General features: G+C 37.7%; 3 protein-coding genes across 3 annotated transcripts; 2 read left to right on the top strand and 1 right to left on the bottom strand.

Annotated features, from left to right (window-relative positions):
- Positions 1–485: 485 nt before the first annotated feature.
- Positions 486–8533, top strand: LOC126821335 (uncharacterized). The gene is made up of 4 exons (XM_056101068.1): positions 486–863; positions 4571–4639; positions 6538–6627; positions 8155–8533. Exons 1-4 carry the CDS (start codon positions 486–488, stop codon positions 8209–8211), a joined length of 594 nt encoding a protein of 197 aa, XP_055957043.1. The 3' UTR covers positions 8212–8533.
- Positions 8534–30181: 21648 nt separating this feature from the next.
- On the bottom strand, positions 30182–36111 carry LOC126821336 (uncharacterized). The gene is made up of 3 exons (XM_050549744.1): positions 36010–36111; positions 31931–32020; positions 30182–30238 (listed from the first exon to the last, which is right to left on the bottom strand). Exons 1-3 carry the CDS (start codon positions 36109–36111, stop codon positions 30182–30184), a joined length of 249 nt encoding a protein of 82 aa, XP_050405701.1.
- Positions 36112–40983: 4872 nt separating this feature from the next.
- LOC130012920 (uncharacterized) lies at positions 40984–44030 on the top strand. The gene is made up of 3 exons (XM_056101066.1): positions 40984–41160; positions 42998–43087; positions 43905–44030. The coding sequence occupies exons 1-3, from the start codon at positions 40984–40986 to the stop codon at positions 43959–43961; spliced, it is 324 nt and encodes a 107-aa protein (XP_055957041.1). The 3' UTR covers positions 43962–44030.
- Positions 44031–60948: the final 16918 nt, after the last annotated feature.

Raw genomic sequence — 60948 nt, 5'->3', positions numbered from 1 at the left:
GATCCGTGTGACGTATTTCGTTGCAGGGGTCTGTATTCATTTTTAAAAGTCATTTGTTGGTTAGCCAATATCAACTTTATAGTGTCAACATCTCATTTAACCCACTGATGTAATTTATTCCCATGGTCGTGATTAAATATTAGTTTTAGTTCGTGTTCCATTAAAGTTGTTAATAAGTTGATGGTGATACAACAGAATTTGCTACTTTGTAGGGTGTATAAATAAAATAGGGTGTATAAATTGCTATTACAATAAATATGATACGGTCGTGTTGTTTCTGGGTATCTAAAAGGAATATCAATTGGGAAATAAAACAATGTTAAATTTGAATCTCACGCAGTGTATCGATTCTAACTTTAAATGCGAGTGGAAGGTACTTCGCGTTCGAGTCACTCTAAATGCCTGAATCTGTGAGGATGGCAGACAATCAAATGACTGATTTGAGGTACTGTATTTACGATATTTTGAAACCAATTTTAAAATTAATGAAGATTTTCGGTATCTATTATGATAAGGGCGATGACGAATCTAGTAAAAGTGCGACTTGGCCGACGCTAGGTAAATTCCACAAATTATACTGTGTCGCTGTTATTGTGTTGGTTTGGATTAATGTATTGAGATATATTCCGTCGTTTTGGGTTGGATTTGATTATCACCCCAACCAAACAGTTAACAGAGTCATCAAGCAAACGTGGCTTATACAATGCGCCATCACTGTTTCTATATTACTATGGCACTGTCGGAAAGGAACTTGGAATTGCTTCTATAAAAATTGGTACCAGATGATTATGGATGAGAGTTGTTCAAATTACATCAACAAGAAAACAAATCAGATGAGAAGAATATGTAAACTATTTCTCTTTGTCGCCATACTGTATTTTATTTTTCAAGTCACGTTCACCCTAGTCTCAACTTTAACGTTCCTAAGTCCGGTAATGCTGACCAATCCTTTTCCAGCCACTACTGGAATCACTATACTCATTCTGATGTTAGAATTATTCGACTATGCTGCGTGGATACTTCCAAATATTTTTATAATGGTGATTTGTTACAGCTTAGCGCAGGCCTTTGTAATGGTTACACGGTGCTTACAAAATTTCGTGAGCAACGCCCAGAGGTTCCGGGAAAATCTGAACATTGTTCGTCAGATTCATTTAAAACTATGCCGAATGACCGAACATCTCGATAACCCGTTTAGATTGTGGATAGTCAACGTAATTGGATGTAACATCTTTCTTGCTTGTTTCATCATATATCTGTTGGTAAAAACTGAAGAAACTTCAATTGTAGGCGTCATCCTAAAATTTTCCTGGCTCATCACTAACATTCTTACAGTTTTTATAGCCTCCTGGTTTATTGCATCTGTAAACCAATCTGTAAGTATCATAACATTAACCACGTGGGTTTTCTTTAGGTCCTCCGGTTTCCCCCCACTGCAAAAGACCCCTACGCACAAGCACATTAATGCAATAAAATTGAACCATGTGTTTGTCCCGAAATGACCTCGTTTGTGTCGAATGGACGTTACCCCCCCCCCCTCTCATGGGGGTTGGATGGCCGATGGTTAGCGCGTGCGCGCTGTATAATAAGGTCTCTCATTGAGTCAGTTGGTGTGGTTTTGATTTCACGGTTGTACCTGACAAGGAGTAGGGTTGCCTGTCCAACCTCGTGGATTTTCTCCAGGTCCTCCCCTAAGCGCAAGCGAATCATTGAAATAAAATTGAACCATGTGTTAGTCCCGAAATGACCTAGTCCGTGTCGAATGGACGTTAAACCTCCCTCTCTCTTTCTTATAACACCAAAATTTACCATTTTGTCCGTATTTCATCACGAGATGTCATGGCTGTGGAATTGGTATCACATATTGTGCGAGAGAGTAAGCATACCGAGCGATTTCATCCACCGACACTTTATGTAGCGCGTTTTTTCCATTTTGTAGAGAGAGAAATTGTAGAGAGAGAAATGACGTTTAACGTCCAATCGACACAAACTAGCTCATTTCGGAACTAATACATGGTTCAATTTTATTTCAATAATTCGCTTGCGCGTAGTGGTCTTTAGCTACTCCTTGTCACGTACAGCCGGGGAATCGAAAGCCAGTTGACTATGACAGGCCGTATGTTACAGCGCGCACGTGCTAACTATTCAGCCATCCAACTCCCTTTTTTTAATTGGAAATAACTACCCCATCTTCAAAGGCTATATATGTATCTGTTCATTAGACGCAAGCTTCTAAAGACTGTCCCTTAAAGGAATATTCATCAAGAACTATAGATGTAATAACTAAAGCTTTGCTGCGACCCTGGAGACGGGTATCCCCAGTGGGTACAACTGACCCAGGGTAATAGCGCGGGATAATACGTCGCCTGTCCGTCTCGACAGGATGGCGATGTCATTTCATTCCTAGGTCATATCATCAATATAAATTTAACAGAAAATGAAATGGGGTTTAACGTCCTACTGTTTTCCTCCGAACTGGGTTAATGAAGACGGGCATACGCCATACAGTGTGCTATGAGATAAATTTTGCCCGGACAGCGGCACTACGGCATACTCTTATATCGAATTCCAACTGTCAAAGGATCTTTTACGTGCACACCGATGTGTATACGGGATCTCGGTTTTTCGTTCCATCCAAATGACTAGATAGCTGTCCTTGACAGGACATCCGTCCTGCATCATTGACATTTGGGGGCCAAGCCGGAAAATATGGATGAACTTTCTCGGCTAATTTAATGCAGGGATCGAATACCCGACCTGCAGGCTAGCGAGCCAGCGTCTTACCCACCGGATCACCTAAATTTAACAGATGGACATAATGGGATTTATGATAAAGCTGTCATAAAAGTATTTTTTAGTTATATGCATACATCATATATGACAACTCATTCCAATATAAAAGACAACTCATCCTGAACTTTAAAACAGGTTATAAGACAAGTACTATTACAGGCCCCATAAAAGCTGTAATGAACTACATTTTGGAAAACTGGATGACAAGCAGCATGTGAACCATCCCGACTAGGAGTGTGTTAAAATCGTATCTGAGGGGAAATTGCGAAGGCACCAGCAAAAGCAGACAAGATCTACACAGTTCAAGTTATTTCAACTGTGGAATTCCTACACAAACCAGGCAATTGGCTCTAACCAGTTATTAAAGAGACGTGGAGGAATCAATGAACCGACAAACTGAAGGACAAACGGGCTAATTTAATAAATGACTGACTGACTGAAGGACAAACAGACAGAAGAAAAAATAAGTTACTAAATGACTGACTGACTGAAGGACAAACTGACAGAAGAAAAAACATTTATTTATATAAAAATGTATTAGTTGATGAAATAATAAAATGTATTATTTAATAAATTGTTGATGTACTAAACAATAAATTAACATTTTTATAAATTGTTGATGTGATAAATTCTTATATTACTGATTAATTTAATAAATAAAAGAACAGAAATAAAATACAGTAATTTGTTGTGGTATTTATGTGTAACTTGGAATGAGTGGGGTTTTTTTAAGTTGGGATGAGTTATCTTTGGGATGAGTTGTCAGGTATTCCATACGATATGCATATAAGTTATATTAAAAGACAGGTGTGACGTCACCCTTTGATCTTGGCTTACTATTATTTCAAATAACCGTACGAGCAACTTGCCAACTCGTGTGACGTATATCACTTTAAAAGCACGTGCGGAGTGTCTGTATTTTAAGTCATTTAATGGTCTCGAGCTTAAGCCATTGCGTAATGTATTGTAAAAACACTCGGGCCTCACGGCCCTCTTGTTGTTGCAATATATTACGCAATGTCTCGCTCTCGACCATTAAACCTTACATAATTGAATGCTATATATTCAAATTTAGCGATTTATGTAAAGGGAGATAATATTAAACTGACTAAGACTAGTAATTATTTCCCCTTATTTAATGATGTAGTGCAAGTTTTAATTAGACTATTTTTCCTTTAATTTTGTTTCTCCCTTTAACTGCATTTTTTGGTGACTTTTTGGTCTAGAATTGGAGAAAAGGGGACATTTGCAATTTCATAGCAGTTTTGATAGGGGGTGTAAAGTGTCATTCTGCGGAGCAATCATTGTGTCGGAATCCCATCAAATCTCCGTAGCAATATCATGCATGTATCTTTAATCGGATTGGGGATCACGGCTAAGTGGGTAAGACGCTGGCTCGCTAGCCTGAAGTTCGGGTTTTCGATCCCTGCATTGGCCTAGAAAGTTCATCCAGATTTTCCGGCGTGATTTCCCCCTTGTCAGTGATGCAGGACGGAGGGCCTGACAAGGACAGCTGTCTAGTCGTTCTAATGGGAAGAAACCGAGATCCCGTGTACACATTGGCGTGCACGTAAAAGATCCCTTGGCAGTTGGAATTCGATATAAGAGTAGGCCGTAGTGCCACTGCCCGAGCAAAATTTCCCTCATAACACTGTATGGCGTATGCCCGTCTTCATTGCCCAAGTTCGGAGTAGAACAGTAGGACGTTAAACCCCATTTCATTTCATTTCCTTTATCGGATTAGATTCATAAACGTTTATTGTTTTATTTTTGGTAGGCCCATTCGCCATTAGAAAATATCTATGATCTGCAGACACATGGACTGACAACAGAACAATTGGGCGAAGTAAGTGTTCCCAAATTTCTTTTATAATATCTGGGTTTTCCATTTGAAATGTAGAATTTGGTTGATATAACAGTTAAATGAATATCATTTCGTCTGTCACTCATTCATTTTTTAAGTCTTGGGGCGCCGATGTACGTAAACATGACGGTCCATGGGGAACGGCACCGTGGACACGCCTCCCTTCGGAGAACGGTCTAGGGTTGCTCTCCCCCCCCCCACCAGAAAAATTGGGAAAACAGGGCTTGCACCTGAAACTGACGGAAAACTTCATTTTTGAAGATGAATTTGCGATATTGGCGTATTAATCGTGTGGGTCATTATGGTGAGGCGCCTCATGACTCACATAAAGCCAAGTGACAATGGATTGGGCGCCCCGCAAATCTCGTCGTGGGCGCCCAAACAATGTCAATCGGCTTTATGTACCGACCATACTGATATGGGCACGTTGGTTGTTTGCTTCGTATTGCGTCCAATGTAAAAGGGCGCCATCCCCCTCCCCCCGCTAGCTACGGGCCTGAAGTATATTCACCGATCAAAAAAATACGAGATGTTACTTATTTTGAGTATTTGGTTTTATTCTTGAGCGGTGAATTTACTTAATATATTTATATGGTGTCCCTATTGGTTAATTAGTTGTCACTTTCTTTTGTAAAAAAGACCTGTATATTTTTTGCTTGAAAACGTTGAGAACCCCTCATGGGGTTTGGATGGCTGAATTGTTAGCACGTGCGTGCTGTATCATAAAGTCTGTCATTGAGTCGACTGGCGTAGTTTCGAATCCCCGGTTGTACTTGACAAGGAGTAGGGTCGCCTGTCCAACCGCGTGGGTTTTCTCCGGGTCCTCGGGTTTCCTCCGACTGCTAAAGACCCCTACGCACAAGCGAATTATTGAAATAAAATTAACCCATATGTTAGTCCCGAAATGACCTAGTTTGTGTCGAGTGGACGTTAAACCCCATTTCTCTCTCTCTCGTAATTGGACACACTTACTACTTTAAACACGACTCGGGAAATTGAACGGTTCAATAATTGGTCAGTAAAATTGAATGTTTTCAGATATTCAACTATATTTACGAATTGTTCAATGCCTTACAGAAAATAACGCTGGATACACACGATGAAATGGTGTCGGCAGCTCAGTATCACCTGCCAGGGTCCTAATGAATCAATGAAATATTGTTTAATGGCACGTGAGCTCCAACCGGGATATATTGCGCCAAACATTTGGTGATATTTCTGAGACACATTAAATGAAATCACAAAATATTAATATACATAACAATAAACATGAATCACAGTTAACACTATTAAAGTTAATTATTTTATGTATTTCAATATTTAAAAAATAAAACATGGAAAACAAGTATACATACAAATTAAAAATTTCTATAAAATGTGTCTTTAAAAAAAGTCTAACGCTTCACAATATAAACCCGGTTGGCCAAATAAATTCTGACAACGGAATATCTTTGAGATGTTTGCACTCAATCAGAATGTGCTTATCTGTCAAAAGGAACTTGACATTGTTCACTCTAGCCGAAGGGGTCGTTTTAAGATGAAAATGTGAGTTTAAAAAGTATGACCTATACGAGAGCCCCTCCTATTGGATCTATAGTTTGGCCAGTCTCCTAAAAGCCTAATGTAATGAAGTTGGTTTGTGCCTGCAAGTTCCCATTAAAATCTTTATAACAAAGGTGTTAAAATTTGGATATGGGATAAAGATGTGATTTAAAACTGGTGAAGAAACTCCAAAACCTGAAGAATAGCCTGGGGTTCAGCTGTTAATATGGAAGCAACATGTGGAATACGGACAGATATGGTCTAGAGCCCGGGTTCTAAAGGTCACCAGTCAGTAAATGTAACGTAATCCTCATATCCTTTCAATACTATATTTTCAGTTGACGTTATTTCTGTCTAAATTAACTGGTACATCAATAGGTTTTACAGCCATGGGATTTTTTACTATCACAAAAGAAGTTATTTTAACGGTGAGTTTAGTGTCGTTATGCTTTCCCGGCACATAATCGCATTGGAATCTTAATTTCAATTCCTTCGCAAATTGTGCCATGTGCAGACATTTTGAGACAGTTTGAACTTTCTGAAAATATAAGGGTTAACAACCGTGTTCATCGAAATCTACCAACATATTTGTTCCTTTTCACAAGGTATTTTTACTAAATAATTCTACTTTCCGTGAATATATAAATTAAAAATTAAGTATATAACTTAGCAAAAACATTACTCGGTTAAGCCACTGCGCTATAGAAGTGTTATTACTGATAAAAAAAAAACTACTGTAACAAGGAAATGTAACACCAACGATGACTGAAAGCTGCATTCAACACATTTCTCACCAGTCACCTGTCTTTAAATACCTATCATTATAAAATTGCATTGTGAAGTTCTTATACTATTAAACTATTTGACCTTTATTGTATTCATTGACGTTGAGCCTTAGCCCCCTATTACGTATTAGGTTAAATAGGTCATACCCACTCACACACTCGGCAAACTTCAGTACCCGCCATTGGAACTACTTTCAAGTTCCCGGATTACCAACGGTGTCGCCCATGAGAAGGCGTTTGAAGAATGTTTTATCATATATACAAAGCTTTCAAAGTCTGAAGCTATTTTTCTTCCAAGTTTGTCCTATTTACTTTAAACCAAGGACAACTTTGCACTGAGAACTTCATTCTAAAAACGGCAAATTTTCCTAATAAGTAAACCGGTGCCGCATCGCAATTGTGTGGGTGTAGGTACATATCACTTACCGCCATAGGGGATCACGTGGCTAAGACGCTGGCTCGCTAGCCTAAAGGTCGGGTGTTCGATCCCTGCATTTCCCGAGAAAGTTCATCCAAATTTCCGGCGTGGTTCCCCCTTGTCAGTGATGCAGGACGGAGGGCCTGACAAGGAGAGCTGTCTAGTCCTTCGAATGAAACGAAAAACCGAGGTCCAGTGTATACATTAGAAAGCACGTAAAAGATCCCTTGGCAGTTGGAATTCGATATAAGAGTAGGCGATAGTGCCGCTGCCCGGGCAAAATTTCCCTCATAGCACACGTCTTCATTAGCCCAGCATACGAGCAGAACAGTAGGACGTTAAACCCCATTTCATTTCTTACCGCAATCTGCCGCGGTCATGCCTATTGTCCACTCATTTACGAATGCACTATTGTTTGTAATATCTGTGGCGACTATTTATTTATACTAATAAAACATCTTGTATATGTGACAGGCAATGTGTACAATGCCTGAAATATACCAGTCAATGTGTACATTGCCGGGTTAGGTTTAGGGTTGGGGTGGGGGAGAGGTTAAGTCTCCACATAAGGACATGTGTACAATGCCTGAAATATACCAGTTAATGTGTACATTTTAGGGGTGGGGTTAGGGTTGCAAAGGCATTGTACACATTGCCTGATTGTAGACATTGACTGTGACATATACAAAGAATAGAAACTTTTATTACAATCTGTGACGCAAATTTTTCTTTTTTTTTTAATGTCAGTACAGATTGGTGGTTTATATCTGACCTACGTGTTTCTGTTGTTGCAATACAACATCAACTAGACAGATCATATAAAGGAAATGGTATTACACCAATGGCATTTCAACAAACGTGCAAGACCAACCTTGTATATGTATATCAGCATGTGGAGAAGCAATTGGATTAATGTCGATTAATTGTTTGTGGCTATAAAAGAGCACTCGGCCGTCCATTACACTTTCTGAAAGGCATTAACTCATCTATGGCAAGGTTTGGGCGAATTTGTGTTGCATTTGTCAGCACAAGAAGTTCCACAAGATATTGGACTTATAAAATCTAAGTACATTCCACAAGATTTTTAACTTTTGATAATGTTTTGGGTCTCGGGTGTTATTTTACAAGATATTTGCCTTAAGAAATAAAAATAATTTTTACAAAAACTTCTTCTCGGACCCGTTTATAGGAATATGTGGTAACCCATGTTTGACTCAAAATAATTTTGACAGTGTTTTTTTACCTTAGGAGTTCCACAAGATATATTTATAAAGCCCCCCCATATGCTTGTCTGGTACCACATTCCACAAGATTTTCGACTTAGAATAATTTAAACTTAGATTATTTATCCTGGTCTTTTATTATGTTTATATATGTCCTCAAGTTGGAATATTACACATACATACATAAGAGAATGGATGACAAAAATGTACACAATTGCAATGGCTATTTCGGGGGATGGCAAGAGAGGGGTTCACTAGTCCGCGGATGCAGTAGTATGGGTATCAATAACAAATATCGGTGGACTAATGAACCCTAACCCAACCCATAATAAAAGATATCGGTGGACTAATGAGCCCAAACCCTAATAATAGATATCGGTGGACTAATGAGCCCAACCCATAATAATAGATATCGGTGGACTAATGAACCCGCAGACTAGTGAGCATTCCCCAATGGCAAGGTTGTCCTTGTGCAGCCTTTTCTTCGGCCATATCTGAGGTTCCTTGGAGAAGTTGATCTATATAGACTGGCACATATCCACCCCACAGCATTGTTTTCTCAAACAATCAATATGTATACTATTTCTATTATTAATATTTTAAAGTTCGTGTTTCTCACTAAATTCTTGACATAATCTATCGGAATTTGTATCAATAGGTACAGTCAGTTTTCCTTTTCCGTACAGTGTGTTCTGCTTTGGTATCCGGCGTCGGCATTCATGCGATGTATGGAGTACCCGAGTTCTTCGAAAACCGGCATTTTATCTTTCAATACAGCATAAGCTACAGACTTATCTTCAGTGGACATTAAATTACACCTTTCACACTGACATCTGTAACCGAATACAAGATACCATGTAAGGGGATCAACGTAATAAATGATATAACTAGTGTGCTGTTTCTCCCCTTCCCTCTCCCCCTATTCTCGTAGAAATGCATGCCAGTTAGCGTCAGCTAAAAACATAAAACTTATTATCAACAAATGAGATTTAAAGGAATATGACACGGACTTTGTACAAAAAGATAAAATTGTCCACGGTTATGTTTATTGATATCTTATAGGAAGAATCAACCGAATTTGCCTTGGCTGTAGTAATAATCCAAAGTGATAACGGGATATATACTCAGCCAAATTAAAAACTTGACACTCGGGATTTTTTGGACTAGATTTTTAATATTTGGTTTAAGGCAACTATTTTAGTGTTATGTTGTGCACCGACGACCTTGACATCAACAGAAAGCAAGAATACGTCTCGCCGAAAGTCCTTGACACTGATAACGTTCGTGATGTCACAGTACCCCCCCCCCCCAAAATGAAATTCACAGACTTGGAGAACAATCGGAATAAAGTGTTTAGTAACGGTTGTGGCCTCCTCTAGCGAGACGTCTCGTACTGCCACACAATGTCTTTTCATGGATCTCAGAACATCTCACATGATCCACGTGACTTTACAATTTTATGAAATTAAAGGCTTCTTACTACTTACTATCGTTAGAAACACTTTAAAATTTATTTGACTTACCATAAAAAAATATTTGTTGAAATTCATCAGTGTCAAGTTTTTAATTTGGCTGAGTATATAAACAAATAGAATGCTTCTGCTCTGCATTCTATAATAAAACCCGAGCATTGGAGGGTCGAGTAATTGACACCGCGGTACGCCTCTACATCGGATGTCTAATAGGTAAATTGCAATATCACTTTCTAATCTTTTTTTGGTTAGCACATTCTATCGTTTCATCATCGTCGGAGATCCTCTAAAGACAAGGTTTCAAATCAAATAAAATCGACTCTTCATTCGAGCTGAATGACCATCACGATTTGCGTGATATTTTAAATATTATGAAAATAAGGGATGATTTAATACCACACAACTGTCCTATCATTTGTTTCACGCAGAGCGGTTCAGCTAAAAATCTCGATTGATTGCATTTAAATGAAATTGATATAGATTCTTAAGTTCAGTTTCTGTAATACATGGTTCAATCTAGCTACGAGAACATGGCTAAAAACGTTGAGATTTGCTGACGTGCTTGTTTTTAGCTAGGATCGGGTGCGTTAAGTTTCAAGTGGCAAACTCAATTTCATTATTAATGCATGTAACATCTTAAAAATAAGATAATTTTATATACTATTATGACTAATTAAACTTAAAGAGGCCAATGAAGTGCCACAACTATCGCCGAATTCCAAATATTCGCGTTTAAATTAATGAAGCGTTGTTTTTATCCTACATACATCGCCATTGAAGTCCATTCATGGTTACGGTGCTTTAGACATGCACCAACACTACACGCCCCTTTTACCATATATGGAAAATGGGCGGAGTCTATATTGTGCTCTGTTATTCTGCAATGCCAACCTGTCTACGACTCCTAATGAAACGTGTTGCCACTGTGGCAAACTTTTTGTAAGAGAAAAGGACCAAAAGAGTTTTCCCAGGAAAGGCCTGGATACGAGCATCAAGCTCAAGGAAGATACCACAACATCTAAGGACGTTATAGAAGATGAATTAAGGGTACAATTAATGATAGCAAAAGACAAAATTCCTCGCTTTTTTAAGGATGTCACCTGGTCTACCATTAATGACTTCAGCGGTGAAATTACCAAGGATGTGTAGTTACCCACTTAACATTGATGGTTAGATTTACGTAAAGTTTACGTCATTATGGTTAGATTTTGGTTAGCGTCCGATAATGGTAAAATTCTTTGGTTAAATTTACGTTACTTTTACGTCATAATGGTTATGGTTACTTTTACGTCAGAAAATGACGTAAATGTAACGTAAACTTTATGACGGATTACTAACCAATTTTTTTCACTTTGAATACTTCTTGATTAAATAACATTACAAGTGTGTGCACATTCTAACAATTGATATATAGTCGGAATTCAGACATAATAATTATATATGTATTATTGGTTATAATTCTAACGTTAATCTAACGTAAATTTTACATCAGGTTTCTAACCGTTAGTTTATGGTTAGTTTTCTGACGTAAATCTAACGTTAGTTTTCTGACGTAAATCTAACGTTAGTTTTCTGACGTAAATCTAACGTTAGTTTTCTGACGTAAATCTAACGTTAGTTTTCTAACATAAACCTGATATTAGTTGTAAAACGTAAAACAAATGTCAGTTTAATGTCATGATACTAACAATTAAGGGCCTGACAAGACAGCTGTCTAGTCATTAAAATGGGACCAAAATGGGTAAGACCCTGGCTCGCTAGCCTGGAGGTCGGGTGTTCGATCCCTGCATTGGCCGAGAAAGTTCATCCAGATTTCCGGCGTTTTTTCCCCTTGTCAGTGATGCAGGACGAAGAGCCTGACAAGGACAGCTGTCTAGTTGTTCAGATGGGATAAAAAAAAAAACGAGGTCCCGTGTACACATTGGCATGCATGTAAAAGATCCCTTGACAGTTGGAATTCGATATAAGAGTAGGCCGTAGTGCCACTGTCGGGGCAAAATTCCCCTCATAACACACTGTATGGTGTATGGCCATCTTCATTAGCCCAGTTCGGAGCAGAACAGTTGGACGTTAAACCCCATTTCATTTCATTACATTTTATATCCATTTCTAAGTGGGGGATCACGTGGCTAAGTGGGTAAGACGCTAGCTCGCTAGCCTGGAGGTCGGGTGTTCGATCCCTGCATTGGCCGAGAAAGTTCATCCAGATTTTCCAGCGTGGTTCTCCCTTGTCAGTGATGCAGGACAGAGGGGCTGACAAGGAAAGCTGTCTAGTCGTTCGGATGGGACGAAAAACCGAGGTCCCGTGTACACATTGGCGTGCACGTAAAAGATCCCTTGGCAGTTGGAATTCGATATAAGAGTAGGCCTTAGTGCCGCTGTCCGGGCAAAATTTCCCTCATAGCACACTGTATGGCGTATGCCTGTCTTCATTAGCCCAGGTTAGGAGCAGAAAAGTAGGACGTTAAACTCCATTTCATTTCATTTCATTTCATTTCTAAGTGCCCAAGAATAGAGATCTAGCTCCTTTAATAGTTGCGAACTGTAGGTGACACACAAAGAGAAAACGAATGAATGAATGATCTACTCTCATTTCAAATTCCAAATGTCAAGGGCTCTTTTACGTGCACACCCACGTGATGGACTAGACACTGTTTTTTTGAGGTCCTCTGTCCTACACCACTACTAACAAAGGGAACTTTCTCGACCAACATGGGGATCACGTTGGCTAAGTGAGTAAGACGCTGACTCGCTAGCCTGGAGGTCGGGTGTTCGATCCCTGCATTGGCTGAGAAAGTTCATCCAGATTTTCCTGCGTGTTTTCCCCTTGTCAGTGATACAGGACGGAGGGCCGGACAAGAACAGCTGTCTAGTCAGGGATGAAAAACTGAGGTCACGTGTACACACAGGAGTGCACATGAAAGATCCCTTGGTAGTTGGAACTTGATATAAGAGTAGGCCATAGCGCAGCTGCCTGGGCAAAATTTCCTTCATAGAATACTGTATGGCGTATGCTCGTCTTCATTAGCTCAGTTTAGGAGCAGAACAGTAGGACATTAAACCCGATTTCATTTCATTTTTCTCGACCAACACGGAAATTGAACCCCTCATTTGCTAGCCAGTGTGTTACTAATTACTAGAGAGAGAGAGAGAAATGGGGTTTAACGTCTACTCGACACAAACTAGGTCATTTCGGGACTAACATATAGTTTAATTTTTATTTACATAATTCGCTTGCGCGTAGGGGTCTTTAGCAGTGGGAGAAAATCGGAGGTTGGACAAGCGACCCTACTCCTTGTCACGTACAACCGGGGATTCGAAACCACGACAGTCAACTCAATGATAGACTTTATGATACAGCGCCCGCACGCTAACCATTCAGCCATCCAACCCCCCCCCCCCCCCCCCGTTACAAATTACTAAGTTTGTGAAATGTAGGTTTTTCCTCATGTAGATTTGTCCTGATGAAATCGGTTTATTGTCCTACTGTTCTGCTCCGACTGGGCTAATGAAGACAGGTACATACCATACAATGTGCAATGAGGGAAATTTTGCCCCAGCAGCGGCACTATGGCCTACTAATATCGAATTCAACTGCCAAGGAATCTTTTCGTGCAAGCCAATGTATACATGGTACCTCGGTTTTTTGTCCCATCTGAGTGACTAGACTACTGTCCTTGTTCCTGCACCTCTGACAAGGGGAAACCATGTCGGAAAATCCTGATGAACTTTCTCCACCAATGCAGGGATCGAACACGTGCTCTGGATTATCGAGCCAGCATCTTACGCACTTAGCCACCGTGGCTTTATCAAAATTAGTAATGAAGATGTGCTATGACAGAAATTTTGCCTGGACAGCAGCATTACCGCACTTACTAATAAAGATGTGCTAGGAAAGACATTTTGCCTGGAGAGCAGCATTTCCGCATATAGTCATTACCAATAGGTGCACTAATCCGTGCATTCACTAGTCCACTAGTCTGACTCTATAAAATACTATAAATATGAGTATTAAAGAAACCCAGTAGATATGGTGACTGATATCACCCTTCGTAAGGCGATAACCCAACATCACAGCATTTTAACCCGAAATCACAACATTTTAACCATTATAGCATATGCCCTTCTTCATTAGAGCACTTGGAATAAAATAGTAGGATGTTCAAACCCCATTTAAAATTCATTTTCATACTTTTCTGCACCAGTCGGACTATTGAAGATAGTCATACGCAATGCAGAGTGCTATGACGGAAATTTTCTATGGACTGTGGCAGGGCGGAGGATCTGGCAAGGGATAAGGTATAGTTGTTCGGGTCATACGAAAAATCAAGTCCTCATGTACATATTGGCATGCACGTAAAAGACACTCCGACAGTTGTAATTCAATATCAGAGTAGGCCATATAGTGCCGCTATCCGTGCAAAGTTTCCGTCATAGTACACTGTATATAGTGTATGCCTGTCTTCATTAGCTCACTCAGAGCTTAAATCAATGTGTGTTGTTAATGTCATTTAAAATGGCGGCTGTCTACATATACAATAGGCGTTTTTGTGAACCGATTAGATTAGACCGATTAGCTATTATACGCATTTGTGAACCAAGTTGATTATGCTAATCGTTACATTTGTGAGACGATTTAACTCAACTGATTAGGCAAATCGACCTAATCGTCCCAGGAGGTGTTTAGGCGATTAGATTTGACGTTTTCAAAATGGCGGAATGTTCGACATCGTAAGTAATTTTTAATGCTTATTGTTGTTTTTCTCCATAAAAAATGTTTTTTTAAAACGCATTTGATGTGTTTAAAGTAGCTAAGTCTCTAACTCAATATCATCCAAAATCTTCAACATTGAAAACACGATTTATTTGTCAAATTATATCAACATTCATGTTGTGATCTTAACGGGAAAAGATGGGCTTTTGATATCCAATATTTAAGACAAAATAAACATTTTACCATTGGTACACGAATCGTGTACCATAATGCGCTTCAGCCCTAGTTGTATCAAGAGACTCTAGGGACGAGGCTAGACACATTGCACCAAATCAAACGGCGTATGTAAACTGGAATAACCAGACGCTAGAAATTTGCACTCGCTTGAGACTGCTGGCTTATTTCGCCGAACATAACGGATTTGAAATTGGAGTAAAAACGGAAACCATTGAATGTAAATCAGTTTATATACATTCATACTACAGTATTATATGCATTGCGACCCACTTTTGTCAATTTCTAGGTCCCAAATGTTAGCGATTTAGCTCCTTTAATGTTAACTTTATAGTCCACAAGAATGTTAGATCACCTCTGGCTCTAAGCAATTTTAGGCCCTCTGGGTGCCAGCAGTGTCACTGTAATCTGTAGGTAACTTGGACTACACGTGAAACACACGCCCCCCTCGTCATGTTACCAGAGACAATTTTTTTTCTGATCGGTGTCCGTGGTGGCAGCCATCTTACCAAATCGTAATTATCAAATTTCACATTTGTGGACCATAGCTAATCAAATCGAAATCATACCAAATCGTACTAGCAAATCAAAACCTAATCTAATCGACTCACAAAAACGCCTAATATATAAAATAGGTCATGAGTCGATTGGTGCCGTTTTTTTATTTCGAATTTAAAAGTTCAACACTTAATTATACAAGTTGTAAAACCATATAAAAATAAAGGTTGGACCAAGACTAGTTCCATTTTTTTAAGTTATGAATCTGAAAAATAGATAATATAGAGCGAAGCTCTACAGCATCGCGCGAAGCGCGGTGCTTGAGCAAAGCTCTTTTCCGGTAACACAGGAGCGTAATTGAAAATGTTACCCACAGACTGTTGATTAAGAAAAAATTCAGACCGAAACCGGATACACTGGAGAAAACAGGCAATGCGCATGTCAACTTACCAAATCTCGTCCAAGCAAGATTACGCGCCTCATAGAACTATTTCTATGATGCGTCTAATCAATGACGTCACATATTTTTTACGTCAATGAAAATAATTCTCACACTTTTTTGTTCTTTTTTTTAAAAACAAAATTAATGTATAAAATTTAGATCTAAAAAAAATCAATTTTGAAAAACTAAATTATTTAACATTTTTTGTATCACTTGAGAAAATTAATTATGAAGGTTTTATATTTGACAATAATCAGCTTCGCTCTACTCAGGCAATGCCTGTTACATATTAATGACCCAGTCAATTAACATAGAGATCTACTCTAGCTAAAAAAGTCCATATATTTATCGTCTCTCGATAAAAGACCTATCTCTGAAAATTAAAATTCCCCGATTTGATTATTCTTTTAATATAACATAATTATGTAACCTCATATAAAATATGGTAGAGCGTATACAAACAAATTATATGAATAGATTCATTATCAGAAATATTACAGGCCTTTCAAACGAACAGCCGCCATTTTTAGAACTACATAGATGTAAAAATATATTTTTATCGACTCGGGCAAGGTCAAGGTCACGATCTGTTCACGGTTGATGATTGTGTTTAAATCGGTTTATATCATATTATTTCTATTCACATTACAATATTTTTTTTATAGGTTACGGTTATTGTTGTTATTTATCTAAATTGCTTCAATTATTTATTAAATATTTTTTGTTTGTTCGTTTGACCGGAACGTACGGAATTCTGGGATTTAAAATGGCGGCATAATGTAATTATTATTTTTCCCAAAGAAGAAATGATGCCGTGATTTAAAGTTAAATAAAGCTATTCCACACATACACACACGATTTTGGATTCAGCAAAGTAAAGTTGAAGGTAAGTGCACTTTTTATGCGAACTTCCGTTGACAGTATACCGATAGATCTAATGTTGATAAAAAAAATAATCTGGCCGTGGAAAAAGTTTGCACGCAACTTTGTATATCAGACAGTCAGTATTTGTTTTTAACACGATGCAGTTACATTGTCCGTAAACCATACTATTCATAAACAAAATCAACATTGCTTTAAGTTATCGAAAGTAATACTGGTTCCAAAATTGTTTTTAAAAAATCTGGATCCAAAAATTATCAAACACATAACGAATTTATTAATGATGTAGACTGTTAAAATTCAGGCTGTGCTAATTATAATATAAGTACATGTAGTATTTTCTAAACATTTTTATGGGTGTTTCAGGTTGGGTTTTTTTGTTGTTATTGTACTGATATTTTTGCAAATTTAATAATGCATAATGCAAGAGCTAAATCTATATATTGTACGTACATGTAGGTTAAGTAGGTATTTCTTGAGACTGTAAATGTTAAAATTTTTTATAAGACATTTTAATGTATTAACTTGCTAAGTCTATAATCAAGTCTCAATGCCATCGGGTACTCGAGATGTTCACAGATTTAAACACTGGTGGTTAATGTTAATGATTTAATTTAATTGAAAAATGGATAATCAAGACTCTAATTATATACATAGGCCTATAACATTAAATAACAAGTTTGCCCGTACATACTTGTACATAAAGGTTTCAGTCCTACTCCCCTGCTTATTTTTTCTTGTGGTGGCCAAGAAAGTTCATCAGGATTTTCTGGCATGGTTCCTCTTTTAACTGGTGCAAGACAGAGGGGCTGGTAAGGGCTAATGTACAGTTGTTCGGATAGGACAAAAAACCAAGCTCTTTTGTACACACGGTCCAGTCAAAATTTCCATCACAGCACACTTTCAAGCATTTGTCCAACTTCTTTAGCCCAGTTTGAGCAGAACAGTATGATGTTGAACCCCATTTCATTACAGATCCACAGTAGGTTGGCTGTCAGCCCAGTTGGAGCTGAACAGTAGGCCGTTTAACCCAATTACGTTTTTTTTATGGAGTATAAAGTTGCTTTTTATTTATTTATTTTTTTTTTTTACAGATCCTACATGTATATTTGAGCACCCTTGGTGGCAGTAATGACAAAGAAGTTCTAAAAAGATTTATATGGGCTTTATAATGATAGTTAGACAACACTACTACTTGCCAAACACTACTACTTGTCACATAACGTAATGATATAAATATATATGTATCTATGGTAGCACAAATATCATCAGAATGTAGGCCAAAGCTTTACAAGCATTGTAGGCCTAAAATACTTTCTGTCTGAACTTTTGACAGTCAATTCTTTGATGACTAGTTAGTTTAGAGCAGATATCCTGTCACAGTATTATATAACAGCTCTTTGGCTTAAAGTTTAAACTGAGTTGTATCAGTGAGTTGAAAATCATCTGTGTTCCTGTTATTGCTCCCTGCTGCAGCCAGTAAACAATAACCATTTGCGTTCCTTACAAATCTTCCAATTTTTACTGATAGATCAACCATAGCAAAGATCTCTATTAAGATTATATTTGTAATGTTTGTAACAAATTCTATGACATAGGTATAATATTGGTGTAGTTAAGTATATACCATATTTATGCACACATTTCAATGTTGGCATATTATTAGTCTCTATCATCTAGAAAAAAATATTCTATATTCTACGAATATTAGTGTGGTTGCGTTGTCAACATTTGAGAATAATCGGTCATAGGCTAGATTATCCGGTCTTTTACATTATCATAAACAAAGTCTAAGGAAGGTAACTAGTCCTAAAACAAGATGTTGACGCCCATGAAATTTATATAAGAATGCCATTTCCGAAAGTCCATTTGATTGCATTGTCAGTTCAATATCCAACACTCTTAATTTTTTTTTATTGTAAAATTTCTCTCTTCATGGGCCATATCTATGTTGTTTTTTTTTATTGAATCCTAATTCGTCATCACGATTCATGTTTGTTTATAAATGCAAGTGTTATTGACAACTGTCCCAGACCCTCATTATTTATATGGCCCAACTTTTCTTCGGCGTACACCGGCACGGTATTAGACTAGGATAACAGTCTCGAAACTCGTGGAGTTGAAAAACATTAGTCTTATATACCGCCTCTACTTAATTATGGATGTAGGTCGGAAAAATGTAAAATTTGGCAATTTGACTTATACTCAACATCGACTTATACCCTGTATGGTAATGTGATGATGCCCCCTCTTCCAGACAAGACATAGGCTATAACTGTTTCAAATGACAAGTGCTAAATGAAGTATTTATGTGGTCTTTGGTGAAAGAAATGAAATGAAATGAAATGGGGTTTAACGTCCTACTATTCTGCTCCTAACCTGGGCTAATGAAGACGAGCATATGCCATACAGTGTGCTATGAGGGAAATTTTGCCCGGACAGTGGCACTACGGCCTTCTCTTATATCGAATTCTAACTTCAAGGGCTCTTGTACGTGCACGCCAATGTGTACATGGGACCTCATTTTTTTGTCCTATTTTAATGACTAGACAGCTGTCTTGTCTAGCCCTCTGTCCTGCATCACTGACAAGGGAGAACCATGCCGGAAAATCTGGAATAACTTTCTCGGCCAATGCAGGGATCGAACACCCGACCTCCAGACTAGATAGCCAGTGTCTTACCGACTTAACCAACGTGATCCCCGTTGTGGCTACAATTCCTGGATTTGAAGGTCAGGTATGATATGAAATGAATATTTTGAACCGGTTCACCAATGCAACCAATCCGTGACGGGTTAACTGATAGAGGGTTACATCCTTGATATAAATATACTTGTCGCGGGTTTTAAAAATAGAAATATATATATAAAGGTAGCTCAAAATTCATCTCTACATGTACATAGGCCAAGGGGGGATCATGTGGCTAAGTGGGTAAGACGCTGACTCGCTAGCCTTGAGGTCGGGTGTTCGATCCCTGCATTGGCCGAGAAAGTTCATCCTGATTTTCCAGTGTGGTTTCCCATTGTCAGTGATGCAGGACGGAGGGCCTGACAAGGACAGCTGTCTAGTCGTTTGGATGGGACAAAAAAAAAACCAAGGTCCAGTGTACACATTGGCATGCACATAAAAGATCCCCTGGCAGTTGGAATTCGATACAAGAGTAGGCCATAGCGTTGCTGCCTGGGCAAAATTTCCCTTATAGCACACTGTATGGCGTAACCTTTTGCGTCTCTTCAAAATATTTCAAATCTTTTGTCATGGATCAACCATTGCAAATATCCGTGTTACAATTATATTTGAAATGTGTTAAACCAATTCTGCAACACATGTAATATTTGTGTAGTATATATCTTTGTTTATACACCCACATATCAATTTTGGCCCTGTTTGTCCGTACACTGGGTGTGAAATGTGAATCATTCCGATTGTGAGAGGACAAGCATTATCAATATACAGCTTTTCAGGACTTTGCTTTCCTTGGTTAATTCTCCCTTTTTCAAATGCAATAGATGCTGTGTTTATTCTTAATTGATCTTTTTCAAATTTGTGTTACACACTGGAATCATGAGAGGCCGAAACCTATCAATATTCAGCATTCCACAACATTCCATTCCAGTGTCGGCCGAGAAAGTTCTTCGTGATTTCCAGACTTGGTTTCCTCCCCTTGTCAGAGGTGCAGGACAGAGGGCCTGACAAGGAGGGACAGCTGTCTAGTCGTTTGGATGGTACGAATGACCGAGGTCCTGTGCACACATTGGTGTGCACGTGAAAGATCCCTTGGCAGTTTGAATTCGATATAAGAGTAGGCTTTAGCGCCGCTGTCTGGATAAAATTCCATAATAGGACACTGTATAGCATATTTCCATGTCATTAGCCCTGTCGGAATAGGACATTAAACCCCATTTCATTTCACTCATTCCAAAGTTAACTCCTATTCCATCAATACCTTGAGCAAATAAGATAGAGGCTATGGGTTTTGGCCCAATTTGGTCAATATCCCAGTTTTTTCTTTCTTATATGCATATCAGCACTTTCATAGCGCTAATGTAGACCTTTTTCTTGAACATTTTCCCTTGTCAGTGATGCCGGACAGAGGACCTGACATGGATGGCTGACTAGTCATACGGAAGGGACCAAAAAAACAAGGTACAGTGTAAACTCAAGTGTGTGTGTGTGAAAGATCCCTTGGCAGTTGGAATTTTATGTAAGAGTACGCCATAGCTCTGCACACTGTGTGGCATATGCCCGTCTTCATTTCTCAAACAGCTGTGGATAAAAACTGTTAATATTTAAATGTGTATTTTGTATTTTATAACATTATATTTTTGTCTTTTAAATAAAGTATATGTATACATACTTGTAGTATATTTTGTCATATTATTCTGCTAGATTTTTAACTTTTCTGTGCAATACATTTAGAATTCTGACTGGCTATGGGTAGATAGAGAGCAATGGGGTAAAACATCCAATAGACATAAACTGTCCTTTGGGACTAAGTGATTCAATTCAAGTTGAATAATTCATCCGCACCAGGAATCTTTAGTAGTAGGAGGACCCAGAGAAAACCCATGTTCAAGTTGGGTGTGGAAACAAACCACTTGACTCAATGACAGACCTTATGATCTAAAGCGCACACGTTGGACCACTCAACTTTTAGCCTCACCCACGGGTCAGGAAAATTTGATTATTGATTGAATGTACTTCCCATTTACTGCCGCAAATAATGAATAATTTTGAAGGTTTTAATGGTTTGTTATATTTTCGTAACTTTGGTCATCAAAATTTGACATTAGAATTGCATCCGTAAATGATGTTAATTTAATGTTAGATTTACGTTATAATGGTCGGTTAGATATCCATCATTTTGCTCATCCTTTTAACGACAATTTAACGTCAGGAAATGACGTTAATCTAGCGTAAAGTTTACGTCATTTTTACGTTATATTTACATCATTTTCTGACGTAAATCTAACGTAAAGTTTACGTCATTTTCTGACGTAAATCTAACGAAAATGACGTAAACTTTACGCAAATTTTACGTTAGATTTACGTCAGAAAATGACGTAAAGTTTACGTTAGATTTACGTCAGAAAATGACGTAAATATAACGTAAAAATGACGTAAAGTTTACGTTAGATTAACGTCATTTCCTGACGTAAAATTATCGTTAAAAAGATGAGCAAAATGATGGTAAACTGACTGACCATTTTTACGTAAATGTAACGTAAAATTAACATCATATTGTTATGTGGGTACCTCTTTCATCTAAAATTATATCATATTTACAACATTTAAGAAAACAGAATATTTATTAACTTATACCTATAAGCCTAAATACATGATGGTCAATATTATTTATGAAATCTTACCTCATTTAAAATCAAGGGAATTAATATAATAATTCAATGATTTGCCAAATCCTGTCGGTAATAAAGCAAAATCATCCTTCTTGCCATTTATTATCAGGTCTAAAATAAATTCTTGTTCGGGTTTATATTCAATGTTAAAGGTTCAATACCACTCTTGTTGTAACTGAATATGTCCCAATCGTTATTCTGGTCAACAAATTGTACTATTTTACAATATTCCAATTAATTGATGATACAATTTTCATCTTAACACACCTAATTTAAAAAATTGGAAAAATTCAACTAAATGATTTGAAAAGCCTAACGTAAACCTTTTCAAATGTGACTTGGATTTAAAAATATTTTCGAACCCTCTGGACAAGTAAAATAGGATGTAATGGATAATTTACACAACAGGTAGGACACTTAACATCTAATACTTAAAATAAGGCGAATATTTTTTTTACTGGAGCTGTCAAGCCAGCAAGAGTGTTATTGCCCCTTTAACGCCGTAATTTGATTTTATTTTCTGAAATCATTCGCGAATAGAACATGTGGATGTCATTTTGTTTGTTTACATTTTCTCTACTTGCGATTGCCTTTTTGATCGGCTGTTATAAAAGCCTTATATTAAGCTCCGCCTTCATGACGACAGCGTCATACATCTCCCGTCTAAAAAAAATGGCGTTCTTAGTAACGGCTCGATTTTAAATACGATGATTTCAGGTAGGATTATATGCTTAATTGTAGTTGCATGTGGCAGAAATATTATATATAACAATAATCATCGTTGTTTTGATGAAAAATATTGTCAATTTTGCTTAAGGGGACCCGATGTCGTTTGGCTTTGCTACATGGAACTATATAGGCCAATCTCGAAACACGAAAGATGGAGAGATGAGGTTTGTTATCTAGGTTCAATCTAATTCTTTGTTTGCTTTCCTTACAAGGACACGCGTAGGCAGACTGGGACATCGGTGGTTTCCTTGTGCCTATTCTGAATGTGATTTCCATTGCTCCATCTTCCTTGTCTCTGACCACAGCACTGTCTGGGGCATCGGTTCACTTTTGTTGTGGAAATGCAGAAAGTGATTAACACCGTTCTCTTCTTCGTCTCTGGTCGCAGTACAGCCCGGGGCATTTCGTTCCAAAGTATCTGTGTCCAACCTTTCACAATGGTTTTACTTTTCCCAACGCCAACAAATTTGTTTAAACCTGGAAAACAGTGGCTTTATTTATCATCGTTCCAACAACTTTCCAAGATTATAGTCTAATCTTCTTGTATGTGTCAATGGTAAGATATAATAAACAGACAGTGCTCAACACTTAAGGACAAACATGTTTTCAGGATCCCGGTTGAAAAGTTTCAGTGCGATGTTTTGCTCGGAAAAGGGCTTAGGTTTACTGAAAGCCACTTTTGATGCCCTTATAGATCGATATGGCAGCCAGCCCAAAAGAAGTAATTCGAGTAATAATATTTCTAATGGGTTTGATGAAACGGCGTACAATCTAACATCTCTCGAACTTGTTGAGACTATCCACACCATTTGGAGGTTTATTGTTTTGGCTTTTGCTCCACAGGAACTTTGTTGAACAATTCCTACCCTTATAAACGGCCATGGCCTTGGTGGGCACGACCAGCGGGATATGCCCCAGGTGGGTGCGTCTATTTTTTCCACTTCTACTCTTCTTCCTCTTAGTTGTTGAGAATGACATCTTTAAACTTGCTTCCACTTGACTAATTTTTTCTCGACTTTCTGACAGTCCATGGTTGACTTTTTCCTCAGATCTGTCACTTGGTTTTTTTTACCTCCGCCTGGATTGTGAAATGAGTCAACTTGTTGAGTGTGAACTCCTAGAGAACCTGCATTCTATCTTCTATGTTCATACTTCTTGCCATATGTTTGGCGCAATATAGCCCGGTTTCATTTCATTTCATACTTCTTCTTCTCTTTCTTATTCTCCGAATGGGGCCTCGTGCAGTGACAACTGTTAAACTGTATCTTTATCAAAATTCTGTAATTTGACACTGTCATGTAGCCCATTTTTCATGGCTGTGACCATTCGACAAACCTCGGCAGATTCTACTCTGTAATTTGACACTGTCATGTAGCCCATTTTTCATGGCTGTGACCATTCGACAAACCTCGGCAGATTCTACGAATCTATTAAAAATATATTAAAAATTATCTATATTTATATTCTGCCACATGCCTTTACAGGTGTAATCGGGAAGTTGTCAGTTTTAGACTAACTACTTGGTTCTGGTTATTACACTTAGTACTCGAGCATGCAAACCATGGTAACTGATTACCTTCTCACTTTGATCAGTGATGGGAGACAAGAGACCTTGTATGTCAATCATCATAAAGAGTGTGGGCTGACGAAAGTTTCTTGTAAAATGACAATCCGACTTGGGGACCAAACTAGGGGTTTAGGACCTCCGGATACCAAGTCCAGTGTGCTATCCATTACGTTATTCTGGGTTCTTCATTACGTTTAATAATACAGATCTATTGTTAACAAAACAGGAATGCCGGGGGGGGGGGAGCAATAAAGTCTATATATATCGTCCGATTCCTATCATTATATATAATAAAAGGGGTGATTTTTATAGCAATACAGTTAAAATATTAAAGCGGAAATTGCAAATTGTCTAAGAAAGTCAAAACGTAATTATTTCTATGTCCTTTGCTCAATAGGTTGTCAACTCACAATTATACGATCATAGGTGTCATTCTCACACTTAAAACGCATTTACACAGGATTTATAACACAATTACCTCCCAATTACCCCCCTTGGTTTCTGTTCTCCACCACGGAGTAGCTTTTTTCAAACGTTTGAAAATGAAGAGGAAAATGATATTTTTGCCAATTTCTCAGCTGGCAATAGCGAATTATAGGATTATTCTTTAACAAGGTAGGACTGTTTATGGATACCATCTATTTTCAGGCTTTATTTTAATAAATTTTAAAAATATAACTTAAAAATTTGCAATTTCCGCTTTAACTGTACGTCCGATTCTTAGCATTATATATTTACTAAAAGCCATTACCAGTAATATTTAGACAACAGGCACTTATCCCACTCTTTCTCAGACTCATCACTTGGTCTTCCATAAAGGAGTTTAGCGGAGACACCACAATGACAATCGTAGGATTCTCCCTATCAAGTTTTCGTTGAGCAAACCATGGTAACAAGTGAAATATCACACTTTTTCCATCATAGCCTGTTGGCAGAATAGAGATACAATCTGGACAATCGCTCAGAGCTTTCAATTTCTGAAGCTGATTTTCTTTAAACAAAGGACAGCTTTACAACGAAAACTCTACAAAAGACGCATTTTGGGAACTTCTTTGTAAAAGCAGGTTTCCGACTGGGCTGTGACCTGCAGGCCGTAGCCATTCCTCTTGCCATCTTTATCGAAATTCGTTTATATTATTTGACATGTAGGGCGTTTGCCTGTCACACTAACGAAAACACTTGTGGTAGTATTCCGTCTTGGGGTCGCCCTGACAAAAACCGGCGTAGTGATGAGTGGTTTTGTAATCAGCTATCATATCTTGCCCTTCACAACGACTTTTCGCTGCGTTTTTAAACTCCCTTCCGGTTAGACCCTCAAACCTACCCATTGAATAGCACGCATCTGAAGCCTGGCAAAAAGGTACCTTTTCTTTCATTTCGGCCACGTGTCCCTAATCGTGCGCAATCGATCGTTGATTTGAACGTTTTGCTATAGCTCTTCTCTCAATGTCATATCGCATCCCTTCCGTCTGCTGGGTGTGCAGCGGCTGAGCCACTGTAGTTGTTTTCAGCCATCACCGCCATGCTTTCGAGCATAAGCTTGGCGGGTTCCTTGAAAGTCCAATCGCCATTGTGGTAATTACGTATAGTTATAAAAAAACCGTCAAATAGAGTCCTGCCGACTGTAGTTCATTTTTCATGGCTGTGGTCTGCAGGCCGTATCCATTAACCATGTCATTAATCATATTATGAGTTATTGAAAGTATTTTTCTGTAACAGACACTTTAGGTCTACATGATTACGTGAAAAGATAGCATTTTTTTTTTTAAAGTTCTCAGTCTAGTCCGCGACCCCACGAAAAGTGCTTGCGACCCAAGTTGGGTCGCGACCCAGAGGTTGGGAAACGCCGGTCTACATTACTCTTCTCCATTTTGTGCGTCTTTTGAATGAAGTGGAGTGCGGTTTATCTTGTTTGTAGCACTTCCTTTTCTCTCTTTCCTTCCTGCCTTGCAGCGCATCAGATGCTTGAAAAAAAAAAAGAATACCTCTGAGTGTCGCCCTTGTGGTCCAATAAATTCTCTCTGCCAATCCAGCAGCCTTTCTTATCCCACGGATGAGAATCAAGACAAGTTTTCCCCTGTAGGTATCACCCCTCGACAAAGGCCTTATTTGGGGGCGGGGTTAACGCGTGCGCGCTGGGCCATAGGGTCTGTCATTGAGTGGCGTGGTTGCGATTCCCCACTCATACGTGACAAGGAGTATGATCGCCTGTCAAACCTCGTGGGTTTTTTCCGGGTCCTCCAGTTTCCCCCGGTGCTAAAGGCCCCTATTGGCAAGCGAATTATTGAGATAAAATTGAGCCCTACGTTAGTCCAAAATGACCTATGTGCAACAACAGCTACTATTTATATCCTTTCGCCTGGAAATCAATATTGATTAAAACCCAATTAGTATTTTATCGTGGTTATTTGATTATCTTAGAGAATCATAGAATATGACTAATACCCTGATAAGGGTGTCGTCTATTGAAAGAGGGCAACTCTACATCGCTCGAATTTGTTACTGGTTATAGACGTTCTCCCCAATCATGTCTGGTGGGGTTTGGTTGGCCGAATGGTTTGCGCGTGCGCGTTGTATAATAAGGTCTGTCATTCGATCAGCTGGCGTGATTCCGATTCCCCGGTTGTACGTGACCAGGAGTAGAGTCGCCTGTGCAATCTCGTGGGTTTTTCTCGGGTCCGCCGGGGTCCTCTCACTACTAAAGACCCCTACGTTTAAGCGAATTATTTAAATAAAATTGAACCATATGTTAGTCCCCAAATGGTCTAGTCTGTGTGTGTGGGCGTTAAAGCCCACTTCCCTCTCAATCATGTCTGCCATCCAAGTCATGTAAGAGGATTGTTTACACATCCCAAGAGTGGTTGACGTGGATAAAAGTTTATCCAGGCTACCGGAAGTCGGATGTTTTTGAAGATGTATCGTATAACTCATTAACGTAAGTGCAAACAATAATAGATGTCCTTCATAATGGGTAAATATTAGTTTAGGCTTCCGAATTTCTGATGTTCGTGCAGCATGAAGTTGATAGCGATACAACAAAATTTATTAATTGTCCCCCGCCTTTCGAAGAAAGCAGGGGACTATTAAAATGGGTTCGTCCGTCTGTCTGTCTGTCCGTCTGTCTGTCCGTCTGTCTGTCCGTCACACTTTTTGGGACACAATAACTCTCTTCCTAATTGAGCTAGAATGTTCAAACTTGGTGTATGTGTTTATTAGGTCAATGCCTTGATGGAGTTCGAAGATGAGCATTTTCCGCTTAGGGTAAGCAGAGATAAGCAATTTGATTGGTTGATGCTTTGGGACACGATAACTCTCTTCCTAATTGGGCTAGAATGTTCAAACTTGGTGTATGTGTTGATTAGGTCAATGCCTTGATGGAGTTCGAAGATGAGCATTTTCCGCTTAGGGTAAGCAGAGATAAGCAATTTGATTGGTTGATGCTTTGGGACACGATAACTTTTAATTGAGCTAGAATGTTCAAACTTGGTGTATGTGTTTATTAGGTCAATGCCTTGATGGAGTTCGAAGATGAGCATTTTCCGCTTAGGGTAAGCAGAGATAAGCAATTTGATTGGTTGATACTTTGGGGCACGATAACTCTCTGCCTAATTGAGCTAGAATGTTCAAACTTGGTGTATGTGTTGATTAGGTCAATGCCTTGATGGAGTTCGAAGATGAGCATTTTCCGCTTAGGGTAAGCAGAGATAAGCAATTTGATTGGTTGATGCTTTGGGACACGATAACTTTAGTTCTAATTAAGTGAGATTGATGAAACTTGGTGTATAGTTTCATTACATCAATACCTTGACTAAGTTCAATCATGAGCATTTTCTACTCAGGCTAAGCAGAGCGATAAGCAATTTGATTGGTCGAGACATTGGAACACAATAATTCACATTCTAATTGATGTAGAATGTTCAAACTTGGTGTAGGCTTTCATTAGGTGAATGCCTTGATGGAGTTCAATGATGAACATTGTATGCTTACGGTAAGCAGAGATAAGCAATCTGATTGGTTGATGCTTTGGGGCATGATAACTTTGAGAGAGATGAAACTCCGAATATAGATTCATTATATCATTACCTTGACTAAGTTCGATGGTGAAAATTTTCTGCTAAGGCTAAGGAGCAATAAGCAATTTAATTGATTGGTCAAGACTTTGGAACATAATAACTCTGCTTTTAATTGAGGTAGAATGTTTAAACTTGATGTAGATGTTCATTAGGTGAATGTCTTGACTAAGTTCAATGATTAACATTTCGAGCTGAAGCTAAGCAGAGCTTATCAGTTTCATAATCTTGATTCTATTTGATAGACAGTGATGAAACTTAGTCTATAGTTTAACTGTTCGATACTTTTGAAAAAAATAAATGTTCTATTAATTAATACGTGTCATCTAATTATTTTGCTATTTCGGCGGGGGACATCAGCCTCACTGTTGGCTTGTTTGTAGAGCAAACAAAACATAATATAAGGGCGTTTTAACACCGGACAAACATCGTTTTGAATAACAGAAATATTCTCGGCTACTGTTTTATGTATCTAAAAGAAATATTAATTTTTAAAAAAATAATATGATTTGGTATTGACATACCAATAACAAATTCGTATTCAAAATAAATGAAATGATACCTCAATATTGGATTTGTGTTCTACTGCATCTATTCTAACAAAAAAGAATACTGCATTTAGCATGAGTGAACAGTTCGCGTAAGGGTCTTTAGCAGTGGGAGGAAACCGGAGGACCCGGAGAAAACCCACGAGGTTGGGCAGGCGACCCTACTCCGCATTGGCCGAGAAAGTTCATTGGGATTTGTCAGTGGTGACAAGGGACAGCGTGTAGTCGTTCGGGTGGGACGAAAATTCGAGGTCCTGTGTAACATTGGCGTGTACGTAAACGATCCCTTGGCAGTTTGAATTCGATATATGAGTAGGCCATAGCATCACTGTCCAGGCAAAATTTCCCGCATAGCACACTATATGGCGTATGCCCGTCTTCGTTAGCCCAGTCGAAGCAAAGCAGTAAGACATTAAACCCAATTTATTTAATTTCATTAAGCGACAACCATACATGTGGGCAATACCTGGGCATTCGAAAACACCCAAGATCATTAGGAATCGTCTTTAGCTCAATAATAATTACCTCTGAAAATCAGATAATAATACGATGATATATATGCTTATAAACTGAGACCAAAATATTTCTAAATCAATATCAGAATTGATCTGCACCATCATTACCAAACACAAAAGTAGGTCTTTACTACAAAAGAATAATTTAAAATCAGCAAATAATTAAACACTGTTGAGTGAGTACGATTCTGGAATAACAAAAACATTACCGTAGACAAGTGTGGTTTCGATTCGTCCATCAGTACAAGATTTGTGGATAAGCTTCATACAATCTGATTAAAATACAGATCTATATTTCGTTTCGTTTTTTTTTTAATAAAAGTAAAGTAAACGGAATTCTGAACTATATAAAACGAAACGAAATAGGATCTGTGTTTTAATCAGATTGAGCTTCATAGATGTGATATGGGAGTTAGTTCAGACAATTTATCCAACTGTCCTTACATATAAATTAAACTCCAATTGACACACTAATGTCTATTTAATGCTCCGTGGAGTCCCGTTTAATTAATTGATCCAGCAGCTGATCTTAGGTGATCCTAAATTGCAGCAACAGAAAAAAATAGGTCAAATACAAACCAACCATCTGAAATAGAAATTTAACAATTAATTTTAATGAAATCCGCTAATCGCCATTTTAACGATCTGTATTATTGAACAACCATGGTGGGTTATCATGGTCAATGATCTTTGTAACTGTCCAATTACTAATTGGGAGATAATACTGTTCTAAACTAACTGTTCTAAACTAGGAGCCACGGTGGCTAAGTGTAGGACGAAGGCTCGCTATCTTGGAGGTCGAGTGTTCAATCCCTGCTTTGGCCGAAAAAAATCATCAGGATCTTCCGACGTGGTTTCCCCCTTGTCAGTGGTGCAGGACGGACGGGGGACTGACAAGGACAGATGTCTAGTCGTTCGGATTGGCATCCACGTATAAGATCTCTTTGCGGTTGGATTTCGATATAAGAGTAGGCTATAGCACACTGTATGGCGTATGCCCGCCTTCATTAGCCCTACTTCATCATGTTGTTCTTGTTAGGGTGACCCACCATAAATAAATATCTCCATATATCTCGACAATTACGCCACAATATTTATATATATGCCAAGCCTCAAATCAGTTTCACACAATTATAGTCACTAAAAAAACGATCATGTTGTACTTAATAAGCTATGACCATTAATCATGTATAAATAATAGACTGAAAACTGGTTCCAAGAGTCGTCCATAACATCCAGACACTTTTGAGTAAAAGATAGGTTACGTGCCCTTGTTTTGAAATAAGTCTCGCTTAACCAGCCTATCGACCATTCTACGTCTGATTGACAGGTCGGGATAATCAAGACTACTTTTTTACGAAACATAACAGAAAGCTAAAACAAGAAATTGAATTTAGAAATAAGCACGTTAGGTAGCTCAACAATCGTTTTAAGAAGCTTGTAAAAGTAAAATGAAACTACTGCTAGTATCATGTTCCTGTCTAACCCGAGTGAATCAGAGATATTATTTGTACTAAACCAAAAGATGCCGCTCTTAACGGTACAGTTAATGATAAAGCGATTTAAAAATTGAAACGAACGTAATTTCTAAATCTGCTGTAATAACCAAGAAGCTTAATTTTACTGCTATTCAAAATCGTCAACAATAATTTTTTTACGGCTGTAATAGTTGATAGATTTGTAGAGAATTGCACGTGCCATGGCTATTTATAGTATCATACTGTCAGAAAGTTGGTCTCGGCACGGCGAATGTGCACGCTTCAGTGGTAGTCTCGAACTATCAGCGGTGGACTGTATTTCTGTGAGTACATGGGTCACCCTATTCTTGTACGCGGAGCTCTTCGGGAAAAGGGTCCAAGGCTCCGCCATTTCTTGTATGCTCGATATGACGTCACAACAAAGAATGAATGAATGAATGAAATATGGTTTTATGGCACGTCAGCTCCAACCGGGCTATATTGCGCCAAACATATGGTGAATCGGAGACAAATTAAAACAATATCACATAAATGAATTTATATATTTAAATAAAAACAAATATCACAGAAAATATATTAATTAAAAATAAATATAACAAATCTTTTACATATATAAATATTTAAAACGATATACATGATTTAAATATATACAATTAAAATTGATTATAAAAGTTTGTCTCTTTTAAAAATGTTAGCACTTTGTCATATAGCTCCGGTTGAGCAAATAGCTGACGTACTGACTGGCAACGGTAAGTCACAACAAAGAGTGTTCAGAATCTGTTCAAAGACATTGAACTCACCGCTAAAATAACTTCTTTTGTGATAGTAAAAAATCCCATGGCTGTAAAACCTATTGATGTACCAGTTAATTTAGACAGAAATAACGTCAACTGAAATATAATATTATAATTAAATATGGTAGTTAGACAGAAATATAATACTATAGTAGTTAGACAGAAATAATGTCTACTGAAATACAGTGTCTTAATGGTAGTATAGTATTTATTATATTCTTTAACAAGACGATAGTTTACCAAGAGGTAATACGTTTATTTTCGCATAGTATGCTCCTTGGTACATTGTCACGCCCGTCAAAAAGGAAGTTATATGGGCGGGGGTGGTTGTTCGGGGGCACACTATTTGCGGGGCTAAATCACGCTTCCCCCTCCCCCGTTGGCCCTGTATTTCAAAGTTTGCTGATCAGAGGTACAGTGTGTCCAGCACTCTATTCTTAGAACGGTTTTACTGCTTAGTATTGTATTACGAGTTCCGGTAAACACCCATTGAATGACCCAGTTTAAAGGATTCTTATTTCTTATAAGAAATTTATTGGTCTTCCTTGCACACGAACGTTTCCCCATATGTATTTCTAATAATCGAATAGTGTAGGTTTGCAAAATAATAACCTATACCTGACCCAGTCGTTCAGTTGACAACCCATCTGTTTCGGTATCATAGATGTGGTCTAAAGGTGAATGGCCCTACATAAAGATACCGATAAAAAGCATAATTAATTCATTATTGTACTGTATTTTAGTACCAAGAGTGATTGTGAGCCGTGGTTAATAAGCGACTAAAGCGCAGGTCGGCTAAACGGGTTCGATCGCATAGGTTTGGCGCAATATAGCCCGTTTGGAGATGACGTGCCATAAAGCAACTTTTCATTTTATTTCGATCGCAGAGGTGTGGCCAAATATATGCGAGGTACCTGGTACACGATGGTGAACAACTAAAATAACTCTTGACGGTAGCAATTTGAAATACGAGCAGGGATCGAGCAAGCACGTCTTCATTAACCCGGTTGGAGTAGAAAATTAGAATGAATGAAATGAAATAAAATGGAGTTTTATGGCACTTCAGCTCCTACCGGGCTATATGGTGCCAGACATATAGTCAAGGAATTAGAATGAGTGACATGAAATAAAATGGGAGTTTTATGGCACCTCAGCTGCTACCGGGCTATATGGTGCCTGGCACCTCAGCTCCTACCGGGCTATATGGTGCCAGACATATAGTCAAGGAATTAGAATGAGTGACATGAAATAAAATGGGAGTTTTATGGCACCTCAGCTGCTACCGGGCTATATGGTGCCTGGCACCTCAGCTGCTACCGGGCTATATGGTGCCTGGCACCTCAGCTGCTACCGGGATATATGGTGCCAGACATATAGTCAGGAAATTAGAAAGTTAAACCTTATTTAAATTGTGATGCAAAATTATAATAGTTTGCGTTTGCACTGAATGGGAGCGGAAACGAGTGCAAAATTGTAATAGTTTGCGTTTGCACTGAATGGGAGTAGAAACGAGTGCAAAATTATAATAGTTTGCGTTTGCACTGAATGGGAGTAGAAACGAATGCCATATTTGATAAGTGTGCTGTATTGGGCCTTTACTTTTGAGTCGTTTTTCTTTCTGTGGCCGCACATCACAGTGCAGTCTAAATGCTTAGAGTCAATTCGTAAAGACACGTAAAAATTACACAATAATCAATGCAGACACTTTATGAATTAGTCCAGTAACCCTTGCTGACCATGGAATAACAAGTGTACCAATTTTCTCCTATATGGTATCATCCGGATGTTAGTCTGCCGGGTAGCTGGTGTAGGTGGCACAGGCAGACTTAAGCAAAGCTAGTCTAGTTTTGGGCCGTGGCATTTTGGGCGTGTCTGTTAAGGGTTAGGCAGACGACAGTACTTCTTGTCACGTACAAGTGTGGGTTGGAAATGACTAAATGACATACTCCCACCAGCTCAAGAACAAAGACAACATCACAACAAAAGGGAACCAGCGGCTGCCAGGCAAGGATACGCCCACATTTTCGAGGGATGGATAGAGAACAAGCTAAAAAGAAAGTGATTTTTTTGTATAATCAGGGGCCTTAATTCAGGAAGTTACGGTCCGATATGCGCGAATATCGAAAGGGACCGAGATATTTGGGTTATAAACTTACATTTCAAGTTTCAACAAAATCGGATAACCAGCGGCTGCCAGGCAGGATACGCCCACATTTTCGAGAGATGGATAGAGAACAATCTATAAAGAAAGTGATTTTTCCTACAATCAAGGGCCATAATTCAGGAAATTACAATTCGATATGCGCAAATATCGAAAGGAACCGAGATCTTTGTGTTATAAACTTACATTTCAAGTTTTAACAAAATTGGATAAAAATTGTGACCTCCATAGGATCTACAACCTTGATATACCAAATTTTTACGCTATTTGAGAACGAAGGGCGGCCATTTTGTCTGTCAGTTTTGGGCCGATTTTCACGAAATTTGAACTCAGCCGTCCTTATGGTGTAACGGTGATATAATAATATATTTTCTTAAAATTATGACCTCTATAGGGTCCACAAGCTAAAAAGGCGATTTTTCACACAATCAGGGGCCATAATTCAGGAAGTTACGGTCCGATATGCGCGAATATCGAAAGGAACCGAGATCTTTGTGTTATAAACTTACATTTCAAGTTTCAAAAATATCGGATTAAAATTGTGACCTCCATAGGGTCCACAACCTTGATATACCATATTTTTACGCTATTTGAGAACGAAGGGCGACCATTTTGTCTGTCAGTTTTGTGCCGATTTTCACGAAAGTCGAACTCAGCCGTCCTTATGGTGTAAGGGCGATATAATGATACGTTTTTTTAAATTGAATAAAAATTATGACCTCTATAGGGTCCACAAGCTAAAACCGCGATTTTTCGTACAATCAGGGGCCATAATTCAGGAAGTTACGGTCCGATATGCGTGAATATCGAAAGGAACCGAGATCTTTGGGTTATAAACTTACATGCGACCTCTATAGGGTCCACAACCTTGATATACCATATTTTTACGCTATTTGAGAATGAGGGGCGGCCATTTTGTCTGTCAGTTTTGGGTCAATTTTCACGAAATCGAACTCAGTCGTACTTAGGGTGTAACGGTGATATAATAATACGTTTTTTTAAAATCGGATAAAAATTATGACCTCTATAGGGTCCACAAGCTAAAAACGCAGTTTTTCGTACAATCAGGGGCCATGATTCACGAAGTTACGGTCCGATATGCGCGAATATCGAAAGGAACCGAGATCTTAGGGTGATAAACCTATATTTCAAGTTTCATTGAAATCGGAAAAAAAATGTGACCTGTAGACTGTTCACAAACAATTGTGTCCGGACGGACAGGGCCGACGACAATATACGTCCACATGAAAATCTGGGCGTATAAAAATCACAATAAAAGACTATCATATTAAAGGAGCTACATCGCTAACATTTGAGACCTAGAAATTCACAAAAGTGGGTCGCAACGCATATAATACTGTAATATGAATGTATATAAACTGATTTACATTTAATGGTTTCCGTTTTTACTCCAATTTCAAATCAGTTATGTTCGGCGAAATAAGTCAGCAATCTCAATCGAGTGCAAATTTCTAGCGTCTAGTTATTCTAGTCTACATAACTCCATTTGATTTGGTGCAATGTGTCTAGCCTCGTCCCTTGAGTCTCTCCATACAACTGGGGCTGAAGCGCATTATGGTACACGATTCGTGTACCAATGTTAAAAAAAATTTTTTATCTTAAATATCGGATATCAGAAGCTCATCTTTTCCCGATATCAGAAGCTCATCTTTTCCCGGTAAGTTTACATCATCAATGTTGATTTAAATTGACCAATAATTCGTGTTTTCGATGTCGAAGATTTTGGAGGATTTTGAGTTACGGACTTAGGTCCTTTAAGCGATTTTAAACACAACCAATATAAAGCAAACTGGTGAAAACAAAGTACCCTAATGTAAAATAGTTTACTTACTGCGTCATTAACAACAGCAACAAACCAGGATACTGAACCCAGACCAAGATACGCCGTCAGCACCCACATCACCGTCATCAATGTGTTCAACAAAGTACCGCTGCTGTTGATCAGCTGATACATAATAAAACAAGCCAGAAAGATGTTTATACCCAATACATTCACCAACAGCATTCTCATAGGACGATTTAGAATGTCCACAAGATGGCAGAGCTCCAAATGCTTTCGTCGAATCATCTCCAATTTTTCCGGAAATACTGTAGGGTTTTTTTCGATCACACCTCCTATGTTTTTGGAATGAAGAAAAAATGCATTGGCGATGCTTTTGCTACAGATCAACACAAATGCGATACTGAAGACCCAAATGGCTGACAAGTATACGTGACACACAAATAGCATCAACTTCCATGTTAAGTTATTGGGCAATGGATTAATGAAGGAGTTGATAAAGTCAGCGTTAAAAATAAAAACCATTAGGAATATTCCAACACAGTTACAAAGCCATAATCCCCAAGAAAACACCGTGCATATTAGTGAAAAGTGACGCAGGTCCTTCAATAAGGATCCGAGACCGGTGCATTTTATATCCATGATGGCCTTGTTCCACAGCTTGAAATACGCACCAAATGTTCCATTACGACAGTAAAAAAGTATAAGGATAGCACTGAGGACGCCTTGAAAGGACCAGGTTGTGAAAATAACCTTGGGAACTGTAAAACCCGGTACAAAAGCGGCACCTGTCCAAAATCCGGGAATATGCCTCAGAGTACTAATTGTTAAACAGCCCAGCACAGCCCAGCAGTATATCTTCTGTAATGTGTTGCTATGGGTTTTCTTCTCTGCCGAAGATCCAAGGTGTTGGGTGTCCTCCACGCCTATCTTATTATTAGTGGATTCATAAAACAGGCCAAACAGTTTCAAGGACACCAGAATTGGTTTCATCGAGTCCTGTATTTTGTTCAGTCCAGGTGGATTAACAGGTTTTTCCATATCCACCGGCTGGGGTATCCTTGGTCTGTTAACACCGGCGATCATTCGGTTATGTTATCCTACTGACTGGCTGATTTATTCCTATATCACTGGTTATCCTACTCTAATACAATATCCAAATGTATCCTAATATAATGTCTAAATGTACTCAAACCTATCGGCTTTATCTTTTTATAGTAGACGTGTATTGTCGTGTTGATTTCCATTTGTTGCTTAATCATCAACCAGTGTAGTTATGTACTTATAGATATTGACAGCGATTCCCCCGGACAATTGCTACAGATATTAATTTTTACGAACCAACAGATATCGCCGATAATTTTGATGTGTAAACGAATACTGAACGTTGATGTATTTTGTTATCTAAATGATTGGAAATATTTAGCCCCAGGTTTGTGAAATAAAATGTTGTTTTGTGGCACGTCAGCTCCGAGCTGGCTTTATTGCATATATATATATATATATATATATATATATATATATATGTTAAAGCCAATGTCTACAATCAGGCAATGTGTTACACAATGCCTGAAATAACCAGTCAATGTGTACATTGGCTAATGAGGCCACTCACTGTGTACATTGCCTACAATGCCTGATTAATTAGCCCAATTATTGTACACATTGATTGTTGAAGAGCGATTATTGAGAAGACTAGATTACCAAGATACTTTAATAGGTTCTTTGTCGGTTAATATGATTAACTATAATCACCACTGCTCTAATAATTGATAACAATTAAGAATGGATTCACTACGTTCTTGGGAGGTATGCGATCTTGCAGTGCGGAGACATTGAGAAGTTGATCAAAAAGAGAAAACCAGAATCAGAATCTGCAGTGGGTTATTTCACCCATATTGATGAGATGTTTGACATCCTAAAGCGTGCCCACATATCTACTGGTCATGGAGGTAGAGACAAAATGGTGAAAGCATTAGTGAAATATGCTAACGTAACACGTGAGACTATTGAGATGTTCAAATCCCTTTGCATGGAATGTAAAAAGAAGAGAAAAAGAGTTACCACTAAAGGTGTTGTTGTGAAAACTATTATCTCCAAAGAGTACTTGTCCCGTGGACAGGTGGATCTTGTGGACACGCAGTCAATGGCCAGTGGGTCACAAAAGTGGACCACAAAACGATCTAACTCTCAGTTAAACATATAAGAAAAATTCAAGTATTAGAGAAAACACACTAAAAATTAAAATTATTTTGTTTTTCGTTAGATCTAAGTGAACCCTTGGAGGCGACATAATCAAGGGGTATTCGCAATACTGTCATGACTGATGCCAGCCTTTGGCAGAAGGTGTTGAATGCGAATACCGTTAGTTTTCAGCAAAAAAGATGTTCATGATATGGTGTTATGTGAAATATGATGCGGTAGGGGTACCATTTTTGTAGCATACTGCAGTGCCAGTTTATCACGTCTATCGTGCATTGAAGGCTCATGCGCCTCGACGTATAAACTTACACCATAGATGTACGGAATGCTCCTATACTGATTCTAAGTCCTTGGTCGTGTATGGTGTCGAGCTCTTTGAGATAAGACTCGCGGACAGAGCCATGCCCCCATGATCGAGTTCAGATCTTTTACGTGCATACTAATGCGTCCCATTCGTCCTGCACCATTAACAAGGGGGAACCACGCCAGAAACATGTTCGGCCAACGCAGGCCTGGGATCGAACACGGGACACCTCCAGGTCAGGGAGCCAACAGCCAGAATCACATTAAATCGATTACTTGAACTTCAGCTTTTGTCTGTATTTGCTGATTCTGCCCCCCCCCCACCCCAAAGGCAGGCAGATCAGGGCCCGATTCCTAGAAAATTCTTAAGCATTTATGTAAACTTACCTTATTTTGTGTTCCCAGAAAATTCTCAAGAACGTTATTAAGCGTTCCAAGAAAAAACTTAAGCACAACTACGTTCTTAAACATAGTCAATCTAAGCACAAGCCCCAAGCAAGGTATACGGCTTATGCTTACCAACCTTAAGTCTGTTTCTGCTTCAAAAAGATGGCTGACCGTAGAGTTATTCGACGGCATTTCCGACAGCTTTTGATACCAAAAAGACAGAGAAAATCCTTCCCCAGCAAAAATTAAGAATGCTACAGAAAATTTCGCTTCTACCCTGAAACCATTTTTTTTATTTGCCAATTAGTAAACAATAGGCTACAAACACACAGGCTACTTTAAGATCAGGCGCTCTCACAATTATTCAGTTAGTTTGTATGTGTCTGCTGTTTTTTTTATCTTGTGGCACATTTTATAGGTGTATAGGGGACATGTCAAATGCATCTAAATCAACCATATATATATATGACTTCAATGAAGCAGACGACAAATTTATGACGTAATTCGTATATCAAAGTTGTTTTTATGACGTTAAAGAGCATCGTAGTCTCAGTTTATGGTAAACTTTACCAGTCACAATGTGCTTAGACTTATACTTGACTTGTGCTTGCGTAAGAATGGTCTTGAGAATTTTCTAGGGACGGTATTTTTATAAGTTTCTTACGTAAGAAAAAGTGAAGCACGACTTTGTGCTTACTTTACGAATTTTCTAGGGGCCCAGGAGATTGAATACCTCTCAGATCGTAAAATAGTAATCAAATCTGATCAAGTACTAGCTTTATATTCAAATAGGGATTCTTTTTCTCTGTATATATTTAGTTTGCTTGTGTACACGAAAACAGCTTATTCATATTAGTACGAGAATGCGAATACCGAATGATGGAATAACGTTAGTTTTCAGCAAAAAAGATGTTCATGATATGGTGTTATGTGAAATATGATGCGGTAGGGGTACCATTTTTGTAGCATACTGCAGTGCCAGTTTATCACGTCTATCGTGCATTGAAGGCTCGTGCGCCTCGACGTATAAACTTGCAACAGAGATGTACGGAATGCTCTAAGTCCTTGGTTGTGTATGGTGTCGAGCTCTTTGAGATAAGACTCGCGGACAGAGTCATAGCCCCATGATCGAGTTTAGATCTTTTACGTGCATGCTAATGCGTCCCATTCGTCCTGCAGGCCTGGGATCGAACACAGGGCACCTCCAGGTCAGGGAGCCAACAGACAGAATCACATTAAATCGATTACTTGAACTTCAGCTTTTGTCTGTATTTGCTGATTCTGTTTCCCCAAAAAACAGATCAGGCGATTGAATACCTCTCAGATCGTAAAATAGTAATCAAATCTGATCAAATACTAGCTTTATATTCAAATAGGGATGTTGCGATTCTTTTTCTATGTATATATTTAGTTTACTTGTGTACACGAAAACAGCTTATTCATATTAGTACGAGCAAATGTATGTTGACTTAACACTCTAGTAGATATTGTTTCCTGAATGCAATTAACAGTCATATATTAATCTGCATCATGGAATACAAATGTTAATCACCCACTTTGAATGTTTTGGACACGATGAAGCTATTAGTTTTGAACACAAACCTTTTAACTTAAAGGGTGAAATCGGTTATTTTATAATTTAACCATTTCTACATTAAACGCAGGGATTAAATGGACACTAAAGTGGGTCTCGGCCACTAAACTGTCGGCTATAAAACAAAATTTTATGTAAGAACTGAAGTAATGACAGGTCTACATGATCGCATTGTTGATGTGTATTGATTCCAACTTAATGCAAAGATTAATTGGACACATTAAGTCGGCATATTCCACTCTACTCTCAGTTATAAAACAAAATTTCATGTAAGAACTGGAATAATGGCCGAGGTCTACATGCTTGATAATGTGTATTGATTGATATAGCTGCAATTATAAATGGATTCTATTTTTAGTTTTGCCCAGTAAAAGTGGTTGCTGTTGGTATAGATCTGTATCAAGTCAAGGGAGATATAGTCAGTCCAAATGGCACACTCTGTGAAGATGGAAAACAAGCCAATAAACGATTCCAGATACAGTATTCATGATATCTTAACCCCAGTGTTAAATCGTATGAAGATCTTCGGTATCTATTATGATAAAGACAATGCGAAGTTTGGTAAAAATCATACTTCGCCGAGGCTGGCTAAATTCTATAAAATATACTGTATGGCTGTTATTGTGTTGCTTTGGGCTGCTCTCTTCAGAAATATTCCATCGTTTTGGGTCGGTTTTGATTATCAACCAAACAACACCGTATACAGAGTTATCCGACAATGCTGGTTTTGGCAATGCGCCGTCACCGCTTCCGTATTACTATGGCACTGCCGGATAGGAACATGGAACTATTTCTACTGCGACTGGAACCAAATTATCATGAATAAGATCTGTTCCAAGTATATCAACAAGAAAACTGATCGAATGAGAAGAGTATTAAAAATAGTTGATACTTTGGCTATAATATACTTCCTTTTCATAGTCGTGTCCACACTCCTCTCCATTTTTTTGTTTAATGGTTCGGTGGTTATCAGCAGTCCATTTCCAGGAACCATTGAGATGGGTGTATTGTTTTGGGTGTTGGAACTCTTCGACGATGCTGCATGGATATTCCCTAATGTTTTCGTGATCGCGATCTGTTACAGTTTAGCACAGGCCTTCTCCATAGTAACCGAGTGCTTGCAAGATTCAATAAACCAGTGTGATACGTGTCCGGAGAATTTCAATAACATTCGTCAAATTCATTTGAAACTTTGTCGAATGGTGAATCATCTCGATAAACCGTTAACAATTTGGATAATCAATATTTGTGGATGTAGCGTGTTTCTCGTTTGCTTCATCTTGTATGATCTGGTGACAAGTGGACATAAAGATTTTGTAGACATAACTCTAAAATGCTCTTGGCTCAGCAATAGTATCCTTAGTATGTTTGTATTCTGTTGGTTTGTATCATCTGTAAATGATACGGTAAGAAACTAATGTGCACTTTTATAAGTTGGGTCGTTGCCTTTTGGGTTGTGAAAAGCCCCATGTACTTTCCTAATTCCTTTATTTATTCAAAACAATCAGGTGTTCTGGAAAATCCAAATACATGTACCATGGTATATTCACAAGAATTTGTCCATGGATGAATTTGCCTGTGAAAAAAATAAAAATTGGGTTTTATCTTTGGGGAATCATTCGCCGATTTGCTTGTGTCTTTTTCGTCATATTAGAGGACCATTTTCTGATTGGCAAAGTTACTTTTTTTTATTTGGGACCCCATCAAGCACTGATTTGCTATGCCATATGTTTGGCGGAGTATATCCCGGTTGGTGCTGACGTGCCATAAAACAACACTTTATTTCTGATTTGTATAAGCTTTGTGAATTGGTCATTTGCCGAAGGGGGTTTGGGTAGTGCTTGCGTGTTGCATCATAAAGTCTATCATTGAGTCAACTGGCGTGGTTTCTATTCCCGGTTGTACGTGACAAGGACTAGGATCGTCTGTCCAACCTCGTGGGTTTTCTCCGGGTCTTCCGGTTTCTCCCACTGCTAAAGACATCTATGCGCAATCGATTTATTGAAATAAAATTAAACCATGTTAGTCCCGAAATGACCTAGTTTGTGTCGAATGGACGTTAAACCCCATTTCTCTCTCTCATTTGTCGAAGAGCTTCGTTCTTTATTATATTTATAGGCTCATTCACCATTACAACACATCTATAAGATACAGACAGGTGGACTATCAACACAACAGCTAGGGCAAGTAAGTGTACCAATTAAGTGTACCAATTAGGAGATAACACTTCCTGTTTCGCATTTAGAGAGGTGTTATAGTCCAATAGACATTTCCTGAAATCATAAGGACCCAAGACGCGTTAGCGAAACAGGAAATGTTTATCGACATTGTAACATGCTATTTTAACATTTTAAAAGAAATTACTAAAACAGAGGGGTGTTATTGTTCAATCGACAGTGTCTAATTGACCTATCAAAACGCAAGATTCACCCTTAAGCATGTTACAGTGCTTAATATTGAGGTTTAACATTTCTGTTCAGTAAACAAATGGATGCTTCAGATCCCATTGAAAGTTCGTAGAATTGACTGCTTGTAGGGATAACAAACTAAGTCTTTGTAATGATGTACGGAAATATAGTCCAGTTGGTGCTAGTGTGCCATTTAATTTCTAACCCTTTCTTCCAGGTGACATTGTTTCTGTCTAAATTAACTGGTCCACCAATAGGTTTTACAGCAATGGGATTTTTGACTGTGACAAAAGAAGTCATTTTAACGGTAAGTATGCGATGTATTGTTGTTATATTTACCTTTTAATAAAATCATTTATTTTTGTGAAAATAATATGAAAAAAGCGAAATATTCCCAATGGTACATATCAAATGATTATATGTTTGACGTGCCATAAACTCCCATTTCATTTCCACAAATGGTTATTTTGAAATATAAATTTTATATTTAAATTGGAATACAACAGAATTATTCGATCCGACTCACTTTAATTTCGGAAACGTTGTTATCTGGAATATGTCAGAAATATTTTGCCCGTACGGTTTTTTCCACATACTCTTCTTGGAATACCATTTCCCAAGAGGTGGCTAAGTGTGTAAGACGCTAGCTCACTAGCCTGGAGGTCGGGTGTTCGATCCCTGCATTGGTCGAGAAAGTTCATCGGGATTTTCCGACGTGGTTTCCCCTTGACAGTAATGCACTGGGAAAGGCTTGACAAGTACAGTGGTTCGGTTGGGACGAAAAGTCGAGGCCCTTGTATACATGGTAGTGCACGTAAAAAATCCCTTGGCAGTTGGAATTCGATATAAGAGTAGACCATAGTGTCGCTGCCCGGGCAAATATTTAACTCGTAGCACACTGTATGGCTGTCTTCATTAGCCCAGTAGGGCGTTGAAGCCCATTTAAAGCCCAACTTTATCGTCAGAGCAAAGTCGCAATCCATTGACAAGTGGGAACGGCGCTTGAAAAATCTCCAAATATTTTAATGTCTTGACTGAAAATATAACATTCAAAATGGGTAATGCCTTTGTATATTTCTGCAAGCGGCTATAATTGCGAATTAATTGTTAAATTTCTATTACAGATTTTTGGTTTGTATTTGACTTATTTTTTTCTGCTGCTGCAGTTTAAGATCAGCTAGAGTACTACCATTGGAAAGCTTACCTATAAAAGAACACCTTTATCAATATATTATCCACGTTACAGATGATCGAAAAGTCGGACAGTTCTTTAACAAGAAAACAAGATCTTAATAATTATATTGTTATCGTAACATTTAAAGCTCCATTAATACAATTCCAGGGTTTGTCATTTACAGGGACATTAACGTGTTCTGTTAGCCTTTGAAGTACGAATTTTGTGTTGCGTTCATTTTACAAATTGTACGTTCTTTTGTTAAAATGTGTGATGGTCATCAACTACTGGTTTAAAATCGTCATATCAGAGAAAGAGAGAGGGGGGGGGGGCGAGAGAGTTAACGTCCACTCGACCCAAAAACTAGATCATTTCGAAACTTATATGGTTCAGTTTTATTTGAATAATTCGCCTGGGCGTAGGGGTCTTTAGCGTGAGGGAAATGGGATGACTAGGAGAAAACTCGCGATGTTGGACAGGCGACCTTACTCATTGCCACGTTAATTGGATGTTAAACCCCATCTCTCTCTCTCCCTCTCTCATTGTCACTTACACGCCTGGAATCGAAACCACCCCAAACAGACCTTTCGCTCTGAGGCCCACAAGTTAAACCATTCGCCCCACATCCTCCTATGAAGACAGTTTTCGGTTCCAAAACCCATTGTTACAGAATACGAAATAGACATTCCAACCTCTTTAAAACTGTAGCATCGTGTATTTAAAACCATCCAAACTCACCACTATTTCAACTCGTATCAGATTAAGAGTTATCCTAGGAGGCGTGGTGACTCAGTGAGTAATACGTTCGCCGAGGAGGTTCGTCGTTCCCTTTTTGTAATGGTTTGGATGGTATGAAAAACCGAGGTCCCATTTTAGTGACATTACTTTTCAGATCACTTTATGTCGTAGGCAGGGGGCATAACTCATGTATAAGGTTGTAGGGATCAGGCCTTGGTTATTTTAGAGCTTTCTAAGGGGCATTTTACGATATCGAATCTTTTCAAACTAGACCCAAATCGACCAATATTACACTTGCTATCACAATAATAGCTAGGATGTTTACCATTTTTTGTGATAATGTCGGACGTTCATTGACAGTCCCGCTGAAGGGACAAAACTAAGTGTCAATAGGGGAGGGGGGGGGCGGGGGAGGGCGCATTTCAAGTTTGCGATTGGCCTCTTTAATTTTCCCGGATTTAAGCCCGACACCTTTAACTTCAGGCCATGTTTTTATATTTGGTTTTTGTTGAGGAACTAAATAATTAACTACAAGATGGTCGATGCAAGTTTTTATTGTATTTCAAATGGTACAAGTCAACATGGATTATTTTCTTATGATAGGTTCCCGCTATCACGATTCCCGCTACCTACGAATCTAAGATTGAAATCGTGGTTTAAATCGCGGAGTAATCGTGGTGATCCTATCAGGTCTTATCATATATTGAGGCCAGTCGTAGCAATCGTGTTGACCACACCGAAACGTATCTGAACGTATCTACACGTACCAGATCGTGGACTAAATAGGGAAACATGAAATGAAATGAAATGGGGTTTAACGTCCTACTGTTCTGCTCCGAACTGGGCTAATGAAGACAGGCATACGCCATACAGTGTGCCATAAGGGAAATTTTGCCCGGACAGCGGCAATACGGCCTACTCTTATATCGAATTCCAACTGTCAAGGGATCTTTTTACGTGTACGCCAATGTGTACACGGGACCTCGGTTTTTCGTCTCATCCGAACGACTAGACAGCTTTCCTTGTCAGGCCCTCCGTCCTGCATGACGGACAAGGGGGGAACCACGCCGGAAAATATGGATGAACTTTCTCGGCCAATGCAGGGATCGAACACCCGACATCCAGGCTAGCGAGCCAGTGTCTTGCCCACTTAGCGAGCGTGACCCCACTCAATAGGGACCATACTATCGTAACGTATCGCACCACAGTGGGAATCTAGCATTACCACGGAGTAACATACAGAAAAGCAGATTTTTAATTATTTTACAAATTTACTATAACACAACTACACTGTAAAAAGTTTATGTGAAAAAACACGAAATTACTGTGAAATAATACAAATTCACTTGTTAAAAAACATTGCGATGTAAATTCCCGCGATTATCCTGTTTTTTAACATTTTCGTGAAATTTCAACTTTTAACAGTCGTTAAAGTGTTAATTAACAGTAACTTAATGTGAAATAACAAGTTTGCTGTAATTTCACAGAAGGCTGTACTTTTACATGGAGAGGTAGATCTTTAGTCGATATGACAATTTAGTAGGCCCTATCTATTGTGCCTTTACCACGCAAAATAACCAAACAGGGAGGATCATAACGGTTTCTCACGAGAATATTTTTAAAGTATGCCAGGATCAAGCAATTATACTTTTATAAAATGTCAATACAATTAGAATGACTGGAAGTTAGAACATATTGACTTTTGACTAAATTCCCCCTTGGAATTTTTATCATACCTATAATATGTATGCACAAATAAAAATGACGGCAGTTCGGGCTTTTGAATAATACTCTGACCATAGAAAAGAGGGACATATTACAAATGATACTTAATTTGCAATGAATGGCGGCAACAGGGAAAGGGGGGGGGGGGTGTAGGAAAAATGTCACCGAAAAAAATAGCACCGGAAGACATGGCACCTGGAAAAAATGTCACCCGAAAAATAAAATAGAATCAAAAAAACATTGGATACAGAGATAAGTAATCGAGAGAGTCACGCCTGGCGGCGTTCCTACTCACTGTGATGTATGTATACACCCTTTTTCCGGTTGCGGCATTTTTCCGAATGCCATTTTTTCCGGGTGCCATTTTTTCCATATCATTTTTTTCCGGTGGCATTTTTCCGTACCCCATGAGTGGGGTGTTGTACATGAGCGTTGTACCGATTTTTTGGCTCAAAAACCCCAAAAGGGGACGATTTTCAGGCGTTGTACCGACTGTGTACCCCCACCCCCTCCCCGGGCCTCCCAACCTCAAACCCTCCAGTTGGCGACGCCCATGCTTCAGCCAAAAATAACAATGACGCAATCTAGTGGTCGTGCAAGTTCGCAACACGTGACTGAATTTCACGACATGAATTAGTCAACGTTAACGAGTGAAACTCATCTGAATATCAAAATCAGCTGTAGTTTTACACCTTATTTGATTCCTAAATAGATCAATAAATATAGCTTACTCATACTGCCGATAGAAATAAATAATCGGAATTTTTCGTTTTGCAGCCTTGACGCGACCATTTAACGGCAACCGTCTATTCGCGCCATTTCGCTAACATGGCCATAACCCAACTGTAAACATCAACATCAAATTCACAGTACCAGAGTAACCAGAATTACCTACCAGTCGGTAAGTCGTCCAAGCATAAGAATTTGATTGACGACGAATTCGTCTGAGCCTCTCACTTACATAAATTAGAACTGCTAGTGCCTGTCTGTATACTACAGAGTTGTCTTTGACTCTTTCCCCATCCCTCAAGATTTTAGAACGAAGACCGCATGGCAGATGGCTGACGCCATAATGATGATGAGGCAAGACCAGTTGGAATTGAATAGAAATAGTGTTTTAAATGTCCTATTTTTCTCTACCTTATGGGCTGGTGAAAACGGCTATATTAAATTTATATACGTACTGTAGAGGGTTCACATGAAATTTTTAGGGGCGTCAATATTTGTCAGTCTACAAACAGTCCAGACTGATGACACCCATTTTAGATTAACATTGCAATATGGTGGACTTGAGACTGCCTGCTGTTTGAAAAAAAAATATTATAAAATGGTAGGCCTACATAAGTTTTGTTATATACCGGTAGGCCCTACTCACATTTCGTACAAAAAATAAATAAAGTTTGAGTACGAAAAAAAGGTGGTATCAAGAATGTAAGTGGTATGAAATTATCCGTTTGCCATGTCAGCCGGCAAATTGTCACCCCAAAATTGGCAAATACCTCTAAAAGTAACTGAAATCTACACCAACTGTTTAGACCTTTTCCTTTTGTTATTATTTTGACTATTGATAGATGAATTTCAAACTTGAAATTTCAATATTTAAAAAAATTTGTTCTATAAACTGGTTTAACCCTTTCGGTCCTGAATTGTTTAAAACCAATGCACGCTCCCGACCTGAATTAATTTTAGAATTGAGACCTAAAAATTTCAAATGAAACTTTAATACAGAAGCAATGATGCAAACCCCAAACATGAATTGAATTTATTTTAGCATTTAGTCTGATTTTTCAGAAAATGTAATTTGTTTTCATATTTACTCCCTTGAAGCCCGGTTGAACGGACCGGACCTCCACATTTTTCGCAAAAAGAGTGTCTGTGAATCTGTGGACTGTGCACCCATTACGCAGGATCAACAAGGTCTAGTACAGAGTTATTTATGACAAAATTACCGTCTGTTTATACTTCAAAATCCTTGTTATCCGATTCATTATCCATAATAATTTCACCCAAGTTTTCCTCTAGAGTCATGTACGCCATTGACGTAACGTCATCATAAACAATGCAGAAAATTCGAAGTTTTTTAAACTGAAGTTTGCAAGTTAATTTTTCTTAATCTCGATAACTATAAATAGAACATAATATGTCGACCGGAAACAGGAGAAGCCAAGCTTGCTTACATAAATCATGGACTCAAATCATGAAAAAACAAAGGTTTTGTACAAGAGGGGTCATATCGATCTGGTTGCGAGAGAGGTTTTTGCGTCTGGTCCAAGAGAGTTAAATTGTTGTGAGGTTGATGGATTTCCAGTCTCAAGAATAATTGTGATATTGACATCCAGTCTTTTCGAAATTGAAAACGGCTAACTTGCAGAACAACTTTCTTTAAATATTGAAGTTAGGAAATTTTAATTTTGAAAATCATCTATCAACAGTCAAAGTAATAACAATTTTAAGGTCAAATCAGTTTTTGTAGATATCACTTACCTTTAGAAATATTTGCCAATTTTAGGGTGACACTTTGAAAAAATCAGACAATAAATAATGACTCTATGAGGCTAAATTCTTCTTTTTGATTTCTAGTCTCGGGACTGAAAATAAATTTCGGCCATTCCCAAAATATAGTGGTCGAAATCCGAGGAGATTTCTGTAATTAGAGGGGTGCTGACTTCAATCTGGTCCCCCCTCATCCTCATGAGGGCTTGTATGGAAAAACGTTCTAGTCCATTGGAGGGTGAACAGGGTAGGCATGTGCCGATGCCCTGGCGAAATTCATCCTCATTGCACATGCTTGGCAAATGTCCGTCTCTAAAAAGCTTTACAGTGCATAAAAATGGGGCGTTAAACTCCATTTCATTTCTATTTATAGACCTAATTACCCCCCCTTTAAGATATACTCTCTACATTAATTATGTCCCAAATCAAATATGACAGTCACAAAACCACAGAGATATATGGTACTAACACGAACCACAGATTTATATACCGTTTTATGCCATTATAGATATAAGATCCAGGGAATACTCTCGATTATCAAGACCATGCAAAAAAATAATGTCCCACACTATTCAACTTCGTGTTTAATCGTGAAGTTACCTATCGAGATCTCGGAAAGGTCAAAGGTCAGGTGAACCATTTCTGATACGAAGTTAGACCGCAACACACACAAATAGTTTCGTAAATATAGTTCACTTTCAATGGACGTCGATGAAAAGTTACTTTCTTACAAAAATTCAGGGGTTGGCAGTAGGGATTACTTGGATATGTTTTCTTGAGGTAAATTATAAGTAAATCTGATATGTACTATATATGTGGATCATTTGTGGCATTTTGTTTCCCGAGTTATTGCCCTCCGGAAGTTTGCATCAAAGCTACCTACACAAACGACAAATCTAGCAATTGAGAGTTAAAGATTTTGTTTTGTTACTTTTTAGTGATGGATGAAGTTATTACTTTCGTCGAGAAACTAATTCCTGATATATCTCAAACCCAGTTCAGTCTTTTAAGGTCTAGATTTGAAGACATAGGCATCTCAACTATTGAAAACTTAACATACTTGAATGTTGAGGATTTGACAGACATTTTGAAACTTGTTCCTGCGAGACGATTTATAGCTGAGGTTAAAAGGAGGCTTAATATTGGTAGGTATTAATGTTGTATTTTTTATGTAAAAGCAGGTCTGACTCCCCACTCTCATACTCTAATCACAAAATGCAGTAATATATTCTTGGCACCAGTATCCTTTCATCCAATTTTTACATACAACCAATTTGCATGAGAAATTGTGTACCAGTACTTAGATATAGACTTACATGTTTTAGTGTGACAGGCGTAAGTAAATACGTAATTCAATAATCACATTTGTGTCGCTAATAGTGAAACAGAGGCCTTAGTAGGGTCAAAAGTAGTACTCACATGCCTATAGTAGCAAAATGCGACTGAAAATCAAGTTGGGCTGAAATTCCTTAACCGACCTGATAATAATATTAACATTAACCATATTTGGAAACCTTAATTTTATAATTCCTAAATGGGAGTCGCGGTGGCTCAGTGAGTATGGGGCTTGCTTGCTAACCAGGAGATCGTGGGTTTGATCCCCGTCGGGGAAAGATCATCTAGATTTTCCAATCCGGCTTCCCCTTGTCAGTGGTGCAGACCCAAGTGGCAAGAAATAGCACCTAGTCGTTCGGATGGGACAAAAAACCGAGGTCCTGTGTGCTGCATAAGGGTGCACGTTAAATAACCCAGACAGTTGGAAATCGACTAAAGAGTAGGCGAGTACGAGTTATCGCCGGCTGTCCTGGCAAAATTTCCCTCATTGCACCCTGCATGGCATTGCCGTCTTCATTAGCCAATTAAATAAGTGCATAAAAGTAGGACGTTAAATTTTATTTCCAATTCATGAATGTCTTTTTGTCATGATCATGAGCGTACAAGGCTGTGGGACTGCAGCTCCCATGTCAAGTTGGCGAAACTCCATTACATCTGTGTACTAATCACATTCAAGAAATTACAGCCTTTACAAGGATGATTTACGGTATTCTAGCTTATAGAGTGCACTGAATCATTCAGGTCATGACCTGTTTATTGTCTGTCTGTCCATTGAAATAAAACATGCATATCTGTACAGTTAATAGCATGCAGGTCAAGCTCTCATCAAATAGTCAGATTAATACCCCCAATTACAAATTTTCTTTCTGTCTTTCAGCTGATGTTGGAAACTTGTCATCAGCCTCTGCAGAAAGTACTTATCAAACAGACCACAGTACATCAACATGGTTGTTGAATTCTTCTGCCACTGGCAGTGCAAGTAGTGCCAGTAGTTCTTTTTCTGATGACACAAGATCTGGTTCTCCATCAATTACACAATTATGGTCTCAGTCTTTTAATATTCCTTGGGAAAAGTTTTCCAAATCTTTTTTGGAAGATTGCGAAAAGAAAAAAAGACCTGATGAATCAATGCGTCGTGAGGCAATACGAATATTATGCCAAAGTATGAGAGAAGTATGTACAAAACCAAACTCCAAAGACATTCATGTGATCGCGGCAAAATTTGTAAATGAATACAAAGAATCATTGGGAGATATGATAATGGGAAAGATGATCGGTAATGGGTACTCCAGTGTCCTGTCTAGTATGACTGAACGTCTCAACAATTTGAATCGAAAAACAAGCAATGGGCCCAGCATTGAATATGATTCCAGTAAAGTGTCTTCGCAAAAGTATGGCTGTCTGTCAACATGGAGCATAGACATCGACTCTGAGGAAGAACAGGGTATGGTCGAAAAACGTGATTGGATGAAAAATGAATTTATGAAATCGAAAAATACTAGTTGCTTAAGCACGATCACAGAATACATGAAAGAAACCTATCCTCTTCAAAGAAAAACTATAAATACTGGTAGTACTGATGATGTACGGAAAGATTTCCCTTATTTGTTTGAAAAACAATTTATGGCTGTGCATTTTGAAAGACTCACGGGACACTCCTTGGATAATTATAAAAAGTCGGAGAAGAAGAAGTTTTCAGTTATTCATTTTTTACGAAAAGAAAAGTCTCCAGTCTTGAGTAAAGCAATTGCTGATATGGATTTTTACGTGAAAGAGACAAATCATCACATAAAGTTAATTGCGTTTGTAAAGTTATTGATGGTGTCTTTTAAGGAAGATGGCCTTTTGGAATTTTATCAGGTGTGTTAAATTTTATTTTGTGCATCCGTATGAATTCGGTGGAATTATGAATTATTTTTTTTGAAGTATAGCTACTGTGTGGGCATATCTTTAAATTATATATATCGTCGGTGAAGAGTCAAAAGGTCGTATATCAATAATTTGGTAAAAACTTTTTATTACATTTATGAATTCAAAATCAGAAGGCGCAACTTTTCATAGCCTGACATTTTATAGCCTTAAGTTTATTGGCGGTAAAATACAAATGTGAATAGTCATACGGTTTCTCCTCAACAGAAACATTCATACTTTAATCAATTGTTAACAAAATGATTTTGAAGCATTATTGATAATCAGAGAATGTGAAATCTGCCTTTTTTCAAAATTTTATGAGATACGACAATTTGCTATTTAATATAATTACTTTTTAGGTAAATATTATGTCTGACATACGACATTTTGTATACCGCCCCACCCCCTTACAGGTAACAAAAAGTCGTATACCTGGTTTCATTTTCAATTTGTGCCAGTCAAAATGTTGTATCTCCGCTTTTTACAAAAGGCTTTGTTTGTTGTAAGGTCATTATTCTGTTGCACTTGTGTGAAAAACGTAAATCGGTTTTTCGTGTCTCCTGAAAAATTTGTAAAAACCGAGATAAGACATTTTAACTCTTCACCGACGATATGTAAATAATTGTTTTTTTATCCCTCAATAAAGTATTCGACACATGTAATCTGTATGATAACGTGTATATTCATTCTACTACACTAATGACAGCCTGCAGTCTTGTAGTGTATTGCAACAATATCTTATCGCAGTGTCTCAGTGAGTACAGTGTTTGCTCGCAAAAGATACTCTTGATTTTTCAATCTAGCTTTCCCTTGCCCAGGACCTTGTGTGCATCAGGTGCACAGATTAACAAGAAGAAGAAGAGTAGAGGAGTTATCGCTATCATTGCGTTTTCATTAGCCCATAAGGTGCATAAACATTAAACTCATTTCATTTTTTTCTTCAGTAATATTAGTATTTAATTGAATTATAATATATACAGTATATTTTTATACGTCCGTCGCCCATGTCGGTCCGGCGTCCACAATTGGTTGTGAACGCAATAGAGACCACAATTTTTGTCACATGTTTATAAAATTTGGTGTGTAGGTTCATATCCACAAGATCTCGGACGAGTCGCCAAATATTTTTTGAGTTGCTGCCCTTGATATATAACGAAAATACGTTAAAAGTGGCTTGTGAACGCGATAGAGGCCACAGTTTTTGTCCAATGTTTATAAAATGTGGTGTGTAGGTTTATATCCACAAGATCTCGGACGAGTTCGAATTTGAACACGATTCGACAAATATTTCTGGAGTTACTGCCCTTGATATACCGAAAATACTTTAAAAATGGCTTGTGAACGCAATAGAGACCACAGTTTTTGTCCAATGTTTATAATATTTGGTGTGTAGGTTTATATCCACAAGATCTCGAATCTCAGCACGATTTGACAAATATTTATGGAGTTATTGCCCTTGATATACCGAAAATACGTTAAAAGTGGCTTGTGAACGCGATAGAGACCAAAGTTTTTGTCCGATGTTTATAAAATTTAGTGTGTAGGTTTATATCCACAAGATATCGGATGAGTTCGAATTTGAGCACAATTCGACAAATATTCCAAGAATTACTGCCCTTGATATACCGAAAATACGTTAAGAATGGCTTGGTGTGTAGGTTTATATCCACAAAATCTCGGAAGAGTTCAAATCTGAACATGGTTCGACAATTATTTCCAGAGTTTCTGCCCTTGATATACCGAAATTACGTTAAAAATGGCTTGTGAACACGATAGAGGCAAGAGGGTTTGATAGATTTTTATAAAATTTGGTGTGTAGGTTTATATCTACAAGATCTTGGACGATTCCGAATCTCAATAATATTTTCAGAGTTACTGCCCTTGACTTGTGCACATACAATAATTGTCAAAGATATAAAGCTACCGAGGGCGTATATCGCGTAGGTGACCGCTCTTTCCATCTTGTGATATTTTCTGTATCAACAAAAATATCCAATCTGCCAATGTTAAGTATTGATGTGACATATGGGATTATTTTCTTCAGCCTTGTATAGATACGAAACAAGTTGAAGCGGTGCAAAGGAAAGATGGTGCTCCTGTGATTGCAGTAATCGGTATGTATGATCGCATTCATCTGATTACTTGCGTGCATAAAAGTGGGACCCCATTTCATTTCAACTGATTACTAATGACTCTCACTTTAAGCACATGCTCTCATCAAGCGTGAACTCAAATGGAAACCTTCGACAGAATTCCAGAGAGGGGGGTAGTAAGAGGGTCAGAATGCAGGGTTGGTGATTTATTTTATTTATCAATTGTTTACATACATATTTTGGAACTGTTGAAAAATGATATTTTTGCTGCAAAATGTCTCAATTAGTTCAATGATAAATTAGATTTGAATCCGCCAATCTAAATAAATTTATATCTTAATTTCGTTTCGTGTGTTTGGTTTGACTCCATTAAGATTAACGAGAGTTCATGTTCTGGGGTCATGTCAGTCAACCCTGACCTGTGACGTTTCAAAATTTACTGAGCCAATCAGAAGATTGCTCATAAATCGCACTGTTTGTTTTTTCTATTAGTTCTCCAGATGATTTCGTCCCTCAATGAATAAACGAAAATGAACACAAAATACATAATATTTCGTTTTAAATGCACACTTATTTTGGTGTAACTAGAAAAAATTTCATTTGATGTTTGATAAAGCTAATGTCACACCGAAAAGATGATAGCCGACGCGACGCAACTCGACGGTTTTGTTGGGGAGAATCGGTTGATGTGAACACTTCTACGACTACGATTTCCAGTTTCCGTCCCGTCGCGAAGATTAAACATGTTTAATATTTGTCGGCCGTCGTCGGGTCCCGTCGGTTGGTGTGAACACTCAGTGCGACCCGACTGGACCAGACAATCTCCACCAGCCAATCAGATGACAGCGTTTTGTCAAGTGCAAATCTAAAATAAACATGGCAAACTTCTGGCACCTCAAAAATGAAGAGAAGCTTGGTTCAATGTGGGAGAGGGAGTACGAAGTAGAAGTGACGTCAATGAAGCTAGGTACTGCTTTTGTGTCAGCTCCATCACATTTCCCGACACTTCCTTCAGTTAGTTCATATCCTGCTCGCCAGGCTGCGCAGCGACACTCACGACTGTCAGTTGGTGAAAGTCGCGGTGGTGTGACCGATGTCGTCGTAGATACTGCGGACTGCTACGATTTTCCTCAACTCATAAAAATGTTGTGTCGGCTATCGTCTTTTCGGTGTGACATTAGCTTAAGATTTAGTGCATCATGCGATTATCCATGTCCGCTGATATTTTTTTCTACTCTTAACTACTACTCTTTCTACTTCTACTCCAGCGATGATGTCACTAGAAAATACATATGCTACGAATTCCTCGCCGATTTACGATAACAAAATGCAAAGAATCTTTGAATGCTCAGTATTGCTTACAGATTCGCGTAGAATTGATGATTTTGGACATTGTCCACTTTTCATTGTCAACTTTAGATTAATTATGTTCTGCAAAACGAGATATCTGCCGTATAGAGACTAAGAATCGGGCTAGAGAATTTACTTTTAAATAATTTTAATTAAGTTTGCATAAAGTGGCTTCAGGGTGAAATCACTACTATTTTTTTTTACAAAACCTGGATCTACAAAATAAAATTTATTTTACTGTACATGCCGGTATGTATCTCTGAAATTCATAGTATCATTTCCATTCCAGGTGATCTCTACAGTCCGGTATTGCATCATGTTGTTCTAGAAAATAAGATAGTTTCAACAGTTGACACAATAGATGATGCTGTAATGATAATGTTCGGTATTTACTATATCTTCAATTTAGAATACCATCCAAAAGCTACTCAAACATTAGAATTCATTCAAAGGTAAGATTTTTGATTTTTCTTTAAAAAATAATAGTATTAACCATTATGTACTACCATCTTGCTTCAGATAGAATATAAAAGATCATGCACAGATTCTGATTATACCCTTGCTTTCACAACTTAGTAGGATGTTAAACCCTTTTTTTTTTCATTTCATTTGGTTACACCATGCTCTTACAAAAAAACTTGGGTCATACAAATTTGATAATTGTTCCACTGCAGACTTTTTTGACCCCCAAAATATAAAATAAATTTATTGCCACCACACACTAAAAATTCTACTTTTTTGCATAATTATTCCAATTGCTCAAATTCCAGTTCTTGTATACTGACAAACATTGTAAACTCCTGAAATCCCTAGTCGAGAAATCAAATTTACTGAGTAAAATATGATGATTAGATGTATTGTAATGTGAGAGTTAAACGTGGAATCTGCATGGCTAAAAATAGCATCAATTACTAATCATTATCATCCAGAAGTATGCCTCCCATAACAAAACAACAAGTGGTCTGAGAAGTCAATCATGATATTGTTTAGAGCTCTTATGATTCGGTCGTCCAGCCTCTCGTTTGATTTATTTTCCACTACTAAATCGGTCTGATCCAACTATAGTTGAGATCATCTTGGCAAATTTTATGTGGTAAATGCTTCCAGAAGTAAAATCCCCAGGTACTTTTTTGAAATAAGATGCTCGAGAAACAAATTAATCAACATTGTAAGGCCCTGTACTGGTATGTATCATTCAGAAGTTCTACTTCGATACGAGAGCCACGGTGGCTCAGTGAGTATGTTGGTTGCCAGTGGCGCGGGGCTTGCAAAGTAAACTAGTTGTTAAAGATCCCTAGACAGTTGGAAATCGAAGAAGAGTAGGCGTGTTATCGCTGGCTGTCCTAGTAGAATTTTCCTCATTACACACTGCATGGTATATGCCTGTCTTCGTTATAGTCCAGAAGGTGCAGAAAGTAGGACATTAAGCTCCATTCATTTCCATTCTATTTTGGTATGATCAGAGACAAACTTATGGTATGGTACTTTGAGAATCCTAATTTTTGATCATATTTAATTTTATTTCAGAGTACTTATAGGAATCAATCCAGATTTTGGATCCAAAAAACCCAAGAAAAGTACAAAGAAAGGCTGTGTTTCTTCTAAAGTTATAACCTTGGCAAGTCATCTTGATGAAGTTGATGTAGACCAACATGATTACTGACTTGACGAAGTGCTCAGTTTTATAAAGTGATGTGTATTTTCATAAAACTGTGATAAACAAGTTATCTCAATTCTTCATTTGAATTGCAAACCCTGTTCAAGGTTATATTGTTTGAATTTTTCTTTGTTTTTTTTTTACTTAATTTGAACATCAGATGCATGTTTTCATTATTATGTTATTTAAGATTAAGAAATTACTCTTTCAGTTGTATTCATACATGTTATTTAGGTTATTGATTTAGGCCAAGAGTAAAACCACCCAATTTATATTGTTTTTCTTTAGGAATTCTAGTTGGAGACTCTGTTTATTCGGTAAAAATGTCAAACACACACCATTAGGATTATCCCTGGAATGAAAAATGGTGGTCTACAAATGTCAGTTTTGCACATTTGATCTTTTTTCTGTCAAAGAATATTTGAGTCACTATAAGCTGCATAATAATGTAAAAAACATAGTTTCCCATGCTGTTTTGTCTTTTGTAAAAGGACTTTTGTTAGATTTACTTCTCTAAAATGTCATATGACCAGGGACCATTTACAATCGTTGTGCAGTATCTCCAATAGTTTGTGTGCACAATCTGTTCAAGACAAAATAGTAAATGATGATTTCATTTGTTGCGTTGATAGTTGCAAAAGGAAAGTAGGCAGTCTCAAGGATTTAATATCACATTGCAAACAGCACATATGTTTTGATCAACCAATGCCATGTCCTTATTTAAACTGTGATGGGCTTTTTACGAAACATTCATCATACACATCTCATATATCTAGAAAACACGGATCGACAGGCAGCAGGTTTAAGGAATCTTTTAGGCCAAATAGTGTTATTATCAGTACAGTTCTGTCAGATGCCATTGAGACTGCCACGTCAACCACCAGAAAATGTAGTGTCTGATATTGAAGTAGATCATTCTAATGAGCAAAACTTATCAGAGGTTTTTAATAGGTCATTGGCTTTGTATTGCATGGAACTTGAAGCTGTCCAGCTTTACCAGTTAGCACAATCAATGTGATGATGTCTGATGTGAATGATTTACACGTTTTATCAATTGACATTATGTATAAAAAGATAAATTATGAGGTTAAACTTGAAAACTCTGAAACAAAGTCTAAAATTAATCATATTATGCACAGTGATGATTTCAAATCACTTCTGAGTGGTGATAGTGCTAAGTTTGATACAGATTTTAAAAGAAAGCGTTTTTTTAAACAACATTTTAAGTATATTGAGCCCATTGAACTATATTTAGGACTGGATGAAAATAACAAAAGATGTGTGTATCATTATGTTCCTTTAAAAGAAACATTGAAGTCTTTGCTTGAAGATGTAAGTGTTATGAATCAGATAAATAAGCCTTTAGCATGTGATAAAGATCTTTATATAGACATAACTGATGGATCAAGTTTCAAAACTAACAGGTATTTTCAACAGAATAAAGATGCATTAAAAATTATCTTGTATCAGGATGCATTCGAAGTTGTTAATCCGCTAGGATCTGCAAAAAAAACCTTTAAACTTATTGGATTTTATTTTAGTTTAGTGGATATTTATCCATATAACAGAGCCAAGATTGACCCTTTACAACTGGCTATATTGTGTCGTGAGAAGGATTTTCTTTATTTTGATAATGGACGAACAGTTCTTGAACGATTGGTTAGTGAAATTAAGGAACTTGCTGTTGGGCTTAATATTGATGGAAAATTGATTAAGGCAAATCTTGTTTGTGTCTTGGGTGATAATCTTGGCAGTCACTTTATTGGTGGGTTTTGTACCAATTTTTCGAATGGTCAATATTATTGTAGATATTGCCTCATGATGAAACTATCTTATGAAACTAATCCTTTGAATATCAGAAATGCTGAACTAAGAACAGTTGAAAATTTTGAACACTCCGTTAAATTTGTAGAGGAAAATAATGTCGAGCATCACAATGGTATAAAATGTAATAGCATTGTCAATGACATAAATGGTTTTCATGTTTGTAATCCAGCTCTGCCCCCCTGTCTGGGTCACGACTTGTTTGAAGGTGTTGTTAAATATGATTTGGCACTGTTCTTGAAAAATTTGATCAATGTCAAAAAGTGGTTTGATTTAAAGACTTTAAATTTCTGTATTTCATCATTTGCTTATAAAGGCCATGATTTAGATAACAAGCCTGTTCCAATAAAAGCAAAATGTGACAACATTGCAGGTCATGCTGTTCAAACCTGGACTTTTCTGCGACTTTTGCCAATAATTATTTCTGAACATGTTGCAAATTTTGAAGATGATGTTTGGAAAGCTATTTTACTATTACGAATAATTACAGAATATTTATGTTCGCCAAAAATATCAATCAATCAAGTTGGTATTGTACAGCACCTTTTAGATGACTATATAATAATGAGACAGACCCTGTTCCCGGGTGTGAATTTGAGACCAAAACACCATTATGTCCATCACTATCCCCATTTGATTACCCAATTTGGACCAATGCTCAGAGTGTGGACGATGAGATTTGAATCAAAACATACTTATTTTAAAAGATGTATTCGAAGTTCAAAAAATTTTAAAAATGTGACAAAAACTCTGTCTGAAAAACATCAGCTTCTTCAGTCTTATTATTCAGTGGGTAGTTTATTCAAGTCAGAAGAGGGACAATTTGAAGATGCTGAAAAATGTTCACCAAATTGTGTTGGGAAAGAAATATTTGACATAGTCCATGAAAAAGTTAACAATATTAACAATTTAAGATTTTCAAGATCTGTTTTGATACATGGTTATTCAATCAAAAGTGGTAATTGTGTAATTGTTGATAGTAAAAATGGATATATAGGTTTCGGTCAAATCCAATTTTTGCTATTTGATGAAGATTGCATTCCCCAGTTGCTCTGTAAATACATAAGTACAAGAAGAGCAAGGAATGGTTTATATGAGGTAGACTTTGATAAAGGGGACATTGTTTTGGTAGATTACAAAGCAATACTTGATTTATGCCCTCTGATTTTATATAATAATTCGATTGCTCTCAAAAATTATCCAGTCGACAAATGGAATTAGGTGTTTAGTTTTTTTTTATCCAATTAGGAGGCCATGGAGTATTTATACAGGCATTTTTCTAATCAAGTAACAAAGTTTTGTTCTTATGTAGATATACTGTAGATACTTGATATGATGCAGATCTTGTTTAGTTATTTTAAGAACTGTTCTAGCAAAATTAGAACTAAATTTTCATATTTTTTTTTTTTAGATTACCATTAAAATTTCATTAGTAGATTTTAGTTGTTCAATAAAGAGGACATCATAGATTCTCGGATCTGTTTTCTGAAACTAAAGATAGAATTTTAGTATGTTTGACATATATTCTACAGTTATAAACTGTTCATTTTGACTATACATTAATTTGTATGGATTATATACATATCTTGTGTTTTCTGTTAAGACCTTTGAAGTTTTTGTAAGCTTATTTCACTTGATAATTTTTAATAAAATGTAATATTGAATGTATTTAGTTAGTTTTCTTTAACCTGAAGTTATATTTAATTTTACACCAGACACATGAGAGAAAAAGAACAGTAAGCTGATAATCAAGATGTATTATAGGCCTAATGAACAAGTGCTCCAGATGATAGTTACAATGAATTGTCTCAGACAACCCTTTTCTGGTGCAATTGGTTTAATACCTATGACTGATCAGATGTGAAACC

This window comes from Patella vulgata, chromosome 5 (assembly GCF_932274485.2).
Source record: "Patella vulgata chromosome 5, xgPatVulg1.2, whole genome shotgun sequence".
NCBI classification, from domain to species: Eukaryota; Metazoa; Mollusca; class Gastropoda; family Patellidae; genus Patella; species Patella vulgata.
This window is presented reverse-complemented; position numbering and strand designations above follow the sequence as displayed.

Excerpts from the sequence above, each read along its gene's own strand:
- LOC126821336 (XM_050549744.1), bottom strand. The coding sequence starts at position 36,111 with ATGCTGTTGGTGAATGTATTGGGTATAAACATCTTTCTGGCTTGTTTT. Across the intron at positions 32,021-36,009 it reads TGTTGAACACATTGATGACG|TTGACGTTATTTCTGTCTAA; the intron begins GTGATGTGGGTG and ends ATTATATTTCAG. Across the intron at positions 30,239-31,930 it reads CAAAAGAAGTTATTTTAGCG|ATGGTTGGTTTGTATTTGAC; the intron begins GTGAGTTCAATG and ends TTTCTATTTCAG.
- LOC130012920 (XM_056101066.1), top strand. The coding sequence starts at position 40,984 with ATGGCTGTTATTGTGTTGCTTTGGGCTGCTCTCTTCAGAAATATTCCA. Across the intron at positions 41,161-42,997 it reads GCCGGATAGGAACATGGAAC|GTGACATTGTTTCTGTCTAA; the intron begins TATTTCTACTGC and ends CCTTTCTTCCAG. Across the intron at positions 43,088-43,904 it reads CAAAAGAAGTCATTTTAACG|ATTTTTGGTTTGTATTTGAC; the intron begins GTAAGTATGCGA and ends TTTCTATTACAG.
- LOC126821335 (XM_056101068.1), top strand. The coding sequence starts at position 486 with ATGAAGATTTTCGGTATCTATTATGATAAGGGCGATGACGAATCTAGT. Across the intron at positions 864-4,570 it reads TATGTAAACTATTTCTCTTT|GCCCATTCGCCATTAGAAAA; the intron begins GTCGCCATACTG and ends TATTTTTGGTAG. Across the intron at positions 6,628-8,154 it reads CAAAAGAAGTTATTTTAACG|ATTGGTGGTTTATATCTGAC; the intron begins GTGAGTTTAGTG and ends ATGTCAGTACAG.